Below are 72,089 nucleotides of genomic sequence, written 5' to 3'. Positions count from 1 at the left end.
TTGTAAGTAATGCTGCAGTAAACATGGGGGTGCAGATATCTCTTTGAAATGATTATTTCATTTCCTTAGGATATATACCCAGAAGTGGACTTGATGAATCATATGGTAGTTCTATTTTTAATTTTTGGAGAAACCTCTGTTCTGTTTTTCATAGTGGCTGCACCAATTTACATTCCCACCAACAGTGCACAAAGGTTCTCTTTTCTCCACATCTACACCAGCATTTATCTCTTGTCTTTTGATAATACCCATTCTAACAGGTGTGAGGTGATATCTCATTCTGGTTTTGATTTGAATTTCCCTGATGATTAGTGATTTGAGCAACTTTTCATGTACCTATTAGTCATTTGAGTATCTTCTTTGGAAAAATGTCTATTCAGGTCCTTTGCACATTTTTAAATTGTATTATTTGAGTATTTTTGCTATTGAGTTGTATGAGTTCCTTGTATATATTTTGGATATTAACCCCTTATCTGATATATGATTTGCAAATATTCTCTCTCATTCCATAGGTTGCCTATTCATTTTATTGATCATTTCTTTTGCTGAGCAGAAGCTTTTTAGTTTAATGTCACAGTCAGTATGTCTTATGTTATATAATAAGGGGATAAGAGATGGAAGAAAACAAAGATATTGGAGATATTATATATGTAATATAAATATATACTCTATACACACACACACACTACACATACAAACACACACAAATGCACTCATAACAAAATGAGAAAAAAATACTCTTGACAATTACAGTCCTTGCTTCTGGTTTCTGTAACTGGCATATGGTCATAGCTGGTATTTATAACTACTTTCTTCAATAACCTATTTTGTTTTTCCTTTGCTTTCAGCATGGTAGTTTGGTGGCCCATTGTTAAGTGTCAGTCTTTACTAAGGCCTAGTAGTAGGTCAAATGCTGTTTCTCAGAAGGAGAGTAATTATCCCAAATGACAGGGCTGTGCTCCAAAATCCTAAGGACCATCACTGTGATTCACATATAGGGAGCTTCCAAGTCTCCAATCAGCATCACTATTTGCCACTAACACTTCAGGCACCACTGGATCTGTTGGATCACAAGACTCAGGCAGCAAAGAAGCTTGTGCAGCAGCCTGGACCTATTGCACAGCCTTCTCTTGTTCTGGACCCTACTCTAAACTCATAGCTTTTTGGGTTATCTGGTAAATGGGCTGGAGTAACATACCCAAATCAGGAACATGCTATTTCGAAAACCCAAAGAGACCCCCTAGGCATTATGCCTACGTTTTTTGTTTTTTTGGTTTTGGTTGTAGGAGGGACCAGACGCAGCAACATATCATCCACCTTAGAAGGGATGTTTCACCATGCCCCACACCATCAAACCCCTAGAGATTTCACTGAGGTAGAAGGTCCCTGAATTTTTGTTGGATTTATTTCCCACCCTCTAACATACATATGTCTTAACAAGTAAGTCTAGAATAGTCGCAACTACTCGCTCAGTAAGTCCAATCAGCACAGTGTCATCAATATAATGAACCAACGTGATATCCTGTAAAAAGGAAAAGTAACCAAGATCCCTGCAAATTAAGTTATGGCATACAGGTGAGAGTTGGTATACCCCTCAAATAGGACAATGAAAGTGTATTACTGGTCTTGCCAGCTGAAAGAAAACTGCTTCCAGTGATCTTTCTTAAAAGGGATGGAGAAACAAGGATTTGTCAGATCACTAGCAGGGGAGGAGTTAATCTGCTCAAGCAATGAAACCACATCTGGTACACCAGCTGCAATTCAAGTCACCACCTGGCTAAGCTTACTGTCCACTGTAAGCAAGCCTAACTCTGGGAATCCACTGTCATTCTCCAAGACCCATCTTTCTTCTGCACAGGTCAAATAGGTGAGTTGATTGGGAATGGGAATCACCACCCCGGCATCTTTCAAGTTCTTGACACTAATCTATGTAGTTCCTCTGTGAAAGCAGAATTACTCATGGTTTACTATTTTTTTAGGTAGAAATGGTTCTAGTGGCTTTCACTTTGCCTTTCCTATCAGAATAGCTCTCACTTCACAAGTCAGGAAACCAATGTGAGGATTCTGCCAGTTGCTGAGTATGTCTATTCCAATTATACATTCTTATATAAATTTATATATTTATTTACTTACTTACTTAAAGCAAAGTAAGTATATATATTTACTTTAAGGAATTGGCTCATGTGATTGTGGAAGATGGGTGCATCCAAAAGCTCATGGGGTAGGCCAGAAGTCTGAAGACTCAGGGAAGATTTGCAGCTTGAGTATAAAAGCAGTCTGTTGGAAGAATTTCTTCTTGCTGAGGGGAGGTCAGTCCTTGTTCTAGTAAGACTTTCAACTGATGAGAAGAGGCCCACCCACATTATAAAGGGTAATAAGCTTTACTCAAACTCCACAGATTTAAATGTTAATCTCATCCAAAAAATACCTTCACAGAGACATCAAGAATAATGTTTGACCAAATAGTTGGGTGCCATGGCCCAGCCAATTTGACATATAAAATTAACCATCACCATCAGCATGGAAATAGAATACGTGAGCAATACTCTAAAACCAACTTGTCTTAACAGAAACACATAGACTACTTCACCCAACAACAACAGAATACGCTTATTCTCAAGTGTGCATGGACCATTCTCCAGGACCTTGTATTAGGCCACAAAATAAGTCTCAATAAATTTAAGTAGAATAAAATCATATGAAGCATATTCTCTGACCACCATTGGATGAACCTAGAAATCAATAACAGAAGGAAGACTAGAAACTTCACCAATATGTGGAATTTAAATAACACACAATAAAACAACCTGTGGGTCGGAGGTGAACTCACAGGGAAATCAGAAAAGAATATGAGAGGCTTTCAGCCTAAGATGGCAGTGTAGGAAGACCCTGAACTCACCTCCTCTCATGGACACATTGGATCTACACATACATATAGATCAACTCCTCCTAAAGAAGAACTAAGGGCTGATTGAACAGCTTCTGTACAACAAATGATAGAGGGACCACCTAACTGTGGGTAGGAAAGATGAAGATGTGTTGTAGACAGGAACCCCACCCCTGATGTGGCAAACTGCAGTAGGGAGGGATATCACTGAGGAGTCCATGCACAGACTAGCCCACCCTGGGGAGCACAATGATAAAACAGTGGTTTAAAGGTCACTTAGACTATACATTAAGGAAATCCACTTACTAAGTGTAGAGAATCAGCCAAATGAGTGGGGCACTGCTGTAATTTTCTCCAGAGTTGGAGGCACGAGAGAGTGCCATTTTTGCATTTCCCTTCCCCTTGATAGCACAGGTGGGAACATGGTCTAGGCACTCTAGCTGGCCTGCCAAGGCCACCCCAGCACACCCCAGACACTTGGCCCCCACCATCTACAACTTCCCCCAAAGTTGGCCTGGCACCATGTACTTTGGGTTCCCCCATCTGTGTCTGCCCCAACATCAGCCATCCTTCCAAGGTGGCCCCAGTGTAGTGTGTCCCAGGACCATCCCCTCCCCTCAGGCCTGCACCTGCTCCAGCTCTAGCAGTTCCACTGGGATGGCCCCAGCTCAGTGCACCCTGGGATCCCTGGCCTGTGCTCACTCCTGTTACAGCCATCCTGGTGTGGCACACTCTGGGACCCCACCCCCTGATCCATGCCTGCTCCAATTCCAGCCATCCTGCAAGGACAGTACTGGCATGGCACACCTCAGGAACCACCCAGCCTGTGCCCCCTCCAGCCCCAGTCATCCTGCCAGGCCAACCCCAATGTGGTGCAACCCAGAATATTCCTGCTGGCACCCTCTCCAGCTCCAGGCAGCCTGCCAAAGCCTCCAAGCACACATAGTCTACACATGGGACATGCCTTCAAGACCAGGATAGGTAGCTGCTTGGTCTAAGTCATAGACACAAACACAGAAGTCATACTAAATGAAGAGAAAGAAAAATATGTTTTAAATGAAAAAACAAGATAAAACCCCAGGGAAAAACCCTAATACAATAGAGATGAGTAATTTACCTGATGAAGAGTTTCCAAAAAATGGTCATAAAGAGGCTAACTGAACTTGGTAGAAGAATGTAGGAACACAGTGAGAACTTCACAAAGAGTCAGAAAACATAAGAAAAAAACAATCAGAGCTGAAGAATGCAATAACTGAAATGAAAAGTACACTAGAGGGAATCAACAACAGATTAGATGATACAGAAGAATGGATGAGTGATCTGGAAGACAGAATAGTAGAAATGACCGAATCAAACAGCAAGAAGAAAAAATAATTTTAAAAAATGAAGATAGTTTAAGGGACTTCTGGGATAATATCAAGTATACTAACATTTGTATTACAGGGGTTCCAGAAGGAAAAGAGAGAGAGAAAGGGACAGAAAAATTATTTGAAGAAATAATGACTAAAAACTTCCCTAATCTGGGGAAGGAAACACATATCCAGGTCTAGGGATCACAGTGAATTTCAAACAAGATGAACTCAAAGAGATCCACAGCAAGACATATCATAATTAAAATGAAAAATGTGAAAGATAAAGAAAGAATTTTAAAGGCTGCAAGAGAAAAACAACTAGTCACATACAAGGGGACACCCCCCCATAAGACAATCAGATGATTTTCAGTAGAAACTTTGTAGGCCAGAAGGGAGTGGAATGATATACTTAAAGTGCTGAAAGGAAAAAAAAAAAAAAAAAACAACAACTTGCAACCAAGAATACTTTGCTTGGCAAGGTTATCAATCAGAATTGAAGGAGAGATAAACAGTTTCTCAGACAAGCAAAAACTAAAGGAGTTTGTCACCACTAAACTGGCCTTAAAGAAATGTTAAAGGGTCTTCTTTAAGCAGAAAAGAAAAGGCCATAACTAGAAGTAAGAAAATATATGAAAGAAGAAAATCTCACTGGTAAAGGCAAATATGTAGTAAAGACAGTGGATCAGCCACTTAAAAACCTGTATGAAAGTTAAAAGACAAAAGTACTAAAATCAACTGTAACTTCAAGAAGTATTTAATATGTTTACACAAAATTAAAACATGTAAAATATGCCATCAAAGACATAAAATGTGGAGGAAGAGGAGGAAAAATGTAGTGCGTTTAGAATGCATCTGAACTTAAGTGACTATCAGCTTAAAATAAACTGCTATATATATATATATGTGTGTGTGTGTGTGTGTGTGTATGAACCTTATTGTAACCACAAACCAAAACCTACAGAAGATACAAAAAAATAAAGAGAAAGAAACCCAAACATAACACTAAAAAAAAAATCATCAAACCAGAAGGGAAGAACCAAGAGAAGAAAGGAACAGAGAAGACCAGCTAAACAACCAGAAAACAAGTAAAAAATGTCAATAATTACATACTTATCAATAATCATTTTGAATGTAAATGGACTAAATGCACCAATCAAAAGACGTAGCGTGGCTGAATGGATTAAAGAAAAAACAGCAACAACAGAAAAACAAGACCCATCTATATGCTGCCTACAAGAGACAAATGAAAATGAAAAGAAAGCTGGGTTAGCAATACTTGTATTAGACAAAATAGACGTTTAAAAAAAGACTGTAACAAAAGACAAAGGAAGGCATTCCTCTAAGATCAGAAACAAAACAAGGATACTCAATCTAGCCACTTTTATTCAACATAGGATTTGAAGTCCTAGCAACGATAATCAGAAAAGGAAATTTAAAAATCCAAATTGGAAGGAAATAAATAAAATGTCATTGTTTGTAGATGACATGATACTATATATAAGAAACCCTAAAGACTCCACCAAAAAATATTAGAACTAATAAATGAATTCAGTAAAGCTGCAGTATACAAAGTTCATATACGGACATCTATTGCATTTCTATACACTAATAACAAACTATCAGAAAGAGAAATTAGAAAGCAATCCCACTTAAAATTACATCAAAAAGAATAAAATACCTAAGAATAAATTTAATCAAGGAAGGAAAAGACCTATACACTGAAAACTATAGGACACTTATGAAATAAATTGACAATGAACAAGTAAATGGAAAGAGAATTCTGTTCTCATGGATTGCAAGAATCAATATTGTTAAAATGTCCATACTACCCAAAACAATCTACAGATTCATTGCAATCTCAACTGAAATTCCTGGTAATTTTCAAAGAAATAGAACAAATAATCCTAAAATTTGTATGGAATCACACACACACACACACAAAACAAATATCCAAAGCAATTTTGAGAAAGAAGAACAAAGCTGGAGACATCACACTCTCTGATTTCAAGCAATACTACCATGCTATCAAAGCAATCAAAGCAATATGGTACTGGCATAAAAACAGACACATAGATCAATGGAACAGAATAGAGCCCAGAAATAAACTCCCATTCATAAAGTCAATTAATCTACAACATAGGAGGCAAGAATATACAATGTGGAAAGAGAGCCTCTTCAATAAATGATTCTGAAAAAACTGGACAGCTGCATGCAAAAGAATGAAACTAGACCACTTCCTTATACCATATACAAAAATAAACTCAAAATGGGTAAAACAGTTAAACATAAGACCTGAAACCATGAAATTCCTAGAAGAAAACATAGGCAGTATGCTCTTTAACATTATTCTTAGCAATAATTTTTTGTATCTATCTCCTCAAGCAATAGCAATAAAATAAAAAATAAACAAATGGTACAACATTAAACTAAACAGCTTCTGCACAGTGAAGAAAACTGTCAACAAAATGAAAAGGCAACCTCCTGAATGAGAAAAGATATTTGCAAATGATGTATTTGATAAGGGATTAATATCCAAAATTTGTAAAGAACTCATACATGTCAGTATCAAATGAAAAACCCAAACAATGCAATTAAAAAATGAGAAGGACTCGAACAGAAATTTCTCTGAAGAAGACATATAGAAGGGCAACAGACACATGAAAAGATTTTCAAGTCACTAATCATTAGGAAAATCCAAATCAAAACCCATATGAAATATTGCCTCATTCCTGCCAGAATGACTATTATCAGAAGACAAATAACAAGTTTTGGCAAGTATGTGGGAAAAGGGAACACTTTTGCACTGTTGGTGGGAATGTAAATTGGTGCAGTCACTATGGAGAACAGTATGGAATTTCCTCAAAAACGTAAAAATAGAACTACCATATGATCCAACAATTCCACTTCTCCATATTTAGCTGAAGAATATGAAAACACTAATTTGGAAAGATATGAGCAGTATTGTTGCAGCATTATTTACAATAGCCAAGATATGGAAGCACCTTAAATGTCCATCAATAGATAAGTGGATAATGGAAGATGTAGCTTATATATATAATGGAATATTCCTCAGCATAAAAAATAAATAAAATCTTGCCATTTGCAACAACATGAATGGACCTAGAGAGTATTATGCTAAGTTAAATAAATCAAACAAAGACAGACAAATACTTTCTGATTTCACTTATATGTGGCATCTAAAAAACAAAACAAATGAACAAACATAACAAAACAGAAACAGACTCACAGATACAGAGAACAAACTGGTGGTTGCCAGAGGCAGTGTTGGTGGGGCGATGGATGATATAGGTGAAGGGGATTAAAAGGTACATACTTCCAGTTATAAAATAATTAAATCACAGGTATGTAATATACACCATAGGGAATACAGTGAATAATATTGTAATAACATTGTATGGTGACAGCTGATAACTAGGGTTATTGTGATGATCAGTTCATAATATACAAAATTACTATAATATAATGTATCAAATCACTATGTTGTACACCTGCAACTAATAGGATATTTTAAGTCAATTATACTTAAAAAGAGAAAAGAAAACACTTTGAGATGTAGGAAAATGGAAACAGAACTGCCAAAATATGGGATGCAGCAAAGGTAGCACCCAGAGGGAAATTTACGGTAGTAAATACCTATATTTAAAAAGAAAAAAGATTTCCAGTTAATGACCTAAATTGACACCTTAAAGAACTAAAAAGAAGTGCAAACAAAACCCAAAATTAACAGATAGAAGGAAATAATACATATTTGAGCTGAGATAAATGAAATAGATAATAGAAAAACAATGGGAAGAATCAACATAACCAAAATTGGTTTTTTGAAAAAAACTCAACAAAATTGACAAACCATTAGTGAGACTGAAAAAGGAAAATTAGATAGAAGACACAAATCATTAATCAGAGAAATGAAATTGGGAACATTAATAGCAACCTCACAGAAATAACAGGATTGTAAGAGAATATCACGAACAATTATACATCAACAAATTATGTAACATAGATGAAATGGACAAATTCCTAGAAATACAAATTAACAAAACTGACTCAAGAAGAAATAGAAAATCACAACAAACCTACAGCAAATAAAAAGATTGAGTTACTAACCAAAAAAAACATTCCGACAAAGAAAAGTCCAGGACCAGGTCGTTTCACTGATTAATTCTATTAAACATTTAAAACATTAGTATCAATCTTTTTTAATTCTTCTAAAATTAGAATTAAAAGTAGGTAAGAGAACACATCCTAACTCATTCTATGAGTATAATATTACACTGATACCAAAACCAGTTAAGGAAACCACAAGAAAAGAAAATTATAGACCAATATAGCATATGAATACAGACAAAAAATCATCAGCAAAATACCAGCAAACTGAATCTAATAATGTATTAAAAAGATTATAAATAACCAAAGAGAATCTAATGTTAAAATTATTAATCTAGGGGCTTCCCTGGTGGCGCAGTGGTTGAGAATCTGCCTGCCAATGCAGGGGACACGGGTTCGAGTCCTGGTCTGGGAAGATCCCACATGCCGCGGAGCGGCTGGGCCCGTGAGCCACAACTACTGAGCCTGCGCGTCTGGAGCCTGTGCTCCGCAACAAGAGAGACCGCGATAGTGAGAGGCCCGCGCACCGCGATGAAGAGTGGCCCCCACTCACCGCAACTGGAGAAAGCCCTCGCACAGAAACGAAGACCCAACACAGCCAAAAAAAATAAATAAATAAATAAATAAATAAATAATTTAAAAAAAAAAAAAAAAATTATTAATCTAATGTTTAAATAAAAAATTCTTAGTATAACAATGGACACTAGCCATAAGTGCTCCGTTTAATCTGGGCTCAAGAAACAGCCCTTGTTCCAATAAGGGAAATGTGGCAGTTGGTTTTTCTGAGGAACAGTATTTCAGTCTCCAATGTGGTACCTTCCTAAGAGGTTTTCACAGGTAATTCTGGCCAAAACAATGTTTGTGTCCCTCCCCTTAAGCATTGGTAAGAGGCTCACCACTTGGGATCAGCAAGGAGGAAGCTAAATATTCTGCTAACCAAACAGAAACTGAAACACTTTGGCTGGAATTATTAGTTAGCTGCTTCTAAATGGCACAGCTTGTAACATGCTTCCCGGAGTGTGGTTTGCAGACCAAGTTTCCACACACTGTGGGGAAGGAGATGATGTCCTTCAGCAGGTGGTGTGAGGACACTGAGTCCCAAGACCCCTCCCCAGAGCAGAGGCAGAGAAAACAGAGGTCCAGGCTGGATTCCCAAGGGGAGGCTTGAAGAGGAACATCTCCTCCCTCCTTGAAGGACTGAGAAGTGACCACAAGAACTGCCAGGGGTCTTCTCTTTGAAGGTTCCCTAAACAGGCTCAAAAGCTGTCAGTCCCTGTCAGGACACAGGAATAAGACAGGACAGGATGAAGAGACGGAGCAGAGGCCTTGAAGTCCCCACAGGAGAGTCCGGTCTGGGTGGAGGCACCGAATCCCAGAATGTCACAACTGGGAGGGGTCTTCGAGGAGATCTGCCCAGATCCCCCCTTTCACGGAGGAGGAGGCGCCCCAGGGGGTGAACTTGTCCTGGGTCACACAGGGCAGAGCCACGCCTGGAGCCAGGGCTCCTGTCTCCCAGCCCAGTGCTTCTCCCCTGCAGGAGCTGCCCATCACCTCCCCCACCCTGTCTGTCCCTGTCCTCCGCAGGAGCTCCCCTCCCAGCACTGCTCTCTCATCACCAGGATCAGAGCAGTTCCTGGAGGCTCATCCTCCAGCTTTCCTCTCCTGGGAAAGGGGAAGCAAGTACTTAGAGGGGTTTAGCAGGGCAGGGACTTCTGGCCGGCTGAGGGTTAGACAGCAGCCTAACCAGACTCCCCATGTGCTGGAAAGGAGGGAACCAGGGAGAGAAGAGGCTCAGCCCTCAGGCTGCAGGGAGGACCCACCCAGAAGGGGCTGGTGAGCCCAGCTGTGAGGGAGTTAAAAGAAGACAGGGAAAGAGAAGGAAAGCAAAGTGCTCAGATCTACAAAAGATGCTAATCTTCAAAGAGAAAAGAAATGTACTAGGGGTGGATGTGGTAGTAAACAAGACTGAGTTTAAAATGTATTTAAGTAACATAAAACTAAAAACTTTCATACATGTTAGCACAAAATTTTGTTCATTTTTCTTACCCCATCACCACATTGTGCAATCAACAGTAGTTCCCTCTGAGCTTGTCCTGGGTCACACAGGACCTCAGAGGCAGCAAATCCAGCCTCCATTTCTTTTCGCTGTTTCCACCATCTGGAGCCCATAATAGCAGGGACCCTTTCTTCCTCCACTCCTTGCCAACAGTCACAGGGACATTCCAGATTCTAGTGGTTTCTCTGCTAATGCAACAGAAATAGCCTCCCCTCCCTGGTAAATGATTCCCTCAATGCAGCCTACCACGCCTGAGCTCAGGGTTCTCAGGCTGTCACCACCAAAAGGCCATTTTGTTTTTTCTGTTCATCCCAGAGCTCTAAACCGAATATACAATTACCACATTTACAAATTACAAGACTGTGTTTTTCTCCTTTTGTTCACCAAGGACACCAGAACCTGAACCTAAGGAGCCCTGCTAGTGGTCAACCACTCCCCTGCCTGCCTCACCGCAGCTCCACACAATTCCCTCCCTTCCCAGGAGCCCAGGCCACTCACTGAGGAGGGGGTCGTTATATCCCAGAGCCAAGGAGGCCCAGCAGAGGTGGGGGTCTTCTGAGTAGGGCCCCACTCCCTTCCAGCCTGTTTTGCTGCAGAGGAAACATCAGAATGGGCAGAGGCAAGAGAAAAGTAAAAGCTTGAGCTCTAGGGGCATTTTACACAGTTCTTCCAGGCTGGAGCTGTAAAGCCAGTTCTTAGCTGATCTCTGGCCATCAAATTAGTTCTAAGGAGACAGCCCCACCACGCTAGAGAAAAGTCTTTCATCTCATCTCCAGCACCTATAGTATGGACTGAGTAAATAATTGTAGAATAAATGCATAAACAGCCCCGGTCTATGATTTGCCTGGCACTATGTTGGACAGGCCCCATTCCTTACAGTTGTGACTACCTTGGTGTTTTCACACCCCCCAGCCTCATATCCACCTCTTACTCTTAGCGGCTTCCTCAGGTTAACAGCTCTGCTCCAGGCAGCCCTGACCACAAGTGGCAACCTGTGGTCAGGCACAGAAGTCATGCTTTACAGAAAGGCTGAATTAGGCTCCTCCTGGATTCTGTCTCTACCTCATTTAATGAGGCAAGTTTCCTTTCTGACTTTCCACAAACTTCAACTGGTTGGTTGCCTACCTAAGAAGCTATGAGCAAAGAATAAATTTCTTGTTCAAAGTGTAAACTCCCCACATCCCCAGTGCAAATATTGGCATTTACCTTAGGCTGGGAACCGGTATTCATGGCCCTATAGCCTCCAGGTTTGACAATATTTACTATTCTCTGTGGGTTTACATGCATTTTTTTAATTAATCCACAATATACATTGAATTGAAGCCTCAGACTAACCATATTATCTAAGCCCAACCATAGACATGCCCAGGAAGGGAAGGAGAGCGTTGGTTCTGAGAAACTCAAGTCAGGACTGTGAGAGGCCTGGGGAGAAAGAGGATGGCTGTTTCCTGATGGTGTGGTGGGGGTTGGGGGGGACCGGGGCGGGGGCGAGGGGGGACTGCAACCCAGGAGGATAAGGGGTAGGATAAGGGGAAGACTTGGAGTAGATGCTCTGAGTTACTGTCTTTTTCATGACCAGTGTGCCCTCGGCAGCCCCGGTCTGGGTTATGAGGAAGAACAAACAGCTACAGGAGCAGGCTGACAGGAGGCTGATCTCTGAATGTCAGTTCCTCTTTCCCTCAACCTCGAGACCCAACTATTTGCTGTTAAAAATATTTTTAACTTAAAACCTTAGAACAAAATTTCATAAAATAATAATGGAATGATGGGTGGTTTCAATGGATCATTAAGGGGGGAATATATAAACACTGAACAACTTTAGCTTTGATAAGAAAAAAGAATATAGTTCAACATGTATGTTAAAACATAAAGTGTAGAAAATGGTGGGGTAAAAACCTTCAGAGATTCTCTCCTCCATAAAAGCAATGAGAAAATCTGTTACCTTTAGAGTACTTTTTCAGAACTCTGAAAATTAACCTTGCAGCAACCCAAGGAGAATTTATTCACGAGAAACAGCGTAATCTCAATAAGAACAGAGAACTTCGTGGTGTTTTAACCTGCCTCAGTCCCACCCCCTACTCCCTACCTCCATTGTAGTTTTGAAAAATAGCAGTCTGAATTCATGGTGAAACTAGCAGTCTAGCAGCCACTTGAAAGAGCAGAACAGGGCTGGACTTCTTTTTAAAGGTTCATGTGCAAAGAACTGTCATTGTTTGCCTCTCTGGTGGCTTCCTGGAAGACCCCATTTGCAACGATGCCTGTATTTTACCTAACTCAGTGCTCTCCCGTTACTTGAAGGGAGGTATTTGTTGAAAGCAACTGCAAACAAGTGTTTAACTTTGTGGCTATATGCAGTAGTAGATAATAGTTGAAGCAAACAATAGGCTCACCAAAAAGCTTTAAAGGAAAAACTGGGGAATTAGATGTCCATAGGGGCTTTTGAAAGCTCTGACATATTCCCCTGGAATCTAGAAGGTCCTTGCATGCATAGGGCTGTGTGTATCCCCAGTACCATATTGATGTTTGTGAAAGGTCTGAGAAAACCCTAAGCACTCATCTCTTGCTGACGCTGAGGCTCTGCACAGGCAAGCTTTCCTGGTTGGTGTACTGTGCGTATTTGCTACACATCGATGCCAGGAAGGTAAGGTTATCCTGACTCCATGGTGAGGTGGTACATTTTCTGAACTTTGCCCTGTGTATTTTTCCTTTGGCTAGTTTTACTCTGTATCTTTCCCTGTAATAAACTGTAACCTTGAATATAAGAGATTTCAGTGAGTCTGTGAGTCCTGCTGATGAAAAAAAATTAATCAAAGAGAGAAATAGAAAATTTTTTTATTTTATTAAAGTATAATTGATTTACAATGTTGTGTTAATTTCTGCTGTACAGCAAAATGATTCAGTTATACATAGGTATACATTCTTTTTCATATTCTTTTCCATTAAGGTTTATCACAGGATACTGAATATAGTTCCCTGTGTAGAAAATTTTATTCAAGCCAAATTGAGGATTATAACCTGGGAACAGCTTCTCATAAGGCTCTGAGAACTGTTCTGCCCATTAGAGCTCAAAGCACAGTTACACAGGTTTTTGAGACAGAGAGCTGTACATTAAAAGATGTCAATAGTTTGAAAAATCCAGATATGTAAGTACAAAGTGATGGGTCATCATGACCTCTTAAAAGATCAAGAAGGAATGTCATCTTTTAAGGAGTTGTCTTGGTGCTAGGAGAATGTTGCTCTTTATGGCTGAGCAGGTATTTCTGCCAATGGGGAGGTTTGGTCAATGCATAATGCAGATACACAATGCATAGTAGAGGGGAGAGAGGAAGCCAAAAGGCAGAGAAATTTTTTTATGTTTAAATTTTTCTTGTCTTGCCATAAAATATGGATTTTATTTCACAGTCCTTATAACAAAGGAGTTCTGTGATTACCACAATTTAAAATAAAAAAAAAATTTTTTAAGGAAAAAAACGGAGTTCTTTTTTTTTTTTTTAATTATTTATTTATTTATTTATTTATGGCTGTGTTGGGTCTTCATTTCTGTGCGAGGGCTTTCTCTAGTTGCGGCAAGCGGGGGCCACTCTTCATCGCGGTGCGTGGGCCTCTCACTGTCGCGGCCTCTCTTGTTGCGGAGCACAGGCTCCAGACGCGCAGGCTCAGTAGTTGTGGCTCACGGGCCTAGTTGCTCCGTGGCATGTGGGATCCTCCCAGACCAGGGCTCGAACCCGTGTCCCCTGCATTGGCAGGCGGATTCTTAACCACTGTGCCACCAGGGAAGCCCAAAAACGGAGTTCTGTGAGTCCTTCTAACAAAGCTATCAAAACTTGAGGTGGCTGGACTTGCAGTTAGTGCCAGAAGTGTGAATGTGTAACAGGGAAGAGCAAAATCTGACTCCATGTTGGATCATTTCTTTGACTTTAACCTTTGCTTTTCATTGCTTTTGTTATTATAATCATACAAAATGGCCTGCCTCAGGGAACCCTGCCCCTCTGCCTGAACGTTAAACTTAAAGTGCTTTTGTTCAGCTCACAGGGAGACAATCTGACCCTGTCCACAGGTGAATGGCTGTAGAAAAGAAGAAATTACCACATCCTCTCCCCGATGCTGGTCAAGCCATGCAAAACTAATGGCCTTTTTACTTTACTTCCTCACATCCTCCCCCTCTCTGCTCTATAAAAGAAACTGGCATCCAGACCCCAATAAGATGTTTTTTGGGAGACACTAGTCCACCATCTTCTCAGTCTGCTGGTTTTCTGAATAAAGTTGCTATTCCTTGTCTCAGCCCTCATCTCCTGATTTATTTGCCTGTCATGCAGCAAGCAGAGCAAGCTTGCAGTCGGTAACAAGTGGTCTTGTGTGCACAGTGCCTCCTAACTTTATAGTGAGCCCAGCTCTTACATTTGGTGTCAGAAGAGGGATTCCCTGCAACAATCCTTGCTCACTGAAACATGTGGTTTGAGAAAAATAAGAACAAGAGGCAGAGGATGAGAAATCTTTGATTCCTGTATGTACTCAAGGTCACCCCTAGTATGGAATTACAGCTGTGCTGCAATCAGTTATTAGAGGTTGAAGTTATCAATTAAATTTAGAAATGATGGATCCAATTCCTGAAGAGTTGTTTTGTTACATGCATAAGAGAATTCAAAGTAACAAGAAAAAAGCTAGATATGCAATCCATTGGTAATTGTTATCTGTAATAGCTAAAATAAAAGTTATAGAGAATGTTAGGGTGGATCCTGATGCTGGGCCAAGCTTGAATTCCAACAACTTCACACCACAGCTGCTAGCCTCAGGGTTGCTACCTAAGAGAAAAGAACAGATAATGAACAAAATTAGACTGATTTACAAGAGATTGGGGAATGGGAAAGGGGAGAATCAAGGGAGTCATCTTAGGAGGGTAGAAATCTATAAATGGTTTTTACGAAGTGAGATAAATAAAGCAGACATTAATAGAGTCAAAAATGTCTTAATGCAGCTTTCTTGGAAGTTAGGTGGACCAGTGGGAACCCCTGCTGGTCCCACAACAATCAGGGGTCTCCAAAAATCTGATTTATTCACACTAGTTTGGAGAAATTTAAAAATCTAGAGGGCAAAGTTGAGAATGAGAAATTTAACCTCAAAGCACCTGGGGCAATGATCCTACAGTCTAGTTAAGAGAAGAACTGACCAAAGGAGACCCATGGGCATGTGCACAGGCGTTGGAAAAATGGTCAGGGAGTAGAGAAGAGCTGTTTCTGGGACTCTGATTGGGATTCTCATGAACTGTCTTCCAAAACCTGTTGACAAAGTCCTAACAGGGGCTACAGTTAGATTGGGAGGATATAGGGATGTAACAGGTGATGAGATTAAGGTGAAAGTTTGGATGAAAACTGAAATGTTTGAACAGATTTAATGAAAAGAGGTTTTATCTCCTTTACTTGAATGTATTATGGGGATGAATATTGTGTCTGAGTTGGGAATGATTCCCCTATTAATATTGTAAAATAGAAGACATGTAAATATACCATTCAGTCAATATTGATAGAACATGCTAACTGAGAAGCAATAAGATTGCCTGAGCCCACAAGTCATTAACTTGAAACAGTATAGAATATCTGGCAAAAAGAGATTAGCACTTTAATTAACACTCTGTTGGTATCTAGCTGGGGTGATAGTACAGACGTATTTTATGTACAGTAGCCCTATATTGAGGAAAGACTGGGGGCTTATGGCAAAAGCCAGTGGGTACTACCTAGCAGTGACTGCTGACTGCTGGCATTTCAGACCAGAAGTTTGAGAGGAAACTATTTGGGAGACAACAAACTTGCTATTGGATGCTAATTAAGATTAGTCTTATGACTGGAGTATGTAAAATTATACTGAAATACCCAAAATGTCTTGAGTGATGTCAGAGAAATGTTCTAATGGGGAGGAGAGTGCCAAGAAGAGTTCCATAATAAAATGGAAATGATTTATATAGGAATATGCTACTGGGGCAGTGCAAGGAGAATTCAGGAGCAGGGGTGCTCTTTTCCCCAGGGGTCAACTTTGGAAATACCTGAGGAGTTGCAAAATCCTACAGCCACTTGGGCCACTTGGGAAGTGGCTTATGAACAACTCTCTGTTGACCAACAAAGATTTGCTCGCTTTATGGAAGGCAGCTGCACGATGAATAAATGACATCTTGCTTGGAAAGGCAACAGCTTGATTAAAGAAAGTAAAAATAAAATGGTTCATGCTGATTAATGTTAATTGCATGCTGTTTGCCCCATGTTTGAATTTTTATTGACTCATGGGCAGTGACCATTGGCCTAGCCATATAATCAAGCAGAAGTGTAATGGAAACGGTCCTAATGTGATATCTTTATGGAATTGTGGCCCCACGGAAATGACTATGGGAATATAAGGAGTGAATTAAGGAAGGATATTTTTTTATGCACATCAAAAGAACCCCTTTCCAGCAAGGGTGATTGGAACCAGCAAGTATATATCTTGGTGCAACTTACTTGAGGTGGCCTCCTGGGTCCATGAAATTAGTGGATATGGAGTTACTACAGCAATGCAGAGATGAGCTGAATCTAGGCATGTTCTCTTATACCCTCTGAGGCACAAAATGCCAACAAGAACTTTTCCATCTACAAACAAGAAGGATATTCCCCAGGGAGTAGGCCTTTATTTTTCAGGTTGTATATACCACTATACTGAGATATGGTGTAACACTGGTTATTAGTCTGCTAGGGCCATCATAAAAAGATACCACAGAATGGGTCACTTAAACAACAGAAATTTTATTTCTCACAGTATTGGAGGCTGAAAGTCCAAGATCAAAGTGTTGGCAGGTTTGGTTTCTCCTGAGACCTCTATTCTTGGCTTTCAGAAGGCCACCTTCATGTTGTGTCCTCACATGGTCCTTCTCCTGTACATGCATACATCACTAGTATCCCTTCCTCTTCTTATAAGGATGCCAGTCATATTGGATTAGGGCCCCATCTTTATGACCTCATTTAACCTTAATTACCTCTTTAAAGGCTCTGTCTCCAAACATAGTCACATTGGAGTGGCTTCAACATATGAATTTTGGGAAGACACAGTTAAGTCCATAACAACTGGCATTGTTGGTAAGATTATAATACTGATATTGATGGTCAAGTGTATTGGCGATATGAGTTAAAGCCTCCTCAGCATAATACTAATGGAAAGTGACCATTAAGAGGAAGAACTGGATTTATCTAACTATCAGCTAATTTCTGTGCTAAAACATTCTGCACAAATTTATCATAAGACACAAATAGTGGTAAGCCAAGGGGGAAATGAGTAAATAAATTAGAACAAATATATGTTCCAGTACTATTTAGTCTCACCTACTTGGCAACCCTATATTGGCCCAACTCTCCCCCACCTTTGTACCACACTCAAACTGCCTGGCAGAATCATCAACCTTCCTTGACAAAGCCATTATAAATTCACAATATCTAGCCTCAGCTAATCTTAACACCACCCAGCAATCAGCTGTTGTGCATGATAGCTATTTAAAGATAATAACATAAATTAATAATAGCTAACACTTATTGAGTGCTTGCCATGTGCCACGTACTGTCTTAATCATTCTGTTACCAAACACAAGTCCGTGTGCTCAACACACAGTGAGGCCAAACAATACCAAAATGGAGTTTGGAACAGAGAAAGGTTTATTGCAGGGCCGTGCAAGGAGACAGGCGGCTCATGCCTTAAAAACCCCAAAATTCCTGAAAACTTTCAGCAAAGCCCTTTTATAGGAAAGGTGAGGGAGGGGCGTGGTTAGTTGTTGCAAATTCTTGGTGTCAGATCCTTTGTTTGTTTTATTTTTTTAACATCTTTATTGGAGTATAATTGCTTTACAATGGTGTGTTAGTTTCTGCTGTATAACAAAGTGAGTCAGCTATACATATACATATATCCCCATATCCCCTCCCTCTTGCGTCTCCCTCCCCCCCTCCCTATCCCACCTCTCTAGGTGGTCACAAAGCACCGAGCTGATCTCCCTGTGCTACGTGGCTGCTTCCCACTAGCTATCTATTTTACATTTGGTAGTGTATATAAGTCCATGCCACTCTCTCACTTCGTCCCAGCTTACCCTTCCCCCTCCCTGTGTCCTCAAGTCCATTCTCTATGTCTGTGTCTTTATTCCTGTCCTGCCCCGAGGTTCTTCAGAACCATTTTTTTTCTTTTTTTTTTTTAGATTCCATATATATGTGTTAGCATACGGTAGTTTTTTTTCTATTTCTGACTTCACTGTGTATGACAGACTCTAGGTCCATCCACCTCACTACAAATAGTTCAATTTCGTTTCTTTTTATGGCTGAGTAATATTCCATTGTGTATATGTGCCACATCTTCTTTATCCATTCATCTGTCGATAGACATTTAGGTTGCTTCCATGTCCTGGCTATTGTAAATAGAGCTGCAATGAACATTGTGGTACATGACTCTTTTTGAATTATGGTTTTCTCAGGGTATATGCCCAGTAGTGGGATTGCTGGGTCATATGGTAGTTCTATTTTTAATATTTTAAGGAACCTCCATACTGTTCTCCATAATGGCCATATCAATTTACATTCCCACCAACAGTGCAAGAGGGTTCCCTTTTCTCCACACCCTCTCCAGCATTTATTGTTTGTAGATTTTTTGATGATGGCCATTCTGATTGGTGTGAGGGGATACCTCATTGTAGTTTTGATTTGCATTTCTCTAATGATTAGTGATGTTGAGCATTCTTTCATGTGTTTGTTGGCAATCTGTGTATCTTCTTTGGAGAAATGTCTATTTAGGTTTTCTGCCCATTTTTGGATTGGGTTGGGTTTTTTTTTGATATTGAGCTTCATGAGCTGCTTGTAAATTTTGGAATGAAGCAACTGACAAAAGATCCTTTGTTCTTGAGGTCAGGTCACGACGTTCCTATAAATCTCCACCAGACAAATGTTATTCTCTGTTCTGACAAGAAAGGGTAGGTCCCAAGGCACAACTTTCACCCTCCGAAGTCCAGGTCCTGGCTAAGAGGAGGGGGTCCCTGCGGGGGTCAGTTACCCTGCCGGGAGCATTGGTGCAGCACCCTGTCTGGGTCCTCCCGCCATTGCCCAGGCCCGGCTGAAGGGGCAGATCTCAGCTGGAGGTGCCCTCAGGGCCAGGTCCCCAGACCCTGCCCAGCCATCATCACTGAGGGAGACAGGGTCCCAGGACCCAACTGGCCTTCAGGCTCCTCAGGCCACCCAAACGGTGGGGCCGGGTCTCGAGGACAGCGACCCATGCAGACTGCCATTGCCATTAGGGTTGCAGAGGCGGGGATGGGGGAGAAGTTCACTGCCGCCTCAAGGCCTGGGCCCAGGCAATGGCGGCCACGGAGAGGGCGTGAGCTCTGCAGGACACAGCCTCCAGCCTGTCCCCGGGCCCCACAGCTCACCCGCCAGCCCTCCTGTCCCTGGAGGGCCCGCGGGAGAAGGCCACATCTGTCTCTTACCTCACTCTCCGCTGGAGGACCACCACCCCGCCCTTAGCCGAGCGGGCCCCCTCGCCACCGCTCTAACCTTCTGGCTCTCGGTCTGCTGATAATGGTTGCCTGGTAATGGCTCACAGCAACCGGCCACGTGCCACGGGTTGCGCACTGCCCAGCTCCACCCGAGGATTCCAGGCAGGCTCAGGGGCTCCGGTCTCCCCGTGGGGAGGGCGGGGGTTGGGGCGGGGTGCCTCGGGGCCTCCCGAGCGCCAGCTCTGTTACAGTTCTCCACGCTTTAAATTCGTTTAATCCTCATAAACACTCTGTGAGCTAGACGTCATTATCCTCATTTCACAGATTAGTAGAAGGAGACACAGAAAGACTAAATCATGTGATCAAGTCACGTAGCTGGGAAATATCAGAACCAGGATCAAATCCAGGTAATTGAGCTCCAGAACCCACCTTTTCATCACACTGCTGACTTTTTCTCATAGCCTTCCAAACCTCCATTCTACCTTATCACCCTTGGGAAATGAAAGAGCCTCCTATTTCTCAGGAAACAAAAATAGAAGTCAGAAAGCGATGCCTTCTGCAACCATGTATTTGAAGCAGCAAAGGATGAAACTTTGTTCTGTTGGCTTAGGATGTGAAAGATATGTGCTTGATCTCTCCATTGAATGATAGAAGGGCCAGATGAGGTGCCACTTCCCAAAACCTCAACTCAGAAGTTTCAATTAATGTTTTATACTCTTGTAAATAACATTTCCCCCAAATTTTAAAGACAATAAAATACTTCCTTTGCAAACAGAAAAAAAGAAAGAAGAAAAGCGATGCCTTCAAGTTCCTGTCACTTAACTTTTAACTGACCTGCATTTATTTACATCTGTTCTAACTTTCTCTTCTGTCCACACAAAAGACACTGGGCTCCTAGAGTCTACAGTTGGTGCTTTCACCTATGCTTTAACCCCTCCTTCTCCCCCCTTTTCAGGAACTTTACTGTCTAATGTACTTTCTCTTTCTCTGGCATATTTCGCTGAACCTGCTCCCTCCTTTCCTGTAGCCCTTAATCATTCTCGGTACTCTCCCTTCTTAACACCCCCTTAAACTCAGACCTCCAACTGTTGTCCTGTTTCTCCCTCTCCCACATCACAGCCACTACTACACTTGCTCCAAGACACTCAGTCCTCGGCCTCCCTTCACCCTGACTCCTTAGAGCGTCATGAGGGGACCAGGAGCTGCTCCAGCATTTGACACTGTTGACTCTTCCTTCCTAACGTCTCTTTTCCCTTGGTTTCCTTGATATTATGCACCCTAGGTCTCCTCATTCCCATCTGCCATCCTCCTCAGGCTCTTCCTCTATCTCTAATGCTTTCCTCAAATGTGGGTGCTTCCAGTGGTTTTGTCATAGCCTCCCTTCAACTCGTTTTCATTCTCTTTCTAGGACAGCTACCCTGTGGGCTCCAAATATCATTCACATGCTGCTAATGCCCAAGTCTATATCTCCACCCCACACCCTTTGCTTCCAACTATCAGACCCTGCATCCAACTCTCTACTAGGTATCTCCACTGGGGCTCATGTTCAACACGCCCAATGCCCCATTCATTGTCTTCAACTTCCATCCTATTGCTGGGTTCCCACTCTCAGCCAATGACCCATTCCAGAAAACTGGGCCTTTTCCTTGGCTTCTTCCTCTCCCACTCCCTAGTGTAGTTGATCACGTGCCTGCCATATGTCAGGTCCTGTTCTAAGGACCTCACATGCAATGATTTTATTTTACTGGTATAACCTTCAGAGGTAAGAAAACAATAATTAAATATTAACTGTTTCTTGTCCTTATTGCTAAGGAAATCAAGGAAGAATTCCCCAAGCCATCACACTTTTTCTCAGCTTCCTACCCCACCCCCTCATTTTTTGAATGTCTGGAACAGTGCCCCCCCCCATCCTCACCCCTCTCTCTGGTTTCAGACCAGAAGACCTGCTCCTTGTATGTCCTCCAGAGCTCTCTCATCACTCTATATCGCAGTGTGCCAAGTTCCTTTTTTATAACATCAAACTTGGTGAGAAAGAGGATGGATTGTTCTTTTCCCACAGGAAATGAAAGCAGAAGCAATCATTACCTCTGTAATCTGGCAATAAATGTGTGTTTTGTTTCATGGGAAAGGCTAGAGTAATTTCAGCTGGTTTACCTGGGCCTATGGAAAGTATTGTGAGGTTATCTTTTCTCATACAACATATTCTCTCTCCTTCTTTTTCCTATTACCATCTTTAGCCTCATAGAAACAAAGCAGCCTCCTATTTGCCCAAATCATTAATTCAAACAGGACAAAACCGTGTCTCATATGTCACTCTCTTTAAATTTGCCCAGCTTGGCCGGCAAGCTCCACCTGTAGCAGACTCTCAGAGATCAGAGGAAACTCGCAAAGCTTATCATTACTAAAACCTCAGCTTCTGAAAAGAAACACACACACACGCACACACACACACCAGTATACAGTCATGCAGTTGTGTGTGAGTTATAACAAAGGCTACTCCAAAAACATGCAGATTGCAATTTAAAGGAGGATTCTAAGTATTTGAGAACATCATTATCTTCCAGATGGGAAGGGGAGCAGGGTTGTCTCTCCGAATTGTGCAGTAACTGTACTGAGCTAAGATCCTTTCCCTACAGGGTCCTAGAAACTCAACCTTGCTGGCAGGCAGGGAGCAGGTAAGAACCATTCCAGGGGACACTGAGATGCATTAACTATAGCAGGTGGTGATATTACTAACTACACTACACAAAATCTGTGGGAGAAATACCTCAAGTTGAATTAAGTATGATTCATATTTTCAATTTAGACCAAATGGTAAGGGGGATGAATCAGGTACTGCAGGTGAGTACACAGGCCATGATAATACCTACAAAGCCTAATGGGGCTCTATGCACTAGTGCCCTGCCCCACCCTCTAATTCATTTTGTAGAGCTTGACTAGATTAATCTCCATCTCTGAAAATCCCCTTCAAGAACCTCAATGCACTTCCCACAACCTGGTATACAAATTTATTAATCAGGCTTTAGGAAGTGTAATTTTTCCTCCCTATTGCTCTTATATCTGCAACCTTGGTAAGCTCAGTAGCTCTAGGAGTCTGTATGTGTGTGTGTGTGTGTGTGTGTGTGTGTGTAAATTCCCTGGGATTTTCTATTTAGAAAAACTTACAGATAATGTCTATAATAAAGACAGGTCTTTTTCCCACTTTCGAATGTATATACCATTTTATTTCTTTTTCTTGTCATTGCACTGACTAGGACTTACAATAAAATGTTGAACAGAAGTGGTGAGAATGGCCATCCTTGTCTTATTCCCAATATTAGGGGAGAAATATTCAGTTTTCCACCATTACGCATGATATTAACTGCATCATTTTTTTTTGTATATATGCTTTATTAGATCTTTTAATTTCATAGATCACTGCTCCTATTTTTCTTCCCTCCTTCCTTCTGCTTGCTCCAGGTTTACTTAGCTCTTGGTTTACTAGATTCATAAGGTAAAATCTTAAATTATTAATTTGAAACATTTCTTTTTCTGTAATATATGCCTTTATATTACTGCCTTAGCTTCCTCTAACAAATGTTGATATCTGTATTTTCATTTTCATTTGATTTGTGTATTTTCTAATTTCTCTTAAGACTTCCTCTTTGACCTGTGAATTATTAAGTGTTTTGTTTAATTTCTAACTGTTAGGAGATTTTTCTGTTATCTTTATGTTATTAAATTCTACTCTAATTCTGTTATGGTCAGAGAATATACTTTATATTATTTCAAATCTTTTAAATTTGTTGAGATTTGTTTTATGACCCAGGATAGCATATATTTTGATAAATTTTCCATGTGCACTTCAAAACTGTGTAGTCTGGAGCTTCCCTGGTGGCGCAGTGGTTAAGAATCCACCTGCCAATGCAGGGGACATGGGTTCGAGCCCTGGTCCAGGAAGATCGCACGTGCCACGGAGTAACTAAGCCCATTGCACCACAACTACTGAGCCTGCGATCTAGAGCCCGAGTGCCACAACTACTGAGTCCACGCACCACAACTACTGAAGCCCGTGTGCCTAGAGCCTGTGCTCCACAACAAGAGAAGCCACTGCAATGAGAAGCCTGCACGCCGCAAGAAAGAGTAGCCTGCGTGCCTCAACGAAGAGTAGCCCCTCCTACCCGCAACTAGACAAAGCCCACGCACGGCAACAAAGACCCAATGCAGCCAAAAATAAATAAATAAATTTTTTTTTAATTATTTAAAAAAATGTGTAGTCTGCTATTTTGGGGTTGAATGCTCTATAAGTTATCAATTAGGTCAAGTTTTTTCAAGGTCATGTTCATTTCCTCTATATTCTTGCTGATTTTCTATCTACCAGTTCCACTACTGGGAGAGGAATTTAACAGTCTCTTATTATAATAGTGGATTTATCTATTTCTCCTTTCAGTTCTGTCAGTTTTTGCTTCATTTATTTTGATGCTCTGTTGTTAGGTGCATACATATTTAAGATTCTTATCTCTTCTTGGTGAATTGACCCTTCATCATTATGTAATATCCTTCTTTATCCCTGGTAATTTTCTTTGCTCTGAAGTCTACTTTCTCTGATATAATTGCTTGGAAAGCCATTATAGCTTTCTCTGGATTAGTGTTTGCATGGTGTGTGGTTAATTTTATGAATATCAGCATATCCCCTCAAAGTTAAAAGCAAACTTGTTTTACCTTAATGCCCTGTCATGAGGAAAGAGACACCATGCTTTCTAGGCCTTTTTGTATTTGGAGGCAAATGCATTACAACTGGGTGTACTATGTTAGTACATTTACCAAGTAATCCATAAGGCAACCACCTTTGAATGGCCCCAGAGAAAGAGAGGATTCTCTAGCTGGTACAAGCTACAATGTAAGCAGCTCTGCCATTGACCATTGTATGAAGTGATCTTGAGCCATCTAATTACTCTTTGGAGCCTGCGGAAGACCATGACAGCAGAAAGCTAAGAGAGGGTCCTCTGATGTTAAGCAGAACCACATCTTCTTTGGAAAGTGACTCTCCTCTCATACAGCTTTAGACTTGATATTAAGACTCTAGTAGTCTTAATACCTGACCATGGGACACCACAAATGACCATGCAACCTGAGCTGACCATCCCCAACTGGATGGATGGATTTTCAATCCATGTAATCATACAATCAGGCATGTCCACTAGCATTTCATTATCAAGTGGAAGTTATATAAAAGAGTAGGCTCAATCAGGACCTGAAGACAAAATTACATTGCATAAGCAGTTCCCTTACAATCACAATGCACCTATTCCTGCTGCCAAGACCATCTCTAACATTTGTGGAACCTGGGACAAGAGGACAAATGAACATGCACACAGCATATGTCTACATATGGTTAATGTTAAATAAGATATGTTTGATTCTCCCACCTTGAAATATTGTCCTGTGAGCATAAATGAATGAGTAAATTCTAACAAATTACTCTGGAAGCTGGAAGCTGGAAGTTAATGTTAACCCAATGGAACCACAGTTCCTTAAGAAACTAGAAACCTTCCTGGAAGAGAAAGGAGGTCTGTGGCCAACACTGGGCTAACATGGGCTTCCTACCTGTTTCAGTTGATGGAACAGAGTTTCCTGAAGACTGACTCTTGCAGCTAAGGGAACAGCCATCAGGTTGGCTGTTACCAGAAATAAGAAACATTAGCAAGAAGTGCAGTGCCTATGACTGAAGGCATGCCACAGTGTGGCTTTGGAGGCAGAGAACTGACAGAGATTAGAGAAAGTTTGCAATATCTAGTATTATATACCATATCTGGGTTTAAAGCTGCAAATGTCTCTTTCTCCGTGAAATCAATACCTGACAGGATTTTCACAGGTGTTTGGTAATGCCGACAGTCAGAGAGACTTGCATGTTAGGTTTCTGACCACACATCCCTCAAAAGGAAGAAGAGGCCTCTACACATGTGTTGAGGTTAGAGAGATTTATTCAGTGAGACAACACAAGTGAGGAGGGCGTTGATTGCTAGACCATGGCATTGCCGGAGAACCTATAATGAAATCTTACAGACGAGGCCTGGACTTCACCAGATGGGCCTCCAAATTATTGTTCTGGGTGAAGCAATTTGAGGAGGAAGAAGAGATAGTGGCAATATTGTCAAATATACCAAAAGACTGCGTTGGATGGGAGACATCGGTTCAGCTTTAGGGGATCTGGAGACCAGTGGAAAGTATCTTGAGTCCCTAAAGTTAGATTTCTACAAAGCAACCTTCTGGGTAGGGGAATAAAGAGGCTCCCACCTCTAGCCACAGAAGAGACCTCTTGTGTAAGAGACCAAATGTGTAAGAAGCATTGTCATATATAGTCTCCACTAATTAATTTTCATGTGTGTGGGATGGTGGCAAGGAACTATCATACATATGACCACCTGCCCTAAGTACTTAGCAGCCCTAGTGTATGTGGTGCAGATTCAGGTAAATGGAAGCACTGCCTGGATCCTGGGAGGCAGAAAATCCTACCCACTTGTTTCAGCTAAGGCAGGAGGTGGTATTTTGTTGCAGACTGCACCAGAAGCAAACTCTACCCTGGGAGTCCAGAAATTAAGATCAAGAAATGAAGGGAATCAGAGTGATGTGTAGTTTTAGATCTACAGCTGAAACACCTTGGTAGATAAAGTATTCTGCTCCCCTTGTAAAAAGGAGGGCATCCACCAAAAGATGCTCTCTTCCAGTGAGTAGATACCAGGCTGGTCCCTGACTCTGAACAGGCCGGATATGTGGCAGATCATCTCTAAACCTGAATGCTGTCAGATTTGATCAAACAACAGTTGCATATTTGCCGGTATGAACCCCCTAAAACATCCTAATGACGCAGTGGGACCCGTGCCTGGGTTAGATAGAGAAAGCCAGACTTGATGATCTCATGTACCCAAGGAAAGGGCCAGATCCATAAAGGATCATAAAGTTCCAAATCATTAAAAGCACCCACAGAAGGGTTCTTCCACAACCATTATAAAAAGTAAGGAGTGTGACATTACACAGGATGGAAGAGCTCAGTCTCACAAGTAAATGTTGTGATTTGTTTTCTCCTTCCCAACCTGTAGGAGAAAATTTGCAAGGACCTATGAATATTTTTTCTGAAAAAATGTAATGAGATGGAGAAAATTTTATTCACCAAAATTCCAGGGGTTGAGGAAGGCAGCATGAGGAAGACTTGAGACAAGCAATTGGAGTGAAGAGGCTGGAACCCCCTCTGAGGGAAGAGTCACTTGTCGGGAGAACCTGACTTTGAAAGGAGACAGACAGTGAGGGGAGTGCCAACAAGAGTGTAGTTCCCTGTATGACAACCTCCAGATGTTCAGTGAAGTTATTAGGCCAATAAGATGACTAGCTCAAGTGGATAGTTTCAGCGGAATGCAAATAGGGCAGATCTGAAACATCAGGAGGGATTTAGTAATGGAGAAGGCCCTGGGAGGAGGCTATGAGGATGTAGAGGTCAAATATTACTGAAGAGCAAGGAGGGCTTTTGATAGTTCAAGGGTATAAAAGTGAATCTCAGACCACGTTTAATCAAGTTGACATCTGAGTTATGTAAATGTTCATTCCAAGGGATGCTGGACCAGATGAACTCTGTATCATTGGGTAATTCAGTGACAAGGGTGTCATTAATCAGTGGTGCATGTGGGGTTTCTATGCTGGGTAGAAGATCAAAAGGAGATCAAAAGTGTCTCCCTATTCAGGCTGGATGGGTCTGTAACACCATGAGTCAACCAAGCCTTTGGTAGGGACTGAGCTGATGTTCTTCCTCTTCTCAGACATTGCCACTCCTCCCACCATGTGAGCAACTCCAGACAGAGACCCTCATTATGAGCCAAGTACGGGAATTGAATCAACAGCTTCCCAGAACATCCTAAACAACCACTTCTCTGTCTCTCTCCTCACCCAGACCTCATGACTCTGATTAGCCAACATCTCCCTTGGCCTTTTCTTCCTCGTTAGAATTTTACTGTGTCCAGAAAGAAAACTCAATTTCTCCTTCAGATGCCATGTCGCAGAACTTATCTGTACTGGCTCAATTAACTTTCTACACATCCCTAGTTCTGAACACTCTTTATAAGCCTAGTCTTGTTTTGGGTAGTTAGGAGGAGGGGGTGAAAGATGGCATGGATGGAAGAGTATTTTCTGTGGACAAACCCCTATTTGTAAAAGCCAATAAGTTGACTTGTAAAAAGGTGCTCAAATTCACCAGTTATCAGGGAAATAAAAAGTGAAACAAGATACCATTTTTCATATATCAAATTGACAATCAAGATAATAATAGCCAGTATTGGCAAGGCTATGGGAAAATGGGAACTCTCATACACTGTTTGTGGGAATGTAAACATGCACAGCCTTTTGGGGAAGAAATCTGGCAGTATATCAGTACTGTAAATGCACAATGCATTTTGATCTCGAAATTCTACTTCTAAGGAAAAATCTTAACAGGAGCAAAGCCATATAAGTGCTCAAAGAATCATGTTTAAGGGTGTTATGGATGAAACAGCTAGTTGCCTACCTATTCGCTATCCTTTCTAACTATATATTTGTTGGTAGTGATGTGCATAACTAAAAACTGACACTTCACAGACTCCTTTGTAAGACAAAGAAAGGCAATGAAATGTAAGCAGAAGTAATTGGATGGGACTTGAGGAAAAACCTTCTCAGCTTTCTCCTCTTTTCTTCTTTCTAGTGTCTGGAACTTGGACATGATGGTTAGGGTTCCAGCAGACATTCTGTGACCTTAAGGATGGAAGCCACACACCAAGGAATAGAAAAATATAAGAAGCCTGGGAATTTGATGCTTCATAGTATTACCATTGCTGCTCTGCACTGCTTCCTACAGATTTTTCCTGAACACAGGAGAAAAACAAGCCCACAATTTATTTACCATTATTTACCATTACTATTCACCATGATTAGATCTCTCTCGCTAGCAGTCAAATGTATTTCTAACAGACAGAAGTTTGCTGTAACACTGCTTTAAAATAGAGGGAATAATGTAAGCAGTAGAAATGCCCCTCACTTCCACTTTCCTGGTTTTCTAGATCGAATTCCAGTCTCAGTATATGAGAATACTGACATTGAACCTCTTTTATTCTTAAAGCAACTTGAGCTTGGCTGCACTTCAGCATGTTCCTCTCGAGCCACTAGAGAACCAAACTTGTAATGCAAATATTTTTAAATTTGTGGAAAAGAAGACATAAAGTAAACAAGATTCAACAGCTATATAAACTGTATATAAAACCCCAAATTATATCAAAAAAACTAAGAATTGGGAGAAAGAGAGGAAACATACTCAATTTTCATTGAACATGGGAAAGGAAATAGCATTCTATGCATATCATTGATGATAAGAGGAAAAATAGGTTCAAACTCATTTTTATTCATTTATAGAAAACCACTAGCAAAATTGAGAACAGGATGTTTATCATCAAAATCCTTAGAAAGTAGAGAAGGTAAAGAAATAGAGTCTAGGGACTTCCCTGGTGGTCCAGTGGTTAAGACTCTGCGCTTCCATGCAGGGAGCACAGTTCAATCCCTGGGCAGGGAAGTTCTGCATACCACACGGCGTAGCCAAAAAAAAGAAAAAAGAAATAGAGTCTATATCGTGGTCTACAAACTTTACGGCAGGGTTGTGAAAAATAAGTTAAAAGCTTTTAATCAGGCAATCCCACCGTATGTATATTTATTAATTGTGAATTGCATTTTTAAAACCAGACACGAAAAGTTAAAATCTATAAAAATATGAGATATCCATATCCATGAAATAAACAGTATTTTAATACTGGCTGTTCATGATGGTTCATACAACATTAGCTAATACCTCAAGGCTCAATATGCATTTAGAGTAAGGTTTATCATTAACAGTAGTGGAGGCAAATCCATATTTCATAGGGTATTCTTGATTTTTTGTGAGTTTGAATTTTTAATTCAAAAATTAAAGCTAGGGACATTTAGACTACTTACATTATTCTTCTATTTTAAAGCAATGTGACAACAAACATTTGTGTCTGTTAGGAATACACTAGGCAGCTAGTAAGAGAGATCTAATCATGGTGACCTAAACAACTTTGAATTTGGGGTGAGTTTCTTGTCCAGTTTAATTGGGTCATCAGTTTTACCTCATAAATGTGCTGACAAAGAACTTAATCAGGTGTAGGAGAGGGTCAGCTCTGTCTTCTTTTTCTTGTTCTTTGCCTTACATGTGTTCTCTCCAGTCCACAAATGTCAGGAGAAAGTTTTAAACAACTTGACCACTCTGTGCTGGTTAATTCAGTGATGCCCATGCCGCCTAGAGAGCGATCATCTGAAACTGACCCAACAAATGAGAGTGCCACTCTCAACCTTGGCCTTGGGACTTCACACTTTCTCTTGGGGTAACTTATTCACACGCGACTGACAAACAGACCAAGACAGGGTGCCAGGGAAATTTTATTACACGTTATGAGTGGGACTTTTTTTCTTATCTTAAATAGACATTCTTCTTATACTTCAGTGGATCATCTCATGTAGCACACTTTGAAGACCACTACTTTATCTAAAAAGTTAACCTTTTTTTCATTTTATTTTAAAATGCACAGAAAAACATACCCAGAGGAACTATACAAGAGTGCTGATGATCAATTAAAAAATGGGCAGAGGAACTGAATAGACATTTTCTGAAGAAGACATACAAATGGCCAACAGGTACATGAAAGATGCTCAACATCCTTAATCATCAGGGTAATGTAATCAAAATTACAATGAGATATCATCTCATACCTGTTAAAATGGCTGTGGTCAAAAAGACAAGAGACAAGTATTGGTGAGGCCATGGGGGAAAGGAAACCCTTGTCCGCTGCTAGTGAGGATGTAAACTGGTACAGCCGCTATGGAAAACAGTATAGCGGTTCCTCAGAATATTTAAAATAGAACTACTATATGATCCAGTAATTCTACTTCTGGGTATACATCTGAAGGAAGTGAAATCAGGATCTCAAAGACATATCTGACCCCGCACCCCACCCCACTCCATGTTCATTTCAGTCAAGACATGGAAACACCTAAGTGTCCATCAGTGGATGAATGGATAAAGAAAATATTCTGCCATAAAAAGAAGGAAGTTTTGTCTTTTGTGACAACATGGATGGACCGTGAGGGCCACACATTAGGGGAAATAAGTCAGGCAGAGAAAGGCAAGTACTGCATCATCTCACTTATACATAGGATCTGAAAAAGCTGAACTCATAGAAATAGAGAGTAGAATGGTCATTTCCAGGGCTGGGAGTTGGGGAGACGTTGGTCAAAAAGTACAAACTTTGGGTGATAGGATGAATAAATTCTGGGGATCTATTACACAGCAGGGTGACTATAATTAATAATACTGTATTACATACTTGAAACTTGTCAAGAGAATAGATCCTAAATGTTACTATCACACACACACAGAGTCACTGTGTGAGGGCAGGGAGATGTTAACTATCTTCATTGTGGTAATCATTTTGCAATACACACATGTATCAAATCATCATGTCGTGCACTTTAAACTTACATATGTTATGTGTCAGTAATATCTCAATAACCTGGAAAATGTTTATGACGGTTAGATTTGTGAGGTGTGATAAGTGATTTTTTATTCTTCTGTACAATTTTCTCTGTTTTCCAAATTTTATATGGATTATTATTACATTCTTACATAAATTATGACATGGATTATTCTCATCAGAAAAAAAACCTCTTGCTTTTAAAACTTTGTCCTTTGACTCATCAGGCAAGGAGAGGCTCTAGCTGTGCTGAGAGGATTTGAGAAGACAGTGGGCGCCGGGAGGGGCGGGGAGCGGGGCAGAGGAGGAGCCCAGGTCTAACGCAGTCACCAGGCAGTCATGGACTGCTTATGCAGCCGCTGGTTCCCCACCCAGACCCTGATGCTCCAAATCAGCCTCGTTCTCGGTGAGTAACAGGACGGCGGGGGCTGCTCCTGGAACGACGCAGCTGTGGTAGGAGGCTGAGGAGACAAGTGTGAGGGAGACAGCTGGGCAGCTGGGGCTTGCATGGTATCAACATCCTTTTCCTCCAGCTTCTTTGAGGGTTGAGGGTGGAGGAAAGAGGGACTAGGGCCTTTCCGAGATGACTGCAAGTTCCTCAGGATGGGAAAATCACCGTCAAACCTTTACCTCAGAAGACAGATATTTGCCCAGCTTTACTGGGCTGCCGCTGCTGAAATGGTTAGAGCAGTGTCTCATTTTCCAGCTTCCTGTTTGGCAGAGAAACCTCCACAATCTGAGGCCCTTCTCTCCAGCCCCTACCCATCCCACAGCCTGCTTCCTTCCTCTCCTCCCAGGCTGGGGAGGGCATGTGGGGTGAGGGGCCGGCACAGCTTGCCATTGCCCCAGCTTTCAGGGACAGCTGAGCTGTGGCACCGTTCGCAGAGGTGGGGAGGCAGGGGAAGTGGGACCCCAGCCTCTCATCTGCCGGTGACCTTTATGTGTGGTTACGGTTGTTTCCAACTCTTCCTGGGGGGGCGGGGGTAATGCTGCAGGTGCTGCCTTGTGTGTGACTTGTGAGCTGCCCCCCTGCCTTTGCAAAGAAGGGCTGAGCTCTGCAGTCAGTCCCACTGGGTCACAGATTCTGGTCCTGCCCCATATTGGCCGTAAAATCTTGGACAAACGTATATACCCTGGGACAAGTGGCTTTACCTTTCTGAGCTTCAACTTCCTCACGTGTAAAATGGATAGAATAACACCTAACTTGAGGTGTCATTTGGGAGATTAAGTGAAACAGAGCACATGCATCCCTATGTCAGAGCAACGTCTGACAGAGGGACGCAGAGTACTCATGTACGTAATGTGGTACTTTTCTATCTTGAGGAAAGATTTGCAAATAGACACTGTAGAAGACACAAAAAATTATTGTTTCCTTGTTTTATAATTGACAGTTTTATCATGATCCAACAGTTTATAAAAGAGAAAAGGTTTTCCTCCGGGAATCAAGGGGATTGCAGCAACACAGAGACTGCACACTCTACTAAACTCCCCATCCACCTCCACCTCCTACACATGGTGAACATTGTGAGAACATTTTTAAAAAGTCAGTTTTCCCTTACCAATCAATAAGAGAAATACTACCACCATTGTTGATGAGTGAGCAGAGAGTATGAATAGATGAAGCATAAAGAAAAAATAGATAAGATAAATAAGCATGAAAGAGAATGGTCTTCACAGGTAATCAAACAAATGCAAATTAAGAAGACTGGATATCATATTTTGCCTATCAAATTAACACAGGTGTTTTTCTTTAATGAGACTACTCTGATGACAACGGAACAGTGTGACAGGCGCTCTCATATATTATGGTCAGCTTTTTAAATAAGTATAAAGCTTCTCTGTAGTCCATCTTATGTGTCAGAAACATTTAAACATTTAAAATGTTCATACCTTTTCCTTGGTAATTTCACTTCTGGGATTTACCCCCAAAGAAAAAAACCTTCATGCAGAAGAATCTTATGCACAAAGACATTCTTTTTGGTTTACTTTTAATAATGAAGAAATTGGAACCAAACAAGAGGGTAAATTACAATGGGCAAGTTACAACACGAAGGTGGTGACAATGACCGCTATAGGTAGGCAGAGCTGTCTGGGTGAGTGAGAAGATGAAAAGGACTTGGTTAGAAGGAAAGACAAGAATAAATATGTGTTGAGCATCTACCATAGGATTTCTACCATACTAGGAATATTATGTACATTATCTCATTTTAGCCTCACACAATACATGCTTCCTGTGGGGTTTCCTAATGAGGCAGGAAGGGTCAACACAATGGAAGACCCCCTGCTAAACACCAGGCACTGTGACATATGTCGGAAATCTGGCTTTATACATGAGCCCCATTAAGTAGATGACACTACCTTCGTTTTGCATTTGAGGAAACTAAGGCTCACAGAGGCTAATTAACTTGCCTGAGGTCTCAGAACTAAGAAGCATCACTAGGCATCTAACAGCTCCAGGACCTTGTTGTGCCTCAGGCTGCAGAGAGGTGGACACAGGCTGCACTGCCCTCACTGTCCTAACCCTCCCCCCCCTCCCACACACAGAACTCTGACCTCTTAATTAAGGGATAGGGGAACCTCTGCTATTTAAAAGAAATCACTCTTCTCTCGCTACTTCTGACCCTCCCTTCGTACCCCAGCCTCTAGGAAAATTATCCCATTTACATTTCTCAGTAAGGAAACAGCTGCTCCCTTAGTGCCTTCCCCCATCTGAATTCCTTTTCCTTTTTCTACTCAACAGTGCTATCATTTCCTGGTTAGGATCATAGAGTCTACTGCGAGCAATTCAGGGAGATCTGCTGGGGGTTTTCTTGAGATGTAGTTACATCTAGGCTGGCTCCTCTGCGCTCCCAGAGCACTTCTACTGCTCTGCCATTACAGCACTTGTCAACATTCTCAGAGAGCTGTGTAGGTGACAGGGTGGCGAGGGGTACACAGGAAGCTATCTGCCCATCTGTTCTCTGTTTGTGCACTTGTAGTTGCCTAACAACCACTGAGGGCCGGAAGTCCCCCATAGAAGATATAGCTGTTCCTGCCTTGCCCAAGCAGGCATCAGCCATGCCGAATTATAAGCAGGTCGAGAGCAGTCATAACCAGGCTGCATGGAGTCCCACATGACAGGGGAGGGCAGGGAGCTGGATGGGTGCCAGTGGCTCTAGCCACAACGTCCTTTTCATTCCTTAAACAGTGACAAAACAAGAACTCTTTCCTCTAAGTGCATCTTGGATTAAAGCAGATTTAGGCAGTGCTGGGTTCACGATTAACTCATTTTTATTAAGAATTGAAGTTGATTGAACTAGTGAGGTTTTGTCCTTTATTTAAAATAATAATTTTAAGACGTTTAAAGGATATGGTATCATATCATCATATTTAATTTCAGTTCCTTAAAAATTTGCAAGGGAAAAATTTTATGGACGTATATTTGCATGTGTCCTCAAGGCAGGGCACACAGGATGTGTTGATATAGGAGAAATGGAAATGACCTTATTTACACTGCTCTTAACGCAGCCTTTCAGTCATATTTGGATTTGGTCCCTTTTCTCTATGTTCTAATGGGTTCCAGAAGTGCACTAGGAAGAGAATTGGAAATCAGGAACTGGGATCTTGTAAAAATTGTGGCACCAGTTTCTCTCTAGCGATTTTTCTCAGTTTTCTTGTAAATTGTTAACTTTATCTCCCTGTTCATAGTAAAGAATCTTTTCTGTAGCCCAAGAGAAATAGCTTAATAAATTTCTTTAAAAATGAAAGAGAGAGAGAACAAGCAAGAAAAAAAAAAAAAAAAAACCCAAAACCCAGGAGTCAGGAAGCTTGCAACAACACACAGATGTAAGCTTCACAGCTATATGAAGCTCCTGCAGCTCTCTTCATTAAATTGTCCGTCTTTGGAAATTCCCTCATTCCTACCTTTTCCTGAACTCTGACCGGTTGCTTTCTCTTTAATAGTTTAATTCCCTGTTCAAAAAACCAAACATTGCTTTGTGATCACAAACTGTCTCTTACTCTAGAGTGTTTTGTCTGAAAGAGAGTAAAATACTTGAATCACTGCCACCAGCACACAAGCATGATCTAGTGTCTCCAATCTTTCAAAACCGTCCCTTGAAAATCTAAATACCCAAAAGAAGAAATTAAAAGCAGGAAATAACCACACATACAAAGGAAGTTAAACAAAAAACTATTTTGCTTAACTTTATACAAATATATTGAAAACTGAGATGCAATGGATCATTTTCTAGAAAGATATAATTTACCAATACTGAGTCCAAAAGAGAAAGAAAATCTAAACAGATAAGTTACCCTGCTATGGAAACAGACTCTGGTGTTTCTCCCCTACTCTCCCACTACTACCACACTACTTCTGACACTAGATGTATGAGTTCTTTTCCCCACACCAAGCAATTTGGTCATTTTCCAGATACCAGCTGGGTGTCCTACAATTTAACACAATTATAACACTATCTACCTGCAGCTTGTGTCAGACCCCACAGGTTAAGGGTTCAGTCCCTTATTCTCCCCCAACTTCAGACACTAGTTAAAAGTCCAGGTTGTTAGCTGTGCTTCGTACAGACTGGCTATAAATCAGAGGTTCCCGTGACCTTCTTGTCAGGTTTGGTTAATTTGCTAGAGCAGTTCACAGAACAACGGGAGATCAGTTTATAGTAGATCACTGGTTTATTATTTAAAAAATGTAACCCGTGAACAGCCAGATGGGCAAGATGCATAGTGCCAGGTATGTAGGGAGGGGGCAGAGTTTGCACGCCTTCTCCAGGTGTGCCACCCTCCGAGCACCTACTTGTGTCCACCAACCCAGAAGCTCTCCTAACCCCAACCTTTTGGGTTTTTATGGAGACTTCATTACACAGGCAGAATTGATTAAATCATTGGCCACTGGTGATTAAACTCAGTTGCTAGCCCTTCTCCACTGTCAGGATGACAGAGTGTGGGATTGAAAGTTCCAACCTGCTAACAGGGTTGGTTCTCCTGACAACCAGCTCCCATCCTAAGGAGCTTTCCAAAGTCATCTTATGAACATAAATTTCAGCTGTGGCACAAAGGGGCTTGTTATGAATAACAAAAGATAAGCATTTCACATTTATTGCTCTGGAGCTATTTCAGGAACTGGGAAAAATATTAAATATTATAATGCTCCTGGAGAGCTTATGTAGGAAATTGCAAAGGCTTTAGGAGCTCTGTCCCAGGAGTAGTGGACAAAGACCAAATATGTATATAATAAATAATAATAACACATTACCTGATTTTAAAAATAGGTTTAACTAAGACCTATTCTTTAAAAAGAAACTGGCACAGGTAGTTTCATAGATTACTTATAACCAATGTTTATAGTACAGATGATTTTACCTTCACCACTACAATTTAACAGTGTTAGACATACTGGTTAATACAGTTAGACCTGTGTTAAATATGATTAACAAAGGAAACTTAGGTGACACAAACCAACTTTATTTAACACTTCATGAAGTGGGCAGTCTCCATTTCCAAGGGTCCAGAGGACTGTAAAATGGGGTGGGTGGCAGGAAGCTTTTATAGGATAAAGAATAAGGAATAAGGAAGAGGAAAATAGAAAATGAATAAGGAATAAGAAAATAAGTACAGAGCCCAGAATTGGCCTAGTGTTTGGGGATTGGCTGACTGGATGTTGCAGTTTCTGGTCAAGTGGAACATTTACAAGAACACAAAAGTCATCTTTTGTGAGATGACTCTGAGAAAGAAAATGAGGTATAAAAGAAAGAAATGAGGTATAAAATTTCAAAGAAGAGGGTTCTATTATCATTACTTATAGATGATTTAATTTTTTACTTGAAAAATCCAAAAGAATCCAGAGAAAAATTATTACAAATAATAGGAGAATTCAGGAAAAGAGTTGTATACAAAATTAATACAAAGAAATAAATGAACATTTATATAGTACTAATAACCAGAAAGACATGACATCAGAAAAATAAAATGCCTATGTATAAACATAACAAGAAATGTGTCAAAGATATGTGACAAAAATATAAAATGCTATTGAAGAACACAAAATAATTCCTGAACAAATAGAAAAATACAGCATATTACCCAATAGGAAAATTAAATTGTAAAGAAATCAGTTATCCTGAAATTAATCTATAAATTAAATGTGATCCTAGTGAAAAAATTACCAACAAAGTTTTTTTTTGAATCCAGATTGTTTATATGGAAAATTATGAAGCAAGAACATTCAGAAACATTCTAAAAAATAAGCATAATCGAGGGAATAGGTCTACCAGACATTAAAACACATCATAAAACAGCAGAATATCAGCACATGAATAGACGTGATAAGTCCAGAAAAGACACAATAAATTATTTTGAGACAACTGGCTAGCCATCAGAGAAAAAAAAGGTTGTATTCATACCACATACCTCATACCAAAATAAATTCCACAGGGATCAAAGATTTAAATGCATCTGGAAATTTCCTCTGGAAATAGACAAGTGATAGTTGCACAATATTGTGAATATACTTAAGCCACTGAACTGTACACTTAAAATGGTTAAAATAGTAAATTTTATGTTATGTATATTTTTACCACAATAAAAAATACATCACATAAAAGATTTAAATACAAAATGAAAAAAATCATGGAATGATTTATTTAATAACCAAGAGTAAGAAAGGCTTAAGCATGACAAAGACAAGGGCAAAATCAAAAACATCTGTAAGCAGAAAATGTTGATAGATTTAACCTTATGAAAATTAACATTTCCTCATGGCAAAAATGACTACCCATGGTTAGAAAAAATGTCACAAATTAGGAAAAATAGTATAACTCATATATTAAAAGCCAAAAAAAGAGGAAGGTACTTAAATGTTCATCAATTGAGAAAAAAAAAGAGGATCAATAATAATTCAGGAGAATTCTATGTGACTATGCAAAAGGCTAAGTCAGTTCTTTATGTGCTGTTATGAAATAATTACTAACCTACATCATCAAGGAGGAAAACAAGCACTGTTCAGAGAAGATTACATAGTATGTTATCATTTGTGTAAAAAAGAAGGGGAATTATGTATGTGTTTTCTATGCACATGGATGCATATGGGTAGAATATCTCTGAAAAGGTACAGGGAAAAGGAAGAAAGCATGAGAGTCTTTTCACAGTTTATCATTCTATACCTTTTAAATTTTGAGTCTTGTGACTTTACTGGCTATTCAAAAGCTTAATAAAGTTAAAAAAAATAAACTGCCCTGACTCACTGTAGACCTAAAGACACAAATATGTTGAAAGGGAAAGAATAGAAAAAGATCCACATAAGTCATAATGAAAAGAGAGCTGGGGTGACTATTCTGATATCATAAAAATAGATTTTAAGTAAAAAAAAAAATGTTATGAGACAAAGTGGGACATTTTATACTGATAAAGGGTCAATTCATCAAGAAGATATAATAAGTATGCAATACACATGTCAAACAACAGAGCCTGCAATTTTGAAACAAATACTGACAGAATTGAAGGGAAAAATACAGTTCTACAATAATAATTGAAGACTCCAATGCTTTATTTTCAATAACAGATAAAACATCTAAACCGAAAATCAGTAAGTCATAGAGAACTTGGGCAATACTATAAACCAACTAGATCTAAAATACATATACAGAACACTCTACCCAGCAACAGCAGAATGCACATTTTTCTCAATTACACATGGACATTCTCTAAGATAAACCATGTTAGGCCATAAAACAATTCTCCATAAATTTTAAAACTTCAGAATTATAGAAACTATCTTCTTGGACCACAATGGAATGAAGGTAGAAATCAGTAACCAAAAGAAAGCTGGAGAATTTGTAATTACATGGAAATTAAACAACATACTCTTATGCAATCAATGGACCAAAGAAGAAATCACAAAAGAAATTAGAAAATATTTTGTGATGAATGAAAATGAAACAAAACATACAAAAATGTATAAATGTATTAAAAGTACTGCTCAGAGATTACTTTATGGTTATAAATGCCTACATTAAAAAATAAAAAAGATCTCAAATCAACAACCTAAATTTATACCTTAAGGAACTATAAAAAGAAGAGCAAACTAAACCCAAAACCAGAAGAAGGCAGGAGATAATGAAGATTAGTGCAGAAGTAAATGAAATAGAAAGTAGAAAAGTAATAGAATCAGTGAAATCAGTGAAACCACAAGTTAGTTTTCCGAAAAGATCAACAAAATTGACAAACTTCTACCTAATCTGACTAAGAAAAAAAGTGAGAAGATTGTAGTATAACTAAGGTCAAATATTAAAGCTGAGGTATTACTGACCTTATAAAAATTACAAAGATTATAAGAGAATCTCATGAAGAATTTATGCTAACCAATTAAATAATCTATGTGAAAAGGACAAACTCCTAGAAATACATAAATTATCAAAATTGTCTAAAGAAGAAATAGAAAATCTCAACAGACACATAACAAGGAATTGAATTAGTAATCAAAAACTTCCCCAAAGAGACAAGTTCAGAACTGGATGGCTTCACTGCTGAATTTTACTAAACATTTAAAGAAAAATTAAACTAATCCGACTTAAACTCTTTCAAAAAATAAAAGAAGAGGGGGGAACACTTCTCAATACATTCTTTTTGTTTTTCTTTTTGGCCACGCCACATGGCTTGTGGGATCTTAGTTCCCCAACCAGGGTTTGAACCCAGGCCCTTGGCAGTGAAAGCCCGGAGTCCCACTGGACTGCCAGGAAATTCCCAATGCATTCTTTTTTTTTCAGTTTTATTGAGATATAATTGACATACAGCACTGTATAAGTTTAAGGTGTACAACACAGAGACTTGACTTACATATATTATGAAATGATTACCACAATAAGTTTAGGTAACATCTGTCATCTAATATAGATACAAAAAATGTTTTTTTTCCTTGTGATGAGAACTGTTAGGATCTACTCTCTTAACAACTTTTAAATATACCATAAAGTAGTGTTAACTATAGTTACCCTGTTGTACATTACATTCTATATGTTGTATTACATTCAATACATTCTATGAAGCCAGCACTACCATGATACCAAAGCCAGACAAAGATATCACAAAAAATATAGACCAATGAAGATGGATATACATGCAAAATCCACAACAAAATACTAGCAAATAGAATCCAATAGCACATTAAAAGGATTACATACACCATTACAAGTGGGATTAATCCCAGGAATGCAATGGTGGTTTAACATAAGAAAATCAGCCAGTGTAACACATCATACTGATGGATAAAGAAAAAAAAATACATGATCATCTTAATAGATGCAGAAATAGCATTTGATAAAATTTAACACTCTTTCATGACAAAAACTCTCAGCAAAATAGGAATAGAAGGGAACTTCCCTAACATGACAAAGGGCATTTATGAAAAACGCACAGTGAACATCATATCCAATGGTGAAAGACTGAAAGCTTTCTGTTGAAGATCATGAACAAGAAAAGGTTGCTTGCTTTCACCAGTGCTATTCAACATCGTACAGGAATTCCTAGCCAGAGCAATGGGGCAAGAAAAAGAAATGAAAGGCATTCAAATTGGAAAGGAAGAAGTAAAACTATATCTATTTGCAGATGACATGATTCTATACATAGAAAATCCTATAGAATCCACACACACACAAAATACTAGAGCTAATAACTTCAACACAGTTGTAGGGTAAAAAACCAACACACAAAAATCTATTTTGTTTCTATACACCAGCAATTAGAACTCTGAAATGGACATTAGGAAAACAGTTCCACTTATGATAGCACTGGAAAAAAATAGGTAGGAATAAATTTAGTCGAGAAGGTGAAAGACTTGCACACTGAAAACTACAAAATAGAGTTGACATAAATTAAAGAATACCTAAATGGATGAAAGACTTCCCATGTTCATGGAATATAAGACAATATTGTTAAGATGGCAATACTCCCCAAATAAATCTACAGATTCAATGTAATGCCTACCAAATTCCAATAACCTTTTTTTTTTTTTTATTGCTGCATTGGATCTTTGTTGCTGCATGAGGGCTTTCTCGGAGTTGCGGCGAGCGGGGGCTACTCTTCGTTGTGGTGCACGGGCTTCTCATTGCGGTGGCTTCTCTTGTTGAGCACGGGCTCTAGGCATGCGGGCTTCAGTAGTTGCAGCACATGGGCTCAGTAGTTGTGGCTCACGGGCTCTGGAGTGCAGGCTCAGTAGTTGTGGTGCACCGGCTTAGTTGCTCCGCAGCATGTGGGATCTTCCCAGACCAGGGCTCGAACCCATGTCCCCTGCATTGGCAGGCAGATTCTTAACCACTGCCCCACCAGGGAAGCCCCCAATAACTTTTTTTTTTTTCAGGAATGGAAAAGATGGTCTTCAAATTCATATGGAGAACACATGTTTCCCAATTTGAAAACTTGCTACAAAACTACAGTAATCAAAACAGTATGCTACTGACATAAGGATAGATCTATAGACCAGTGGAATAGAATTAAGAGTCCCTAAATAAACCCAAACATCTATTGCCAATTGATCTTCAGTGAGGATGTCAAGATCATTCAATGAGGGGAAAGAATAGCCTTTTCAACAAATGGTACTGGGATAACTGGATAACCCATGCAAAACAATAAAGTTGTACCCCTACTAATATCATATACAAAAATGAACTCAAAATGGGTCAACAACCCATTGAAACTATAAAACTATTAGGAGAAACATTAGGGTAAATCTTCATAACCTCAGATTTGGCAAAGGATTCTTAGATTTGACATCAAATGCATGAACAACAAAAGAAAAATAGATAAAGTGGACTTCATCAAAATTAAATACTTTGGTGCATCAAAATGTATTATTAAGAATATGAAAAGACATTCTGCAGAATAGGAGAAAATGTTTGCAAAATCATATGTCTGATAAGGATCTGGTATCCAGAATATATAAAGAACTCTTACAACTCAACAACAAAAAGACAAACAATACAATTTTTTAAAATGGGCGAAGGACTTTTTTTTACATACCAATGTATGTATGGATCATTTATTTAACTGGTCTAGCTGGGAAAAAATAAAAGTTTAGATCAGTCCCAAGGTTGTTTAAAAATGATTTTTTTTCCATTCCCAACAGAATGCATTAAAAAACAATGGGTACATTAAGATACTCATTTACTTGTAAGCAGACACTGCTTTACATAAGGTTTTGTTTGGTTTTGTTTAGTTTTTTACTTTTTTTTAACATCTTTATTGGAGTATAATTGCTTTACAATGGTGTGTTAGTTTCTGCTTTATAACAAAGTGAATCAGCTCTACGTATACATATATCTCCATATCCCTTCCCTCTTGCGTCTCCCTCCCACCCTCCCTAACCCACCCCTCTAGGTGGACACAAAACACTGAGCTGACCTCCCTGTGCTAAGTGGCTGCTTCCCACTAGCTATTTTACATTTGGTAGTGTATATATGTCAATGCCACTCTCTCACTTTGTCCCAGCTTACCCTTCCCCCTCCCCATGTCCTCAAGTCCATTCTCTACATCTGCATCTTTTTTCCTGTCCTGCCCCGAGGTTCTTCAGAACCTTTTTTTTTTTTTAGTTTCCATATGTATGTGTTAGCATATGGTATTTATTTTACTCTTTCTGACTTATTTCACTCTGTATGAAAGACTCTAGGTCCATCCACCTCACTACAGATAACTCAATTTCGTTTCTTCTTATGGCTGACTGATATTGCATTGTATATATGTGCCACATCTTCTTTATCCATTCATCTGTCAATGGACACTTAGGTTGCTTCCATGTCCTCGCTATTGTAAATAGAGCTGCAATGAACATTGTGGTACATGACTCTTTTTGAATTATGGTTTTCTCAGGGTATATGCCCAGTAGTGGGATTGCTGGGTCATATGGTAGTTCTATGTTTAGTTTTTTAAGGAACCTCCATACTGTTCTCCATAGTGGCTGTATCAATTTACATTCCCACCAACAGTGCAAGAGGGTTCCCTTTTCTCCACACCCTCTCCAGAATTTATTGTTTGTAGATTTTTTGATGATGGCCATTCTGATTGGTGTGAGGTGATACCTCATTGTAGTTTTGATTTGCATTGCTCTAATGATTAGTGATGTTGAGCATCCTTTCATATGTTTGTTGGCAATCTGTATATCTTCTCTGGAGAAATGTCTGTTTAGGTCTTCTGCCCATTTTTGGATTGGGTTGTTTGTTTTTTTGATATTGAGCTGCATGAGCTGCTTGTAAATTTTGGAGATTAATCCTTTGTCAGTTGCTTCATTTGCAAATATTTTCTCTGATTCTGAGGGTAGTCTTTTCGTCTTGTTTATGGTTTCCTTTGCTGTGCAAAAGCTTTGAAGTTTCATTAGGTCCCATTTGTTTACTTTTGTTTTTATTTCCATTTCTCTAGGAGGTGGGTCAAAAAGGATCTTGCTGTGATTTACGTCATAGAGTGTTCTGCCTATGTTTTCCTCTAAGACTTCTATAGTGTCTGGCCTTACATTTAGGTCTTTAATCCATTTTGAGTTTATTTTTGTGTATGGTGTTAGGGAGTGTTCTAATTTCATTTTTTTACATGTAGCTGTCCCGTTTTCCCAGCACCACTTATTGAAGAGGCTGTCTTTTCTCCATTGTATATTTTTGCCTCCTTTATCAAAGATAAGATGTCCATATGTGTGTGGGTTTATCTCTGGGCTTTCTACCTTTTTCCATTGACCTATATTTCTGTTTTTGTGCCAGTACCATAATGTCTTGATTACTGTAGCTTTGTAGTATAGTCTGAAGTCAGGGAGCCTGATTCCTCCAGCTCCATTTTTCCTTCTCAAGATTGCTTTGCCTATTCGGGGTCTTTTGTGTTTCCATACAAATTGTGAAATTTTTTGTTCTAGTTCTGTGAAAAATGCCATTGGTAGTTTGATAGGGATTGCACTGAATCTGTAGATTGCTTTGGGTAGTAAGGTCATTTTCACAATGTTGATTCTTCCAATCCAAGAACATGGTATATCTCTCCATCTGTTTGTATCATCTTTAATTTCTTTCATCAGTGTCTTATAGTTTTCTGCATACAGGTCTTTTGTCTCTTTAGGTAGGTTTATTCCTAGGTATTTTATTCTTTTTGTTGCAATGGTAAATGGGAGTGTTTCCTTAATTTCTCTTTCAGATTTTTCATCAATGAATTTGGTAAAGTAGCAGGATACAAAATTAATGCACAGAAATCTCTTGCATTCCTATACACTAATGATGGGCAAAGGATTTGAATAGATATTTCTCCGAAGAAGATATATAAATGACCAACAAGTGCAAGAAATGATGTTCAACATCATTGACCATTAAGGAAATGTAAATCAAAACCACAATGAGATACCACTTTACACCTACTAGGATGGCTTTAATAGGAAAATAAGAGGTACTAGTGAAGATGTGGATAAATAGGACCCCATGTGCATTGTTGGGACTGCAGAATGGTGTAGCAACTGTAGAAAACAGGCATTTCCTCAAAAAATTAAACTTAGAATTACTGTATGACCCAGAAATTCCATTCCTAGCTATATAGCAAGAGAAAATAAACCATATGTCCACACAGAAACTTGTACACAGATGTTTGTTACAGCATTATTCATAGTATCCAAAAGGTATAAACAACCCAAATGTCCATCAATGAATGCAGGGATAAACAAATTGTGGTATATATGTACAATGGAATATTCAACCATAAAAAGGGACAAAATACTGGTACATACTACAGCTTGGGTGACCCTTGAAAACATTATGTTAAGTACACGAAGCCAGACACAAAAGGTTACATACTGTATGATTCCTTTTATGTGATATATCCAGAACAGATAGAAAGTAGATTAGTGGTTACCAGGGGATGGGGGAGAATGATAACTTACTGGGTACCAGGTGTTTTTCTGGGATGATGAAAATGTTTTAAACCTAGAGAGAGGTAGCAGTTGCACATTGGGAATACACAAAATGCCACTGAATTGTATACTTTACAGTGTTAATCGTATGAGAATTTCACCTCAATGAAAAAAAAGACATGCACCTAAGAGTATGCTGGTACAATTTTTGAAATACAACAACAACAAAAAAAAAAAAAAAAAAAAACTTAGAAAGCTTCCAAAGGGAAAATACTTTGAAATGAAAAATAATCAGACTTCTTATCTGCAATACTGGAAGCTTGATGACGGTGAAAAGACATCTATGTGCTACTTAAAGGAAAGGATAATAATCCATGCTATTCAGCCTCAATGCCACTTACTAGCATGGTAAGAGAAGACATTAGCATTTAAGTAAGGATTCAGAGACTACATCACTCACAGAGCCTATTGAAGGAAAATCCTCAGAAAAGTTGTCCATCAAGCAGGCAGTTAATCGTTAACAGTAGGGAAAGATAAAGAATAAGCAGAGGTAAGCGAAAAACCATACAACAGTTGTAATTATACTGCAGTGGATTATGGTAATGTGACTGGGAATTTGTGATTTAAGTGGTAGGTGAAGATTCTTGAAATAAGAGTCATATTTTCAGAGAAAATCTAATAAATGTCTAGAAATAGAACACTTGACTATGTCAGTGAAACCTCCAAGTTGGAAGGATGTTGCAGGGAGAGGTGTGAGAATATTATAAGGCTGTGTAGTGAGCAGAGAATGTGGGCTAGTGAATGTTCTGCATTTTCATTCTACTTGGGGTGGTGGTGAGCATTGGGGAATAAAGAGCAGACAGGCATCATTTGAATCTTTTAATATAATAGTGAAGAAATACACATATTAAGAAGGTGAGTACTAATGGAATGAGAAGCACAAAAGAATTTTGGGAGTACTAAGGAGAAAAAGAAAAGAATGAAAGGAAGTCTCACCTCACCTCTCAGTAGCGCTGCCCTAGTCATCCACCCTTCCTTCTTGAACCACTTTCCTTCTTTAGTTTTTCTGACCCTGCACTCACCGGGTCTTCCCCCACTGACTGCTCCTTCTCCACCTCTCTCAATGGACCTGAATCCTCTGGTGGTCAGTGCTATGCCCTCTTTTCTTCCCTAGCTGTAATCACCTAATCCCTAGGTGATTTTAGCTAATCCCATGGTTGTTAAGTAGCATTACTGTGCTGAAGGCCACATTTCCAGACTTGACATCTCCCCCTGGACTTCAGACCCTTCCCTATGGCCCATTTAACATCCATTCTTGGAAGCCAAAGTTAACATGTCTAAAACTGAATTCTTGTGTTATGCTTATCTTCACCCCAAACCTTCTCCTCCCCAGGCTTTTATGGTATTTACAGCTCAATAAATGTCACCCCATCTACCCAGTTGCTTAAGCCAAAAACCTAGAAATCATCTTTGATTCTTCTTTTCCTTCTCTCTGACATCCAGTCCGTCAGCAACCTCTATCATTCTACCTCCAAATTTTTCCTGAATCTCCCCATTTCTCCCCATCCCCTACCACCATCCTTCTCTCACTTAACCTATTGTAAAAGCCTCTGAACTGGAATCCCTTTTCCTCCTCTTGCCCTCCTATAAACCATTCTGCACACAGTATCTATTCTAAAGTGATCAATAAAAATGTAAATTACATATTACTCTGCTAAAAACCAGCTGGCAGCTTCCTGTTGCATTCTGAATCCGTCCAACCCCCCTACCCACCCTACAAATCCTTTCCTGCCTCGGCTATCTGTTTTCAGTTCTCTTCTTCACTTACTCTGCTCCAGCCATAGCTCTCACTTCATCCCACATGGAGGCCAAGATCATTTCTGCACTGGAAACTTTGCACATGCTCTTTCTGCTGCCTGGAATAATTCATTCTGTCCTGTCATCATTCAGGACTCACTTTAGTTGTCACACCGTCTTTGAGGACTTTCTTGATGAGCCACCCACACCTCACACTTCCATCAGATCACCAGTATTCTATCACATTATCCTAAGTTCTTGGCTACAAGCAACAGAAATCAACTGACTAGTTAAATATGTATACTAAAGGAGAGTAGGTGGCCCACAAAACTTTGAAGGATCCAGGTGGCCAGGCTTTGAGATGACTCATCCAGGAACTGGTCCAGTAGAAGCTGGTCTGTCACTCCTGACACAGACACCACAGCTTACATCCCAACACCACTAACTCTGGACACTTGACTTGCCCCAGAACTGCTGCCTCCATTGCCTTAGGCAACCAGGTGGCTGCTGCCATAACTGCCATTGTCAATAGCACATATACTATTGTTCTCCTCTCATCATGACACTAGCTTCTGTTTGGAAGTCTGGGTAGGTGCATCTGATTGGAGGAGCCCAGGTTATGTGCTGTCTCAGCTGCAAAGGTGGCTGGGAAAGTATCAGGCATTTTCACCTTCTATAGCGGGATATGGGCTTGCCTCATAAGATAGAAAATGCCATAAATACGAGAAGGGAGTTCAGATGCCAGGCCACAGATATGAAATCTGTGTCACATCCTTTTTTTTTAATAACACTTATAATTATCTGAAGTCATTTGTTTTCCCCTGCTTTTTTCAGCAGTCTCTCTCACTAGAATGGAAGTTCCATGAAAGCAGAGACCTGGTCTGCTTGTTCACCACTGTATCTCTGGCAACTTCAGTGGTGCCTAGCTCATTAAGCATTTATTGAATGAAGGTGGGCTGAGGGCCGGAAGGAGTAAAAATTTGTATCAAATAAGTAGAGTTTCAAGAAAGAGAGAATAGTCATATGTCAAATGTGACAAGATGGTCCCATAAGACTAGGATTGATAATTGACCAGTGACATATGGATTTGTTAATTTTAGGGAGTTACTAGTAACTCAGTCAAGAGCAGTTTCAGAGGAGTGGGGACCAGAAACCGTAATGCAGTGGGTTGAGTGAAAAAATGGTGGCAGCAGGGAAAGCTGAAAGGATTTTCTTCTGGTATATACAAACAAATGGGGAAATTGTATTATGATTTATCATCTTCAATATTTTCAGTTTCTATTTCCTGGAATTAAACCAAAGGCCCTGTTGGGTACAAGCTGCAAGAAAAGGAAAGATCATGAGTCTAGGAGGGTGACAGACATGTGCTTGAATCAAAACTGCCAACTTCTAAGCAAGATCAACGCCTAAGCAAGTTACCTCTGCAGCTTTGTTTCCTTGTCTGTAAAAATGGAGATAATTCTCTTTTTTTTTTTTTTTTTTTAACAATATTGGAAAGCTAGTGACTGGTTTTTTGTTTGTTTGTTTGTTTTATTTATTTATTTATTTTTGGCTGTGTTGGGTCTTCGTTTCTGTGCGAGGGCTTTCTCTAGTTGCGGCAAGCGGGGGCCACTCTTCATCGCGGTGTGCGGGCCTCTCACTATCGTGGCCTCTCTTGTTGCGGAGCACAGGCTCCAGACTCGCAGGCTCAATAGTTGTGGCTCACGGGGCCTAGTTGCTCTGCGGCATGTGGGATCTTCCCAGACCAGGGCTCGAACCCGTGTCCCCTGCATTGGCAAGCAGACTCTCAACCACTGCGCCACCAGGGAAGCCCCCGATAATTCTCTTTTTATAAATATAAAATTAGTGTGATGTGAAAGCAGACAGTAGATACAGCATAATGTTTGCTCTGCTTCTTTCTTCCTCCAGTCTTAGCTCTTCCTTCACCAGATTCCCAGACAATCAAAGACCCCAGCTCTTCCTGCACATTGAAAAGGATTTTGGGGGGATCTGTCCAGCTGCGACTGAACTCCTCTTTGGGTCCTAACATCCGAGAAATTGAATGGAATTGGGATTCTGAGGATGATGAGAAACCACAGCTGCTGGTGTCCTGGAAGCCTAATACCCCTAATCCTGATTGGTATGACCTTGAAGAAAAACACAAGCACAGATTCAACGTAACAGAGACGGCTTTCCTGAGCATCAGGAACCTCACTCTGGAAATGAGTGGACTATATACAGCGAAAATCAAATTCCACTCAGGAAAATCCCAGGAGGAAGTCTTTAGACTCTGTTTATATGGTAAGGTATGGGACCGTGCCCCAAGCAGGCATTCCAACAACCACTTTATCTAAAGTAAGTTAGAAATCAGGTTTTCTTAAAAAAAAAAAAAAAAAAAAAAACCTCTTTTTTAGGAGTTTTTACATCTCTTCTGATGCCCTAAAAAATAAAACTAAATTTTAAAAATTACGTCTTAGGAAAAACTAGCTACAATTTCTTAATTCCTTACAATTTCTTTTTGTTTGTTTGTTTGTTTAAAAGTATTTATAACAGGAACAGAAAGGGGCTTAAGCTTCATCACCTTCCAGTTAATCCACCCCTAGCAGAACCATGGTAAGGCCTGACCACCACCGTCCTCCCCTCCTGGGCTGGGCCCTCATCCAAATCCCACTGCCCACTCTCGGGGCCCACACACAGCTGGCAGAGGGAAGGTAAAGGGTACAGGGTGGGTTCCAGGGCTACACATCTCATGAGAGGCAGCCCATAAAAGTTGTAAAGCAGAGGGATCACTTGAGAGCCCCCAGCAACCCCGGGGAGTATAAAAGTATAGAGGCCCACCCACAAATATCAAAACAACTCTCCTTTCAATTGTAAAATACTACAAAGTTGATTATTAGAAATACACAATTATATCAGAAATATCCTTAGCCGGTTGGTTCAAAAACTGATTTAAAAAATTCTTAAGTGACAAAACACTTGGCAAGACCAAAACAACAAAACTGGATGAAGAAAAAACACTAAGTAGGAGACTGAATGTTAGAACTAATCGTTAGGTAAAATGCTTTTAAACCAGTTGATCTGAAGTCCAGCTGGAGAGATTAGGACGAAACTCTGTCCTAGACACAAGTCAGAGATACAGAAAGAGACCCAGCCCCTGTCCCATTCCATCACCTCTGCTTGGGTTATCACAGCAGCCTCCTAACTGGCTTCCCTGCCTCTGGTCTCTTCTCCCTTCCAAATTATCCTGCATGAAGCTGATATCTTGATCTTCTTTAAATGTAGCGCTCTTCCTGTTATTTACCTGCTTGAAACCAAACAATGTTCCCGGTTCCCATCCCCCACAGGATAAATGGCACTCAGGAAAAGAAGTTTAACTCCGCACAGGATCAGGTCCTCAGCGGCTTCTTCAGCCTTGCTTCCTGACACTTTCCTCCATGAGCCATGTTCCAAATTTTCTACCCTTCACCTCGACACCTGGCCCCTTCCTTCTTGACACATGGTGGTGGCTCTCCAGGGAATATCCATATCCCACACATTCCCTGCATACTTCACCTAGTGGCAGCGGGGGAGGGGTGAGGGTCTCTAACACAGGAGATTGGAAAGCTTTTAAGAAGGGGCTGGGTTGACTATCCAAGCTGGGGTTTCCAGTTGGTAAAGGATGGAGAACGTATCAGCTGCCTCCCTGGCCTCCAGCTTCTAATTCCTGAACTTGTCTCTCTCTCCTCCTTGGCTGATAAATTCCTGGTATAACTTTCTGAGTAACATCCTACCAATACAGTCTCGTCCTATCTCTTTTGACAGCAAGAAATGAAAGCCTACTCAAATTAGATCAATAAGGAGTGTTTTCGTGATAAAGGTACATAGGTCTCTAGGAGGAAAAGAAATAAAGGAGTTCCTCTGGCCCTCTTGCTCACAGGAACTGGAAAGCTGAAGGGCACTCTCTTCTATCTGTCAGGGACCATCTACTCTCTCACCTTTTTTTCCAATGTTTCTCTCTCCCTTTCCTGTCAGCTTTATTCTCCTGGGCTTCTCCACGTGGTTAAGAGTATGGCCTTGTACAGCTATGGGTCCCACTCAGCCAGAGAGCAAAGGGAGTTTCCTGGCTCACTCCACATGGAAAATTCTAGGGAGGGCATTTTCTGTTTGGGCTTGGGTCACAAGATAACCCCTAGATGGGTCACTGGCCAGGGAAATAACATATTCTGATTGTCAACGCCTGGGACTTGTGCCCTCCCCTGTAACCAGGGTCAGGGTGATTTGACTAACAAATCATATCAAAACCACAAGGTTGGAGCAAAAGAAGAGTTGCTAGAAAAAGTACAAGTGCTACTAGCTGGTTTCCCTTTGTCTTGCTTTCCATTTTCTGATAATCCACCAGTGCCCATATTAAGTCTTCCAACAATACTTGCTCACACCCCATCGCCTGCAGCACTAAGTACTCATCCCAGCATTAGAGATCCTCCATCAACTGACACCAGTGTTCCAGCCTTGTTTCTAGCCAAATACACTGTTCCTCAAATACAGCCTCTCTCTCTCTGTTACCTCATGGCTTTCAGAACAGCCATGTCCTATAAAGGCTTTTCTGATCCCTGTTGAATGAGTATTTCCATTTTGAAGTCTGAAAGTTCTTTTTCCTAATTCTTTTATGGGTAATGTTTCTCTCTGCCTTGGACTACAGTTATTTGCGTGTGGTCTGCTGTCCACTTGAGAGCAGGGTCCACACCCTACTCTTCTTGGCATCTGCCAGTGTTTTACACAGCTCCCAGGAGGCATTCAGGAAGTATGCCTTTAACCAAATAGATTTAAGCAATTTTTAAAGGCTACCTACAGAAATGCACCTAATTTTTCTAGGATTTTTTAAAAATAAATTTATTTATTTTATTTCTTTATTTTTGGCTGTGTTGGGTCTTCATTGTTGCGTGTGGGCTTTCTTTAGTTGTGGTGAGCAGGGGCTACTCTTTGTTGCAGTGTGCAGGCTTCTCATTTTGGTGGCTTCTCTTGTTGCGGAACACGGGCTCTAGGTGCACGGGCTTCGGTAGTTGTCGTGTGCAGGCTCGATAGTTGTGGCTCACAGGCTCTAGAGTACAGGCTCAGTAGTTGTGGCACATGGGCCTAGTTGCTCCACGGCATGTAGGATCTTCCTGGACCAGGGATTGAACCTGCGTCCCCTGCACTGGCAGGCGGATTCTTAACCACTTTGCCACCAGGGAAGTCTGATTTCTAGGAATTTTTATTATTCAAGCCTGATTAATATTCCTTTACCTATTGAAAAGAGCTTAATAAAAATTCATAAAAACCACTTGCTGAGTGAATACTTTAAATGCCTAAGAGCATACACTTCCTAAACACCTGTCTGTGCTTCATGACACTTTGTAATAGACATTCCATTTGGTTTTATATTTAAATTGTTATCTGTTCATTAAATCAGATCTTTTAAAGAAGTGATGTAAAAATATCATTTTCCCCAGATGAATGTTCAATGAGTCTTGGGAAGGACCCACAAATTTGCATTTTCAACAACTGCCCCAGATCAAGGGTTGGCAAACTATAGCCACTGGTAAATCCAGCCCAATGTCTGATTTTATAAATAAAGTTTTATTGGAACACAGCCACGTCCATTCTTTCACATGTTGTATTGGGCTGCTTTCTCCCCATAATGGCAAAGTTGCGTAGTTGTGACAGAGACCACCTGTCATATTTACCATCTGATCTTTTACCCTTTGCTTACCCCTGCCCTAGATGACTCTACTGACACAGCTAGTCCATGTAACTTTATAGGGTTATTATGAGGATTAGATGAGTTAATGTAAAGCCTTAGGAGTTATGCCTGGAAATATATGCCTGTCAATAAATGCTAGGTATGGTTTTCTTTTCATCTGCTAGTGGTGTAAATTACATTAATAAATTTCCTAATTATACTATCCTTGCATCCCTATAATAAACCCAACTTGATCATGATGTATTGTGTGATTATATTTGCTAATATTTAATTTAGGAATTTTCAATTCTCTGTTTGTAACTGACATTAACCCATGGATTTGTGTGTTTTGTCTTGTTTTGGTTTCGGTATTCTTGCCTGACGTGAGTATTAAAGTTAAACTATGCTTTCAGAATGACCTCAGAAATATTTTGCCTTTTTAAACTCTGGAACAGTGTATATAACACAGGAATTTTCTTTCTTTGGCCATTTGGTAGCACTCACCCCTAAAACCATATGCACTTCATGACCTTTATAAGGACAGATCTTTGGCCACATTTCTAATTTCTTCTAAGACTGTGGGTGTATTCAGGTTTGCTGCCACTTCTTAATAGGACTTTGATCATTTACACTTTCCTAGAAAAACATTATTTCACTTATATTTTCAAATATATTGTTATGCAGTTGGACATAGTGTTTTCTTATAATTTTTAATATCTTCTCATCTATAGTTATGCCCAATTCTCATTCTTAGTGACATTTACTTATAGCTTTAATTTTTTAGTCAGACATCAATATTTTTTCTTTTGATTGGCCTTTTTTTTAATCAACTTTGATTTTGCTGATCAAGTCTTTTTTATTGTTATCTATGCACATAAGTCAGGGATATGTTTGACAGCAATTAGCATTAAACTTGATTTTTTTTTAATTAATTAATTTTTTTTTTTTTTTTTTTTGGCTGTGTTGGGTCTTCGCTTCTGTGTGAGGGCTTCCTCTAGTTGCGGCAAGCGGGGGCCACTCTTCATCGCGGTGCGCGGGCCTCTCACTATCGCAGCCTCTCTTGTTGCGGAGCACAGGCTCCAGACGCGCAGGCTCAGTAGTTGTGACTCACGGGCCCAGTCGCTCCGCGGCATGTGGGATCTTCCCAGACCAGGGCTCAAACCCGTGTCCCCTGCATTGGCAGGCAGATTCTCAACCACTGCGCCACCAGGGAAGCCCTAAACTTGATTTTTAAAGGCTTGAGCAAATGGGGATTTATTTTTCTCACATCACCAGAAGTCAAGAGATAGCTTTTGCTGGTAGCCATCTATCTGCTCCACATTGTCTCCTGGGAAGGAGGCTCACTCTATCTTCCTGCTCTGCCATCCTTGGCACATGGGCTTTTGTCCTCATGCTTGTTGCCTTTTGGTCCAAGATAGCTGTTGCTCCAGACATCATTCTAGCATAAATAGCAAAAGGGAGAAAGACAGGGGGAAAAAAATCTCTCTTGTGTTGAGGCTTTCTCTTTTCAGGAATGAAGACCTTTCGTCTCACACAGCAAATTTCCCCTAAGTCACTGGTCAGAACCAATGCAACTGTAAGAAAAACTGAAATTGAGAATTTAGCTTTCTAGGTTCTTCAAGAGATGAAGTCAAGGACAGTGAGGGAAGTGGGACTGAGCATATAGTGAGCGACCTACCAGATTGGCCACCTGGCCATTAACATCTGCATTTACCTATATTACATCCTGTCCTCTAGTCCTTTTAGGTCCATCTGCTGTGGTAAACTCATCTACTGTAGTAATAGTGAATTTGATTTATACATTTCCAAACCATGTTGTTAGGTACATAGCAATCGAAAATATCTCTGTTTGACCTGCTTAATGTTTTTTATCTCAAATTTTATTTGGTCTGTAGTGACTATTGCCACCCCTGCAATCATTTTGTTGACATTTTCCACATCTACTGTTTTTCATCTCTTTCTTTTTAATCTTTCTGTTTCATTAGGTAAAGTAAATTGCATACAGCTGGTTTTACCTAATCTGGGTCTTGGCTTTTTAATAGGGGGATATAACGCATTCAAATGCATTTTAATTTTTTACATGTATGGACCTACTCCAGACATCCTATTTAATGTTTTTTATCATTTTTTTCTTTTTTTTTTTTTTGCCTTTTGTTTAATTAATACAGTTTTTTTTGATCCAAACTTCTCTAGTAGTTACGAAATTATACAACATTGTACTTTTATCCCACTGATGACTAAACTTACATTTTTACTTCAGCATTTAAAGATAATCTGTATGTTTTTATTCCTTGAACAAAACAAGAACGTTATCATGTTTTTACACTGTATTCTCAATGCCTTGCATGTTTTATTTATTATATATACAATAATATATGGTGATCATATATATTATCATGTATACATATAATTATATAATTATCATATACATCATGATAATTTAGTTATCTAGACTTAACTGAGCATGGAAGGGACTCAACCATCTGTCTGTGGGCTGGGAATCAGAACCTCTTAGTCCAGGGAGAGTAGGTTCCTTCCCCAGGCCTATAGTTAGAAACCTACACAGATGCATCATATAGGTGAGAGAGGTGATATACTTGGATGAGCTTCTAACCCTGAAGCTCAGTTTCTCTTTTGTCCCCTCTCACCCCAGAGCCCATCCCCCACCCCCAGATCCAGATTTATTCATCATCTAACACATCAGGCTGGTGCAATGTCAGTCTAGAGTGTGGGACACCAGGAAACACAGGGAACCTGACAGTGACCTGGCTGAGCCAGGGCCTCCCCAGGGAGCTGGAGCAGAGAGGGACGCTGGGGCCAGCCCGCAGCTCCCGGAACCTGAGCCTGAGCCTGCCCCTCAGCCACTTCAACAGCCGCCTCACCTGTGTGGTCAGCAACCCCGCGGATGAGAAGAACGCAACCTTACACCTGGAGGACATCTGTCCACAGAGGGGTGAGTGCGATCTGCTAGGAAGGTGATGAAAATGGGCCAGCAGAGACCAGGGGAGAGCAAGACTGGGAGGACTTGGGGAAAATGGGGGGACTGAGGGACATTTTAAGGCAGTTTATGTGATGCAACCAAAAAGTCCCCACCTCAGTGAATGGCCATAGTCTCACTGTAGTCTTCAAACCTGCAAGTCCAGAAGTTGGACCAATATATGGAGACTAATGCATCACCCAGAACATAAATGTGGGACTGGCTTGTGTGCACCCCCTTTCCCAGCATCAAGGACCCTGGGAGGCTGAATTACACATAAGAATCCAAGCAGGGGAGGAGAAGGATTCGAGGAGTAAAGACTGAGGAACTCATGGTACCCTGCCCCCAGCCCTGGAATTCTCCCATGCCCCTGACTCTGGCCCCAACCCTGGATGGGCAGGACTTGCATAGCACGCCCAGGCTGATAGATGCCCGTTTTTTGCTGCATACCAGACTTGCCCATTCAAAGGATGGCTACCACCTCTGAGTACATAAACCACAGTTCAGCCCTCCTCTGAGCAGTGTGAGAACCTGCGGTCACTACACCCAGTTACCACCCTTCCCCCATCAGCCTAGAGCATCACCTCAGCTTCATAAAGGGACTGTACTGGGTAGGTTACAGGGGTGGGAACCCTTACGAAAGAACTCCAGGCCCTGGCGTCATAAAATACCAACTCCCCTACTAACCTGAGGGCTACAGAGCAGGAACAACTGACGTTAAAAAAGAGGTGTAATTACCAGTTCAGCTGCCCCGTCCCACCAATGCCTTCCTGATCTCTGCTTGCTCAGGTGGGGCTCTCGTCTAAACAGTCCCTTTCTTCTCATTTCCTCACTCACTCAGCATTCAACCCTCACACTGAGTGCCTACTAGGTGCTGGTGATGGGGGAAAGGCTCAGTGAAAAATAAGATAAGCCCCTGCCCTCAAGGAACTTACTGCAGTGGGGGCTTCACCACACACTGGCTGTGTGACCCTGGACAACTTACTTAATTTTTGTAGCTTTTCCATAATATGGATAATAATTGTATCTACTTCATAGGGCTGTTGTGATAATGAAAAGAAATAATCTATATAGAGCTATCAACACAGTACATGACACATAATATGTCAGTAATTATCAGAAAATAGCTCAAAGAAGGGGAGGAGTAAATTTCTAAACGTAAAAACAGATGTTAAATGCTAAAGTTGGAGCAAATACAAAATACATGGTTTGGGTATGAAAGAAAGAAGGAAGGGAGGGAGGGAGGGAGGGAGAAAGGATGGAAGGAAGAAAAAAGTTAAGTAACTGCTGCCCGAGTTGAGAAAGGCATCACAGATAAGGGAACACTTGAGATGGGCCTTAAAGGATGAATAGGAGTTTTCTTGTGGCATAGTGGAAAAGACATCCCAAACAGAGAAAAGGACATACCCTGAGGTCTGGTGACCCCAGAGTTTTTTATCCCTTCTTCCTCTTAGAATGTATTTTTCTTCTGGGAGTCTGAGAAGAGAAAAGGGGCAGGCTGAGGGGATGAGCAATGGCACACGCAGCTAATGGGAGCCTCTGAGGTTCCTGTGCAGAAATGGGACAGAAAGCCTGGTGAAGAAACATTAAAGTAACAGCGGCTAGTGTGTAGAGAGACTAGAAAGGAGGAAAACTGTCAGGGTTGCATCAAGGATGTACACTTGGGATACAGGCTCTGAGCCAGGGTGGCCCCACCTCCTCCCAATTGCCTACCCAACAGGCCTGACTGAGGCAGATCTGACACTAGCCTTTGACTCCAGGTTCTCTTCAGAGCAAATGGCTTTGGAGAGGCATCCTTCTTGTGGTTCTGACGGTGAGCCTAGTGGCTGGAGTGTGGATCTGGATGAGAAAGAAGATGCAGACTGGGAGAGGCAGGTGCTGGGTAGACCCTGAGGGGAGCCCTGGGATGGGGGTGGATCTGGGGGAAAGGAGTAGATGGAGACCCCAGGGAAGGTGGCAGGGCAATGGTAAGATAGAGGCTCACTGACCTCTCTTGTGAATCATTCCTGGTAGAAGCCTGGGGTAGAGCAATGCTGGGGGTGGGAGCTGTATGCATGCCCAGAAAAGAAGGGCGGAGGAAGGCAGGGACAGGACAGGGGTCTGGGACCTGATGCTATGAACCAGAGAGCAATGGCTGCTCTCACCTCACCCAAGGGCTGATGGGGGGTCACCTCGAGTTCCATCCATTCTCATTAGCATCTGCTATATACAGGTGGGTCCACTCTCCTGCCAGTGGTGCCAGGCTCAGCAGCTACTCCCCAGGTCCTTCTCACAGTGGAATCCGCTAACCTTCAGACTGCTGTGGCCAACAGCCATGACCCTGCCTATGAAGAGATCAGCTTCCTGAGACACCCTAAGGTGGGTCTAAGGGAGTCAAATTAGGGTCAACTGATATGTGCTCAGAGACAGTGAGTCGTGGGAAGTCCAGAGTATTCTGCTTCCCATCAAGTTCTGGGTCCAGTCCTTGCTTTGGACAATATGGTTGCTGTGCCTGGGTGCCCACAACATGCTGGGAGCTGAGGGCAAAGGGAGGAAACCACTGATGGGGAACATACCCCACTCATACGTCCACAGCCTCATCAGATCCTTGCTACCACCCAAGGAGGAGGGATGGCAAAGCGGAAGAAGCAAAAGTGTAAATGACCAGGTGTCTGGTAGACCCTGTCATCTATATAAGCCCCAAGGAAATAAAAGTAGGGCACACTAGCAGGGCCTGGATATAGGGCAAACCCAAGAATCTGAGAAGCATCAGGAAAGGCTCGTTTCCTCTTCCCTCCTTCCTGAAGTCTCTCTCCCTCCTACCTGCCTGAGATCCTGCCATTAATACCACCTCTTTGCTTAAAGGCTTTGATACGTCTGCTGATGAGATGTCCCTGGGAGAGCATCTCATACGGCTATTTGCCCTTAGTTGGAAATTGGTGCTATGGTCACAGCTGGAATGATTTCACCGGGGGGAAGAGCAGGAGACAGGACTAGCAGGAGGAGGAGAGGACACCTCAGGGACTTCCCAGAAGCAATGGTCCTCAAAAGGAGCTCGCATCGGGAACGCCTGAAGGGCTTGGTAAGATAAAGTTTGCTGGGCCCACTCCCGGAGTTTTTGATTCAATGGGTCTAAGGCAGACCTGAGAACTTGCATTTCTAACAAGTTCCCAAGTGATGCCGATACTCCTGGTCCCACCCGTTGAGAACTACTGGGCTAAAATGGTGAGCAGAGGAGAAGCAAGTAGAGCTGCTGTCAGGATGCCCAGGAGTAGCCAGTGGCCAGGTCCTCTCCTCTCTCATCCTTGACTTCCCTAAAGAGGGGACAATGCTAGATCATTGCTCCACAAAACATCAGGACCCAGTCCAGTCCCAGCAGGTCATAGTGGGGGAAAGTGAGACACAGAGGGAACACTTGGACTTATCAGAGAACCATGGCAAGCACAAGACAAGATAGGGGTGTCTTCATTCCCAGCCTAGTGTTCCGTGCAGTGTCCCCAACTGCCTCAGTGCCTGCCACACTGTGACTTCCCATGTCAGTCCCTCTCAGTTATGTCCCTACCTAACCTGGGCCTCAGGGGGACTCAGGATATAGTTCATTGTTACCCAAACCCTAATACCCCTACCAGAGAAGCACAGGAGGGGAGCAATACGTGGCTTTGGGATAGAGAAACAGATCAGGCAATGTCTGACCCAGACACACAACATCTGACCCAGATACACAACCTTGTCCTGAAGCCCCTGCCACATCAGTCCCTGTCCTTGGGGAGCTCTCAGTCTGATGGAGAACATAAATTCCCTACAAGGAGACAGGGAGTTAAGTGCAGAAATGGATGTGAGGCCCAGCTCTGACACAGATTTTTTTTTAATTGAAGTATAGTTGATTTACAATGTTGTGTTAGTTTCTGTTGTACAGCCAAGTGATTCAGATATAGATAGATATATAGATATAGACAGAGACAGTGATAGAGATAGAGATAGAGACAGAGATAGAGATAGATTCTTTTTCAGATTCTTTTCCATTATGGTTTATTACAAGATATTGAATATAATCCCCTGTGCTATACAGTAGGACCTTGTTGTTTATCCATTCTATATATAGTAGTTTGTATCTGTTAATCCCAAATGCCAAATTTATCCCTCCCCCACCCCCTTTCCCCTTTGGTAACCATAAATTTGTTTTCTATGTCTGTGAGTCTGTTTCTATTTCGTAAAATAAGTTTGTGACACAGACTTCTTGATCAACTCTAGAAAATCACTTTCCTCCCTGTGCCTCAGTTTCTTCTTTCATAAAATGAGGATTACAATAATAATAACTTACATTTATCTGATGCTTTTCAGTTTTTCAAAGCACTTTTGCAACGAGAGCAGTCAAGGTGATTTATAAATTTGTTCATCATATATTCGTTGAGTGTCTACTGTGTTCCCTGAATTGTTCTGATCTGGGCTACAGAAGTCTACAAAACAAGAAAAGTCCTTGGCCTCACAGAATATACATTCTAGATTGAGGGAGGGGAGAATGACGAAACAATAAGCAAACTATGACGTGCTAGACGATGATAAGTGTTATGAGAAAATAAAGCAGAAAAGAGAGATGCATGGCTAGGGTGTGATTTTAATTAAGGCTGTCAGGGGAAACCTCACGAAGAAGAGAGACCCTGAAAGAGATGAGGGAGTGAGCAAAATGGAAGTCTTAGAGTGGGGAGAGAGAGGTAGCACCCTGGGTAGAAGACAGAGCAGAGCAAAGATTCTGCAGTGTTCAAGGGAGAGGTCTGTGCTGAAGCTATATTTTGGGGCGTTATCAGTTTTGAGAGCCAGAATTACCTAGCTGAGTACAAGAAGCTCATGAAGAGATGTAGCTTGACTGACCCATCTGCCTAATGCTTAGAAATTGACCAGGACCACTCCTAAACTCTGCTTGAATTGTAGAAAGACAGGGAGAAGGGCAGCTGCCCTTCACATAACCCGGAGTGTACTTTGGCCATCCACACTGTCTACGAGAAGATCCGGACAAGTACAGAGCCCCAGGGGGACGCCTAGACCACGATGACACTGGAGCATGGGGGGACCTTGGCAAGATCTGCCCCACCCCACCCTTTTCCCCTGGGTCCCCACAGATCCCTCATTAAGGTGAAGCTGGGGCTAAAGCCTAGGTCTTCCTGACCAATTTTCAGCACGAGCTGCTCCCCTGGGTTCTCCATCAAAATTTTCTCACATCACAGATGGTGGGTGGTGACTCTGCTACTCAAATAACCAAATATGAGAAGCAAACCCTTCAGCCTTTGGCCACACTTCTGACCTGTGAGCCACTTGACCCCATCAGGGAACACTCATGGTCAGGCAGGGCCTGCACAGGGGTGGTTGGGGGAGAGAGATGATTCCTTGGAACAGGGTGCATCCTGGGGGCCCTGAGAAGGATGGGCCTTGGGTGGAGGACCTTCAGGATTTCACAGCCCGGCTCGCTACACGTGAATAGAGAGAAGGATGGCCCTTGACTGTGGAAAAAAGAGACCTGCAGATACAAGATTCAGGGCCAGCTGTATTGTAGAGGAGAAGGGTGGAAAGGGAAGGAAACAATTTTTTGAGCTCTGTCACCTACTAGGCTTAATTCTAAGCACAGGAAATGTACTATCTAGGTTCTCAAAATTCAGTTAATTCACAGGCTTTTTTATTTTTATTCAATAATACATGCCTGCAGTACAAAAGTCAAAAGGCATGTCCTGTTGAAATGATAATGCTTCATAATTTTGCTGCTATTAAAATAGGATCTTGTTCCCAGTGAGTATTCTAACTCATTGATTAAAATAATACATGCAAAATGTATATTAAGCCGTGTTACTAAATTTCTCTACTGTTTGTAACAGTTTTTCATTTGATCCCTTTGAATTTGGGGGTAAATAAAAATATTAACAAGTGATTATAATTTTTGCTTCCTTCTTTCCAGTTTTTATGCTTTATTCCTGTCTCTTATCCAATTGAATGGGCTAATACTTCCAAAACCATGTTAAATAATGATGATGAAGAATATCCTTGTATTGTTCCTAACTTTAATGTAAATGCTCCCAGTGTTTCTCCATTAAGCATGATGTTCTTTTTTTGGTTAAGGCATATTGTTGTATCATGTTAAGAAAGTATGTATTTATTCCTATTTTATCAAGAGTTTTACCAAGAGTAAAATGGTCAATTTTATTGTTTCCTTTTTAACATCTGTGAACGTAGCATATGGTTTTCTTTTTTATCTACTAATAATACATTAATAGATGTCTTAATATGGAACTATCCTTCCATTATTAGAATAAATCTCAGTTGGTGAGTTTGGTATTTGTGTCATGCTTATCAGAGATCCCTTTTATTTTCATTTCTTGTAATAATTCAATTAAAATTCACTTTATAGTAAAAAAAAAAAAAAGATTCCTTTTAAGAAAATAATTCTCCGGCTTCCCTGGTGGCGCAGTGGTTGAGAATCTGCCTGCCAATGCAGGGGACACGGGTTCGAGCCCTGGTCTGGGAAGATCCCACATGCCGCGGAGCAGCTGGGCCCGTGAGCCACAATTACTGAGCTTGCGCGTCTGGAGCCTGTGCTCCGCAACGAGAGAGGCCGCGATAATGAGAGGCCCGCGCACCGCGATGAAGAGTGGCCCCCACTTGCCACAACTAGAGAAAGCCCTCGCACAGAAACAAAGACCCAACACAGCCATAAATAAATAAATAAATAAATAAATAAATAAATAAATAAATAAATAAATAAATAAATAAATAAAATTTAAAAAAACAGAATAGAAGGGAACACTTCCTAACTCATTGGATAAGACCAATATTAAAAAAAAATGAAAATAATTCTCATTACTGAATGTTGATTTAATTTTTATTATGTTACTTAAAGATGTATAAACATGAAACTATTAATGTCTGGTGCTTATAGCTTTTATATTATAAACAAAAAATGTATATAAAGTAAATAAATACAAAGCAACAAAATAATGAAGCAATGATTATTTGAACATATTCAAACATGCAACTTTAATGTAATGTGATGAATGTTTTTGTTTTGCTGAAACTAGACCATTGGTGTTGGTATTAAGAGAAAAAACTGCAGGCTCACATCAGGCTCTGTATTTAATTTATTTTTTTTAACTTCAATACAAAGAATGCTAGTTCACATACATTTATTGCACCAATACTTGATTAAAGTCTTTGTTTACCAGAACCTCATCTTAACCAAAACTCTGCCAGGGTGACAATTGATAGATCTGTAGAATTGCTTTATTCACCTGAAAAAAAATTAACATGACAACATTATTATAGTCTTCATTCAACACATATCTATCTACTTGCCACTGGAATCATAGAACAAGAACGTTCTTCAGGGCTTCCCTGGTGGCTCAGTGGTTGAGAATCTGCCTGCCAATGCAGGGGACATGGGTTCGAGCCCTGGTCTGGGAAGATCCCACATGCCGCGGAACAACTAGGCCCGTGAGCCACAATTACTGAGCCTGCGCGTCTGGAGCCTGTGCTCCGCAACAAGAGAGGCCGCGACAGTGAGAGGCCCGCGCACCGCGATGAAGAGTGGCCCCCGCTCGCCGCAACTAGAGAAAGCCCTCGCACAGAAACGAAGACCCAACACAGCCAAAAATTAATTAATTAATTAATTAATTTTAAAAAAAGAACGTTCTTCATTGGGTATTTGCACCCGTAGTGGGTATTTACAACATTACTGCTAATGAACTTTTATAAGTTGGTGCCACAAGGATAGAATCGCATACCTCAGCTTACAAGTCAGATACGCCCCTGACAGCTATAGGGCAGGAATTTTTGAATGTGACAAGCCTGTTGAAGAGGTGCTGAGGGGCAGAAGGGGGCCAATTTGTTAGATGCCAATTTAGTGAATGTTCAAGTCATCAAAATTATCAAATCTATCCATTTACCAAAAACTTCTTTTTTTAAAACTATGTGTAAAACTTAAAGCAATTCATATTGGATAAAATGGTTTAACAGTTTTCGAAGATTTCTGTCATTTTGGTTGACAGGTTTCATTATTTCTTCCTAAGAGCACCTAAAGCAATGTTTCATGTCTCTCTACCCAGCTCCCTGCTGGAGACAGAAAGAGAAGTCAGTTCACAAGATGGCCTGAGAGGGGAGACTGGGGGGCAGAGAGATGAGGAGACTGACAGGCAGAGGGAGGGGGCCTGAGGCCAGGGAGGCAGTCTGAAGCCAGATCCCAGGGGCCTTTGCTCCCCAAAGTCCTCACAGGCTCTGCTAATCCATCTGACTCAAAGCACTGTAAATTTTATCAAGAATTTTACTTTATTTTAATTTTTAAATAAATTTATTTATTTATTTGTTTATTTATCTTTAGTTGTCTTGCTGCGCACAGGCTTTCTCTAGTTGCAGCGAGCGGGGGCTACTCTTCGTTGCGGGGCACGGGCTTCTCATTGTGGTGGCTTCTCTTTTTGAGGAGCACGGGCTCTAGGAGCACGGGCTTCAGTAGTTGTGGCATGCGAGCTCAGTAGTTGTGGCTCATGGGCTCTAGAGCACAGGCTCAGTAGTTGTGATGCTTAGTTGCTCTGTGGCATGTGGGATCTTCCTGGACCAGGGCTCGAACCCGTGTCCCCTGCATTGGCAGGCGGATTCTTAACCACTGCACCACCTGGGAAGTCCAAATTTTATCAATAATTGACAGAAATAAATATTTTATAAATTTATCAAATTCAGCAAATTGGTTGTTCAGTGGTTTACCCATTTAGAAAATGGGGGCTTCCCTGGTGGCGCAGTGGTTGAGAATCTGCCTGCTAATGCAGGGGACACGGGTTCGAGCCCTGGTCTGGGAAGATCCCACATGCCACGGAGCGGCTGGGCCCGTGAGCCACAACTACTGAGCCTGCGCGTCTGGAGCCTGTGCCCCGCAACGGGAGGGGCCGCGATAGTGAGAGGCCCGCGCACCGCGATGAAGAGTGGCCCCCACTTGCCGCAACTAGAGAAAGCCCTCGCACGAACCGAAGACCCAGCACAGCCAAAAATAAATAAATAAATAAAAATAAAAGTAGCTATAGAAAATGGGCTTCTGTGTAAACTGTCTTTCAGCAAAGTGGTTTTAGCTGAATTAACCTTTGGGCAAATGTATATGAGCCTTACAGCTTAATGGCTAAGAAATTAGGCTTTGGGGCCCAGCTGCCCTCGTCAAACCCTCAGTCCACTTACCGGCTGCAGACTCTTGAGCAGGGCCTTGACCTCCCAGTGCTTCCGTCTCCTCAGCTGTAAGAGGGCAGTAGTCAGGGTCTTCCCTCACAGAGCTGTCAGCAGAGTCACTGACTTAACACACTCACAGCACTCAGAGCGGTGCCGGCATCAAAAGCACAAGTTGTTATTGTCACTCTGCCCTGTCCTGCCTGAGGGCCGGTCCTCCCACCTGTCTCCTCCACATAAACCATGCACCAGGTGGTCCCCATCAGGACGATGCTCTGTGCCGTTCTCTGGTCCCCCTGTGAAGATGCTTTAACACAAAAGCAAACGCAGCCCTGAAAATGCCTTTGCTGTAAGGTGGGCACCTGCAGGATCCAAATATGCACAGAATGAATTACCAGATTATTAACTGTCAGATTATTATTGAAATGAAGGCATGAAATGTAAACATTCTAACAGAGCACCTGCAGGACCCCGAGACTACAAAGCACCCCAGTTTGAGAAACACCATCCCAGGAGCAATGGACCCAGATGGGAAAGGCAGCAAAGGGGCAGGAGCGGTGAGGGGACGGGAAGCTTATGAACTGCACGATGCCACACCACACGGCCGGCCCAATCAGAAGGGGTGGAGGGGAAGGGAATGGAATCCCGCAGGGCGCGCCTCGTGGAACAGGAAGACCCCACTCGGAGGAAACTGATTCTCTGTGGTTTTCACAGAACTGGAGCACGTGGAGCACACAGGGTTCTCCAGCTCCCACTGCCCAGAGCCCACGCTCTCTTCCCACCCTCCCCAGGCAGCTGAGAGACCAAGCAAAGAACACAAGGCATCACATCTAGTTCTCTAACTCATGTGCTCAGACTTCAGGGTCCTGACAGAAAGCAAAGTCAAAAGGAATCCAAATACACAGGTTTGCTGAGGCAAATAGCAGAACAAATAGAAAGACTCCAATCAAAGATGAAAAAGCAGGAAAAAAAAAAAACCCGAACATGAGACCTACACAAATATTTGGCCTTCCAAAATAAAGGAAAGAAACAGCAGTTTGCAAAAGACTGATGAAACCAGAGGTGAAAGAAAATATCAGAATATCATGGGGGTTGGGGGTGGGGCATCTAAGAAAATAATCGAGGAGAAAATTAATGATTTTGCAGAACTTAAAATACAAAGAACAGAATCCACCCTACAGAAAACTCCATCAGTGATGGGAAAGACAGGGTGAGGAAATAACGTAGAAAACAAGAGGGAAGCAATTAGAGCAAAATGGACTGACAATGGGGACCAAACATGTAGATAACTAGTTCCCCAAAGAGGACACAGAAGGAACAGAGAAATAAAATACTGTGATCAACACCATCCACTTCCTCCCCCAGAGCCTCCCCTCTTCTTACTAACAGAGCCCTGACTAGCTCTGCTGTCAAGACGAGATACCTGGATCAGGGATGTAGGTGGGGATATTCCCCTGCTCTCTGGTGGCGGGCATGTGGCCCTGTTCTGGCCAATGATAGGTAAGAACAGTTTCCTGGGAGCTTCTGAGAATGACTTCCACCTGACAAGAGGAAGGAGGGAGAGGAGAAACTCGTGCCCCTCACTGCCCACTGGCTCTTGCCTCTGATTGTGGCTGTGTGAGAATGAGGATCTTGAAACTGTTGGAGTCATTTCACGGCAGAGGGAAGATCAGGAGATGCAGAGGCTGATCCACAGCTCGTCTCTGGGCTCAGACGTTACCCGGGGAGCAGCATGAGTGACGTCACAGATGTGGGAAAGAGCAGCGTGAAGATGGGTGAAAGGGAATGATCTTGGAGTTTGTTTGTATTTGCTAAATTACAGAGTGCAAAGGAGAGGCTGGAGATGAAGTTGGACACGTAGACTGAAATTAGATTTTGCACTTCTTGTTCAAGATGTTCATGAACCAAGTAAATGCATGTGTCTCCTCTCCTTCCCTGGAACATTAAAACTATAGTAAATGTATTTTGTTTAAGTGTATCGATCACATCAAAGAGAGACAGGGAGGCAACTAATCAGCAGACCAGAGATGCCTGGAATCTCAGAGAGAAAAGGAAGAGGGCTGCCTAGTAAGGCAGAGCCAGACCCCAGACCAATTACCTCAGAATCTCTGGGGTCTTGCCCAGGGGACAGGACTTCGTTAATGACCCAGGTGAGCCCAACGTGCAGCCAAGTTTGAGAACCAATGACCTAGAACACACACCTAGGGGCACAGCGGAGGATGGAGCCACCTGCCCAGAGGAACCGCAGGGCCCCTGAACTCAGACGGCCAGGTAGGAAGGAGGGTGGGGTGAGAACAGGGCTGAAACAGGGAACCTGCTGGGCAGTCTGGGCACGAAATAGTCAACTCCCAACCCTCACCCAGCCCAGGCATGACCATCCAGGGGCCAGGCATTTCCTTCTCAGATGTCAACAAAGAAAGGCTCTTCTAAAACAAAAACAAAACCCCAAAACCCTGAATGCATGCTTGGTCTGGAGAGAACTCAGCAGCTTGTGTGGGTACTGGGGCCTCAGGTAATCCTCCTCATTCTGACATTTAGGGGTCCCCAGCATAAAAGCCAGCCCCTGCCCCCACCCTAAGATGGAGCCTGATTTCCCACAGAGCTGCCTGGATCCTTTTCAAACAAAAGGGGAAAACCAAGGATCCACCAGACCCGTGACAAAAGCCGGATCAATTCCAACCACTGGCAGGCAGAACAGGAGGCAGGTTGGAGGGAGGGGGAATCAGTGAGTTAAATCTCCTGTAGATTAACAAGAAGTCATTAGGTGATATTTCAGTTTGAAAACTCCAGAAATACCATCAGACACATTACCTAGAGACACAGAAGTAAACACAGAAAAACTAAAACCAGAAATAATAGAAGTGGTTGCCTCTGGGGCGAGGAATTGGGGCCAGCAGGGGACTGAGACTTTTCAGTACATTTTTTAAAACCATATGCATGTGTGACTTGATGACACATATACGTATGCTATAAGTATGTATATTATATATCTGATTGTATATATATTTAAAAGGAAGAAATCAGATCATAAAGCAGCATTGTCCAACTTAAATGGGCACACGATTCACTTGGCAATCTTGTTCAATAGCAGGTTCTGACTCAGTAGCTCTGGGGGGCCTGAGAGTCTGCATTTCATGCACGCTCCTGGGTGATGCCAAAGCCTCAGGTCTGAGGACCACACTCCGAGTAGCAGGGCCATAGATGATGCTAAAGGCCGGGCTGAGGCATCGGAAGTAAATTCTGTGGGTAACTGGAAATCGGTGAAGCTCTTTGAACAGGGGAGAGGCAGGATCACAGGATGCTTTAAGTGGATTAATCAGGGCAGCGTGGCCTATCGGGAGACACTGGAGGCACAGGGCCAGACAGGAGACATTGTAAAATCCAGGCAAGAGATGAGGGGCTAAGTCAGGGCAGTGATGGAGGGCAGAGATGACAGGATAGAGAGACACGGCTGCGGTAGAATCACTTGGCAAAGGACTGGGTGTGAGGGGTGAAGGCAAGAAGGAACACAGCTGTCCAGTGGAGAAGGTGCTGGGCCTTTAGAGACTCAGGGCAGGAAGGGGAGCCCAGCCTGGGGGCCTGAGTGTGAGGATCCTGTGGGACCAACTATTGTTGGTAATTTTGAGATAATAGAAAAAACGTATATCGGTCCCTGCCCTGAATTCCCGGCAAAGAGCTCCTAAAACACTTGCAATTTCCGAAGTGATAAGAGGACTAGGGCATCTTTTGTTCTAACATTGGGCCTTTGATTCTGGTTTCTGACACAGCATTCCTAAATTTCTGGGAATTTCCTGGCTGATAGCAGAGTCTTTTGTTCTAATGAGGTGACTCTTGGTGGGATCCTCAGCGGGGGCTGGTCACGAGAAAGACCAAGCTAGGATTAGAAGTCCCACTCCCATTTTTCCAGAGAGGGAAGAGAGGCTGGAAATGGAGTTATTAGTCTATCATGCCTACATGGGGAAGCCTTCATGAGAATCCCAATAGTACGGAGTTTGGAAATCTTCCATGTTGGTGAACACACGGATGTGCTGGGAGAGTGGGGCACCTGGAGAGGGCACGGAAGCTCCACGCCCCTTCCCACATACCTCGCCCTCTGCATATCTTCCCTTTTCATGTTTGCCTGTATCCTTTATCATATCCTTTCTAATAAACTGGTAAACAGTAAATAAACTGTTGTCTTGAATCCTGCAGGCTGCTCTAGCAAATTAATTGAAGCCAAGGAGGTTTTGGGAACCTCCGATTTATAACATCATCAGAAGCACAAGTGACAACCTGGACTTATGATTAACATGTTAATGGGGGGTGGGGCAGTCTTGTAGGGCTGAGCCCTTAACCTGTAGCATATCTCCAGGTGGACAGTGTCAGAACTGAATTGAATTGTAGGACAATCAGCTGGTGTCACAGACTTGCTTGGTGCTGGGGTAGCCCACACGTCTGGTGTCAGAAGTGCTGTGAGTGGTAGTAGTAGTAGCAGTGTAAGAGTTAAGGAGGGACAAGGGGTGGGGAAGGAATGAGTTCTTCCCACACGGTAATGCAGACCAAGAGTTCAGAAGAGGCGGAAATCAGTGAGGAAGTGACCGAAAGGTAGGAACCATCCATCACTCACAAATACCAAAAATTGTCCCTTGTCAGGAGCACGCCCAGGGCCTGCATGTGACGTGGGTTCCAGCTGTCAGGGTCACACTGAGGCCATTCAGGCAGCCTCTTTCCTGCACCCCTCACCGCGCTCTGGCTCCATCTCTGATGCTAAGGGCACATTTGCAAGTCCAGGGTCCGAGGCTGACCTGAAGAGCCAGGAGGACTCCGGCCTTTCCAGAGAAAGACCCCAGGACAGACCTCATTCTCAAGGAAACATGACTTGCCTCTATGACCTGGGCTCAGAGCTTCCCTTCACAGGCCCTCAAAAGGGTCAGGGTGGCACAGAGCAGCAGGGAAGATGGGGACACCCCTCAGGGTGACGTCTATCTCTTCACCTCAACACCACACACTTATAGAGCAGAGATAAAATGCTAAATACATGCATGGTCTCAGGAGAGTCACTGACGAATCCGTTTTATGGCACTTCAAATTGTTAAGTCTTTGGCTTGTAGGGGGCTTTTTTTTTTTTAATCTGTAATGTGATTTGCTGTACGTTAGAATAAAAAAGAAAATTAAAACAGCTTCATGGTTCTCTGTGAGACAGTTGGAAAATACCTCCATTTTGTGAAGCTGAGCAGCCTGAGAGAAACTATTCTGGTGGGTGAGGGGCCCCCAAAGGTGGGAGATGGGAGGTCCTTGCTCAGGTCACTGAGACGGGCCCCTGTGCTGATGAGGTGGGAGCCCAGCCCTGGGCTAAAGGGTTAAGGATGGGAGAAGTCTGACCCCTGGATAAACAGGGCATTGCTTCATCTGTTCCTGCTGAATCTGCACGACAGACATTTCTCCTGGTCTCCAGTCCGTCAGGGGCATCCAAGGAGCTAAACCATCATCAACGCACCCCACTTGTCTAGCACTTTCTGGTGCAAAAGCACTTTCACCTATGAGAGGTAGATAAGTACCATTGTGATTACCTTCCCATTTTACAGATGAGTAAACTAAGGCTCCAGAGAGGTTAACTGGTAAACCGCAAGATGTGGAAAGTCAGTACAAGGCAGATCCTGGCCTAAGACCAGGTCCCTGCCCTTTCAGACCAACGGTCTTTCCAGATCCAAGCCCCTCTCAGTGCAGTGAATCTCCCACACAAGCTGGTTTCAGACCTTGAGAAGCCGCACGAGGGGGCAGGAGGCCAGGACGGTCCCAGGGCAGCCTCTCGCCTCCCTTGCATCAGCCCAGAGAGGAACTAAGACCTATGGCTGCATCTCAGCAGCCTCTGAGATCAAGGTGACCTTTGGTCAACCACAGCCGCCTCCCCCTGCACTCAGCGAGTCACAAGCAGGCGTGCACCCCCAGCCGCAACCCAGACCTGCAAAGGCTGCTGGTCTGGGAAGCCTCAGCTGGTCTCCCAGCAGGGCCCGGGGACCCTCACTGTCTGTGAGCTGCCGGCTGGTGGACCTGCCCTTCTTCCTGGGGCAGTGAACTGTCCTCCTAGGGAGTCTCATGGTCCAGCTTTCACAGGGTCTTTTCACCTTAGTCTTAACCATCCCATCAGTCATGCCAGCTATGTTACCTTTTAAAGCTGGAGAAGCCCCCCTGGTGGAGGGACTGCCCCCACCCTGAGCTTGTGCCCAGCCCCCATGCATGGCTCCCGCCCAACCTCAGTTTGTGGGTGACTCTCTCCCCAGCCACATCAGTTGGCCTCTTTCTGCTGGGCTTCCTTTGTCACTGGTTTCCCTTGTGGTTCTTGGCCGGACAAGTTCTCAGCTTCTCTCTTGCAACCAACAGGGTTTAGACAGAGCAAAACATCCAGCACAACCTTCTACCCACCCCACGGGCTCAGGGTACACCAACCTCCCCACAGTGAAGAGATAGGTCCCCACTCATGACCCCTGACTAGGTGCCCACAGACCTTTAAGACCCTCCCATTGGGAGCACAGAAGGGAGGGAGAGCCCCAGCAGGAATGGATAACTGGGAAAACCTCCCCACTTTAGGGGTCACTCCCCATCCCTTATGGGCCTAAGAAAGAACCCCCATCAGCCTCCAGCCTTCACACCAGCTCCCACTCCCTGGAGTAAGACCCTTCCCTCCCGCCCAATGCCCGATGACGCTTCCAGATGCAGCTCAGATGGCCCCCTGGGAGCCTGCCCCAGATGACTTAGGTGCTCTCTGCGCTGGGCTCCCACAGCACTTCAGCAAGTTGTTGGTCATTTGTGATGTGACCAGGTCACAGGCTCTTGCCTCCCCCTCTTCTGATGCAGGCCCCAGGCCCTGTGAACAGGGGAGGCAAGGAGACCCCACTCTCAGGCTGGTGCAAGTGCTGGGTCAGCGCCTGAGAGTGGGTGTCCTGTTGACTCACCCTTGTCCCAGCCCTCCTAGGAGGGCACCGGGGTGTCACAGATGCTCTTGAACAAGACAGGCAGCTCTCAGCTAAGCTGCACATGGCAGCCATGACTGGTTTCCACCCAGCAAATATTGACTGAGCACACCTGTGTCTCGGCACAGCCAGGGCCCTCCTTTCCTGTCCAGTCACCATCTGCTGCGGTCACTGAGCCCCGAGGTGAGCAGCACGTGTGTGCCCTCCCTCCGCTGCTAACCCCACAGCCACTCTGCCCC

The 72,089-nt window shown here is 41.9% G+C and overlaps 1 protein-coding gene across 5 annotated transcripts; it reads left to right on the top strand.

Moving 5' to 3' along the window:
• The first annotated feature begins 31,703 nt into the window (after window positions 1-31,703).
• LOC118884997 (SLAM family member 6-like) lies at window positions 31,704-62,036 on the top strand. 5 transcript variants are annotated; one of them, XM_036833284.1, is made up of 6 exons: window positions 31,724-31,844; window positions 48,993-49,364; window positions 55,415-55,714; window positions 57,499-57,609; window positions 57,951-58,096; window positions 60,647-62,036. In XM_036833284.1, exons 1-6 carry the CDS (start codon window positions 31,778-31,780, stop codon window positions 60,755-60,757), a joined length of 1,107 nt encoding a protein of 368 aa, XP_036689179.1. In that variant the 5' UTR covers window positions 31,724-31,777; the 3' UTR covers window positions 60,758-62,036. The 5 variants fall into 5 exon arrangements, with proteins under 5 accessions (XP_036689349.1, XP_036689179.1, XP_036689432.1 ...); XM_036833368.1 differs by having other exon boundaries at window positions 31,734-31,844; window positions 48,999-49,364; window positions 60,647-61,923; XM_036833454.1 differs by lacking the exon at window positions 57,499-57,609 and having other exon boundaries at window positions 31,704-31,844; window positions 60,647-61,923.
• The last annotated feature ends 10,053 nt before the right edge of the window (window positions 62,037-72,089 follow it).

The sequence above is a fragment of the Balaenoptera musculus genome, chromosome 1, assembly GCF_009873245.2.
Source record: "Balaenoptera musculus isolate JJ_BM4_2016_0621 chromosome 1, mBalMus1.pri.v3, whole genome shotgun sequence".
Lineage (NCBI taxonomy): Eukaryota > Metazoa > Chordata > Mammalia > Artiodactyla > Balaenopteridae > Balaenoptera > Balaenoptera musculus.
This window is presented reverse-complemented; position numbering and strand designations above follow the sequence as displayed.

Coding starts and splice junctions, on each gene's coding strand:
- LOC118884997 (XM_036833284.1), top strand. CDS start 31,778: ATGGACTGCTTATGCAGCCGCTGGTTCCCCACCCAGACCCTGATGCTC. Junction 57,610..57,950: donor GAAGATGCAGACTGGGAGAG/GCAGGTGCTGGG, acceptor TGCTATATACAG/GTGGGTCCACTCTCCTGCCA. Junction 58,097..60,646: donor GCTTCCTGAGACACCCTAAG/GTGGGTCTAAGG, acceptor CTTGAATTGTAG/AAAGACAGGGAGAAGGGCAG.